The 68,909-nt window shown below is 41.8% G+C and overlaps 3 protein-coding genes across 3 annotated transcripts; 2 read left to right on the forward strand and 1 right to left on the reverse strand.

The window, feature by feature from the left end:
- Window positions 1–3,388: 3,388 nt before the first annotated feature.
- Window positions 3,389–8,356, reverse strand: rpl24 (ribosomal protein L24). The gene is made up of 6 exons (NM_001292423.1): window positions 8,327–8,356; window positions 8,103–8,178; window positions 6,203–6,313; window positions 5,227–5,363; window positions 4,516–4,579; window positions 3,389–3,511 (listed from the first exon to the last, which is right to left on the reverse strand). Exons 1-6 carry the CDS (start codon window positions 8,329–8,331, stop codon window positions 3,431–3,433), a joined length of 474 nt encoding a protein of 157 aa, NP_001279352.1. The 5' UTR covers window positions 8,332–8,356; the 3' UTR covers window positions 3,389–3,430.
- Window positions 8,357–8,722: 366 nt separating this feature from the next.
- cep97 (centrosomal protein 97) lies at window positions 8,723–28,304 on the forward strand. Its single transcript, XM_007895769.2, has 11 exons — window positions 8,723–8,857; window positions 10,930–11,072; window positions 14,342–14,500; window positions 16,681–16,782; window positions 17,384–17,497; window positions 17,983–18,149; window positions 21,137–21,301; window positions 23,378–23,502; window positions 24,245–25,022; window positions 26,000–26,075; window positions 27,059–28,304. The coding sequence occupies exons 1-11, from the start codon at window positions 8,788–8,790 to the stop codon at window positions 27,761–27,763; spliced, it is 2,604 nt and encodes an 867-aa protein (XP_007893960.1). The 5' UTR covers window positions 8,723–8,787; the 3' UTR covers window positions 27,764–28,304.
- A 7,149-nt stretch (window positions 28,305–35,453) lies between these two features.
- On the forward strand, window positions 35,454–58,873 carry LOC103180120 (NXPE family member 3). Its single transcript, XM_042334165.1, has 6 exons — window positions 35,454–35,522; window positions 42,306–42,475; window positions 47,837–48,618; window positions 50,833–50,906; window positions 55,674–55,883; window positions 57,553–58,873. The coding sequence occupies exons 2-6, from the start codon at window positions 42,362–42,364 to the stop codon at window positions 58,098–58,100; spliced, it is 1,728 nt and encodes a 575-aa protein (XP_042190099.1). The 5' UTR covers window positions 35,454–35,522; window positions 42,306–42,361; the 3' UTR covers window positions 58,101–58,873.
- The last annotated feature ends 10,036 nt before the right edge of the window (window positions 58,874–68,909 follow it).

Consider the following 68,909-nt stretch of genomic DNA (forward strand, 5'->3'; position numbering starts at 1 on the left):
GGTTTCGCCCCGCCGGGAATCGAACCCAGGTCTCTCACTTGCGAGGTGAGTGCTCTAACCACTGAGCTGCAGGACTCCATGTTATATGTGCGTGTTAAACAAAACAAAAAACCCGTACCTCGGTGGTTAGCGAGTTCGCCTCGCGAGCGAGAGAACCCACCCGGGTTTTCCTTCACACTCCTGTTTACCTAGCAGTAATTAGGAACCTGGTTGTTGAGTCAATTGCCGGATCACTTTCTGAGGGTAATAATCCTTCCCCCCCCAAAAAAAATTGTCATTCAATCCACGACTGTTTGTGGGACACCGCTGCCCGCAATTGGCTGCCGCGTTTCGCCCACAAAATATACAGTCAATCCACTTGACAGTATATTCTGTGAAACACCTTTGAGACGTCTCATCGATGTGATAAGGCGCTATATCAAATGCAAGCGTTATTATTTCTGGTCCTGGCAGTACTGGAGAAGCTTGTTTGATTCATGGCTATTTCTCTGATGAGCGTTAACTGTTTTATAAGTTTATTTTTATTTGCTCAATTTTATTCCTGAACTCAAGACAGAGCAAATTTGGCCCCAGGGACAGAATACCTCACCCTAGAACTGTCACCGGCAAACAGGGCCATATAGTGCCTTATCACATCGATGCAATGATTCTAAGTGCTTGACAGGATTTGCTGTGGAGTGACTGTGTATTTTACAGGCAAAAGTAGCAGAAGAATGTCCCACAAACGGCAATGAAATGAATTACTAATTTTATGTGGGAAATCGTCAGCCAGGACAGTAGAAGCCTTTCTCTTGCACCATGGGATCTTTATTGTCCACCTGTACATCTGTGATCAGGGCTCCCTCTGCCTACTTGTCCTTCTCAACCTCTCTGCCACCTTTGACACTGTCAACCACTCCATCCTCATACACTGCCTCTCTTTACTTAATCTTTGCGGACCTGCCCTTGCCTGGTTCAATTCCTATCTCTCTCACCGTCTCCACTTTGTTGCCTCCAACGGTTTCTCTTCCAGCCCCTGCACTGTCGCAGCTGGTGTCTCCCAGGGCTCTGTCCTTGGCACTCTCCTCTTTAATATCTACATACTCAACTTCCATGTCTGCAGATGACACCCAACTCTTATCTTTCTGCCTCCACCCTCAACTCCAGGACCACTGCTGTCCTGACAGACTGCCTGTTGGACATTAAGTCCTGGATGAGGGCAAATTTCCTACAGTTGAATGTGAACAAGACTGAGGCCCTCCTGATTAGCTCGCACCAGCACCTCTGCACCTCAGGCTTTGGCAGCATCAACCTCCATGGTTGCATACATCAAGCCAGGCAGGAAACTAGGTGTCTTGTTCAACACTCAACTGTCTTCTTCCCTACATCCAAGCCATGACCCGCTCTGCCTTCCCTCACCTCCGTAACATTGCCCGACTCCGCCACTACCTCATCCCTCAGGCCACTGAAACTCTTGTTCATGCCTTCACCACCTCCAGGCTCGACTATGCAAACGCCCTGCTTGTCGGCCTTCCCAACTCCTCCCTCCACAGGCTGCAGATAATCCAGAACTTCTGCAGCCCTTGTCCTCTCCGGCACCAAACTCCATGACCCCATCTGTCCCATTCTCGCCCGACTTCATTGGCTCCCTATCCTTCAGAGGATTCAGTTCAAGATCCTGGTCTTCTCCTACAAAGCTCTCCATGGCCTCACCCTACCCTACCTCTGGGATCTCCTAACACCCTATCAACCCGCCGGCTCCCTCCGTTCAGCCGCCTCTGTCCTGCTCCACGTCTCCCGACCCACCCACCCCACCAGTGGCAGGAGAGCCTTCATCCACTCTGCCCCCAACCTCTGGAATTCCATCCCCCAATCACTCCACCTCGCCCCCTCCTTAACCTCCTTCAAGTCCTGTCTCAAGATCCTCCTCTTCGACCATGTCATTAGCCACCCCCTTCCCCTCCCTTCTCCCCACTGACTCCAGCTCAGGTCTGAAATGCTGTACACTGTCCAGTGCCTTGGGACGTCCTCCCTACGTGAAAGACGCTATACAAATGTAATTTTGTTTTGTTGAACAGCCGGATGGAACCTCAGTTTATCTCATCCAAGGGACAGCGCCTCCAGCAATGCAGTGGAGTGTAAACCTACAATGTTGCATTCAACATAATTCATGGTCAAAATGATTCCATGTACTTTGCATAATAGATTACTTTGGAATGCAGTGACTGGTTAGACAAACCATACAGGATCAAGTATGTCTCACAAATAGCAATAAATTGAATGACCATTTTAAATTGAGAAGTTTGCATTCAGAAGCAGATCATTAAATGGAGTTGTTTCGAGGAGTAAAACAACAGGTTCACATTTTAAACTAAATGACACTCAAAAGGAATAACGTTAATGCAATTTGTAAATTACAGATTCCTACTTCTTCCTTGTGCTTAAATGTCTTCAAACCTTATTTGATGTCTCCATAAAGAATCTAGAATAATCATGTCAATGCCACTATAAAAGTACTATAAGTCTGTTCTCATTCATCCAGCTTAAAACCTATGAAATTACCTCTCTTGTAGTGATTTCTAAATACAGAATTTTTGGGGGTAAACAACTTATGGCACTCTTCACATCATCTCGGGAGCGCTCAACAGTGGCAGAGCCCAATGCTGAGCCAGGGGAAGGTGATTAGGTATGGTTGAAGAAGGTCTTCAAGCCTGACATGAAAATAGGGAGGGGACAAGGCAAAGGGATTGAGTGAGTTCCACAGCTTTGGGGAGTAGTGGTTGAAAGCATGGCGGCCAATAGTGGGGGCAGAGGATCCAAGGGACGAGGCCAGAGCCAGTTAAGGGGATGCAGCAGGTAGCGGTGTAGGGAGAGAACCCGGTTGAAGATGCCAGGGCGTGAAGGGATTTAAATACAAGAGTGAAGATCTTGAAATTGACGCACTCTGACGGGAGCCAATGGAGGTTGACAAGAACTAGGGTAAGGGAGGTACGGAGTTTAGTGAGCGTAAGAATGCAGGCAACAGTTTTGAATTTGTTGAATTTTATGAATAGTGGAGCGGGGAGACCAGCGAGGAGGGTGTTTTGAGTAGTTGAGGTGGGAGGTGACAAAGGCGTAGATGAGGGTTTCGCCAGCTTTAGGGAGTGAGTTACAGCCAGAGGCGGGCAACATGGTGAAGGAAAGTGGTCCTGACCAGGGCAATGTGGCAGTCCATTTTGACAGGATTAATGGAAATGCTTGTTACGTCACGATATTCAAAATCACGGCCCAGCATTGCTGTATTTAACGTAGTTCTTTAAAACCAACTGCTGACATTATTAGTATGGTCAATTGTCTTCCTGCAATTCAGGATGTTTGTGTAATTCAAACTATATAGTTTTTGAAAAACAAGTCATTGCATTTTATTATTCAGGCTTTATTACTGAAAACACTGAATGGTTATTTATAATCTTCAGCGTTTTCCACCAACACGTGGAGCCTGAGTCTTCATTGGCTTGGCAAACTTTTGTTTGCCTACTGACTTCTGAGGAGCCTGCAGAAGAAAAGTACCACTTTACATTATGGAAGCATTGTGAAAACAAGATTCATAAACGGAACCTATATTCCCGACTATCTGTAAGTCACAGCTCTGCTTTCATTTTAAAATTTGAATGAATGATGAAAGCATTAATGTCACTATAAGGAGACAACTGGTGAAAGTTGGCAGAATCAATTTAATCAAAGGCATTGACTCGGTTATCTGGCTCATCAATCAGTGAGACTAAAAAAGTAGACATAATCTCAGCCTCAACAGGTAGATATATCCTCGTTAGACAAGTCCCATGAATCTCTTAAGATGCTGTTACTGCTTTTATTACTTGTATGATATGTAAATTGAGCAAATAGGTCTATTCGAACACTTTAAAGATAGCATAAGAACTACATCCAGTCAAGATTGTTTTATTCTGAAAAGGCTGGCCAGGTCAGTCCATTTGAGTTTCAGGATGCCTCAATATAACCAACTATGCTGTGATTTACATACTATACATAAATTGTTATACACCCAGTAGTAAAAATAGTTTCCCACCCAAAGTGAATTTTACAATAACAGATTATCTTTGACGCCTTCAAATCATACATGCCATAAGCATGCAGAGCAGACATGCTCACCCAGTAGTGTATCAAATCTCTCATCTACTATAGTCCCATTCTTTGTGTGTATAAAGCAAGCCAGAATAGCAAGGAAATTAAATGAGACTAAACATTTAGCTCTTAAGGTTTCCCCTGAAGCCACCCTCACTATGCATTACTTTCAATAAAACAATCTAATAAGATGTTTATTTGCAGATTTACACAAAACTTCATATTTTGTCAGTAGCATCAATTCAATGACATCATGTTCTAGTAAACCATATTTTGTTTGAAACAGTCAATAAAGAAATTAATTCATGTAAAATTGTATTCTGTCTTTTTAAAAAATATATATAAAAACAATTCCCACAGTAAATAGAAAGTTTAAACAGAACCCTGATTCAACAAAATGCTTGTTTCACTAACCTTAGTTGTGGGTGCAGTGACTTTTTTCGTTGCAGCCTTGGCCTTCTTAGCTTCTTTGGCAGCCCTGTTAAGAGTATTAAGTATTAGAATCTGGTTCGGTTACCAACTGAATGCATCATAAAGTGTACCTTGGGATCTGTTTTCATCAACAGCACATTACACCGATATAGGGTTGTTAAATGAAAACAAAAAAGATTTAAAATTTGTACTGTAATACAATAATAATTCTTGCATTTGATGTAGCGCCTTATCACGTCTTCAAGACGTCTCAAAGCGCTTCACTGTATATACTGTAAAGTGAATTGACTGTATATTTTGTGGGTGAAATTCGGCAGACCATTGCGCACAGCAGTGTCCCACAAACCAAAATTTTTTTAAAAAAGGAATTATTACCCTGGAAAAGCAATCCAATCATGGTAAATAAATGTACTTTGTAACTTAAGCAATGCTGTCAGTTGAACTACCTCATGAACTAAAACTTTTTTAAAAAAATGTCTCGACTCTAGTGAGCCAAAGATCACTGTTCAGGCTGCCAACTCACCCCACAATTGTATACCATCAAAAAAAATAATGTCTCAACTCTAGTGAGCCAAAGATCACTGTTCAGGCTGCCAACTCACCCCACAATTGTATACCATCAAGAGGCAAGAACCTTCAGGAAAACAAGAGGCAGGAATTCCTGTACAGCAGAGGAAAAACATGACATCTCACCTGATTGCTTGTTCACGCTGAGCCTTGCGCACTTCAGGCTTCTGATTCCTCTTAGCCAAAATCTCAGCCAGAGAGGCACCAGTGATAGCTCTTTGAAACTTCACTGCACGGCGAGAGCGCTTCTTCTGAATCTCTTCCTGAAAACCAAAGAAACAGGTAATTATGAAACACAACTTTTGTTTCTCTTTTACCAATTTGCTTTGGTTGACCCATGAGACATTCTAAAACTACTGTTACAACATACATACTTATTCTTTCAGAAAAGTTAGAGTAAAAGACTTGATTTTAGCAGAAAGAGGGCATCTGCAACAAATGCTTAGAAATAATCAATTCGTACTCTTGACAAACAGATGATGTCCTGACCACTTACTACTTTTCCTTGACAGATCAAGTACTGGTCAAGAGTGGTTTTCTGGGCAAAAAGGAAGAAAATGTAGAATTCTGGAACTCCACCCCCCAGTGCCTTCGCCTTGCTTCCTCCCTTTCCTCCTTCAAGGCCGGTCTCAAGACCCTTCTCCTCAACCGTGCCTTCAGCTCCCCTCTCGACTCTCTACCCCCTCCTCGCTCCCTCCCTTCCCTCCCCTCACCCTGACCATTTCCCCCCTGCTCGGGTCCCGACCCAACTGTCCAGCGCCTTGGGACGTCCTCCCGACGTGAAAGGCGCTCTATAAATGCAATCTTGTTGTTGTTGTAGAATCCTAGAACATAAAGGAATTGGTCTGCGTTGACAATTGCTACTTCTTGCCATTTCAGTCCTCATACAAACTAGACTAATTGTTCACTATGAGCTGCATGCACTGAACCGTAGCGGTAAAAAGCAATCACAGTCCAAAAAATTAATATTAAATAATACTTTCATTAACAATTTAAGAATCAACTCAAAAGAGACTGACAAAATGGAATGATCACATCAACAAATGTCCACAACAAACATACCACAGCCTAACCTAACCACAATACTGAAATGTTTACTTACAGATTGCCCCTTTTTGTGCTTGCGTCTATACAAGACAGTCCAGTTGATCTGTCGAGGGTTTCTCTTGGATAGGAATGCTGACTCGCATTTTGAATTCAGGAATTGAAAAACCTGCATTGAAGAAACTGATCAGTAACACCTTAATTACACATCACTGGTCCCATCTATCAAGTATAACTATAAAAATAGTTAGTAACACAACTATCAACATATTGTGGGTACAGACTTTCTGATTAAACACTTTCATACGACAGTAGTTTAACAAGTGATTGCAAAACCCAGAATTTGCAATTCTTTGGATTTTCTGTATATACTGTAAGGAAAGTGCAGCTGGTAAGTGCGGCAGTAATGGAGGATAGGGGAGCGGCGTTTTGACTTAGGACAGGGTGGTCCAACTTTTTGGCTTCCATGGGTCGGAATCCCTATTTGAGAAAGGTCCGCGGGCGGCATCCAGCCCGGCCGGTGATTTTATCCAGCCCGAAAACATTTCCAACATTCCAGCTTCCACTCCTTCCCTCCCTGATGAAGGTCCTCCAAAGGCAGCGCAGAGAGTGGAAATAATACCGACTGTTACTGCAGGCTGCCAGGAAGGCAAGCGCGCCTCTTGTCAACCGTTATAATGCTACATTACTTAAAAGAGTCTGGGGTTTTCTCTTAGCCAAAAACGCAAACTGTTGAAATCTGAATGACCATAAAGAGACATTAGGCGCATCACTCCTTAATGTAAAGCCTTCTACTTATGGAGACAAGAACGTTAGTCATGGAATCATAGAATTATACAACACAGGAGGAGGCCATTCGGCCCATCATGTCTGCGTCCGCTCTTTGAAAAGAACTATCCAAAATTCAACCCCACTCCCCCGTCTCCCCACAGCCCTGCAAACTCGTCCTCCCCCACACAATTATCTCATCCTCTGGCAAAGTCCTAAGCCGACCCCACTGGAAATTGACCTAAACATAGGGGTTGGTTGTATATTAAAAGTTGCACATCAACGACTTGACGCATACGCGGCAACTGAACGTCAATTGCCCCGAGTGTGTGTGCGTAAAAAAAGAGGGTATTTACAGCGTTTGCTCTTGCCGACACTGCACCTCGTATCGGTCGGGGGGGGGGGGGGGGCTGCGTCGACCGAGAAACTAAACTTGCTTGAAAAGTTTTGACGGGTGTGGGGGGTGGGGGTGTGTGGGGGTGTGGTGTGTGGGGGTGTGTGTGGGGTGGGGGTGTGTGGGGGTGAGGTGTGTGGGGGTGGGGTGTGTGTGTGGGGGGTGGGGTGTGTGGGGTGGGGGTGGTGTGTGGGGTGTGGGGGGTGGGGTGGGTGGTGTGTGGGGGTGGGTGTGGGGGGGGTGGGGTGTGGGGGGGTGGGGTGTGGGGGGGTGTGGGTGGGGGGTGTGTGGGGGTGGGGTGTGTGGGGGTGTGGGGGGTGAGGTGTGTGGGGTGTGGGTGGGGGGTGTGGTGGGGGTGTGTGTGGGGGGTGTGTGGGGGTGAGGTGTGTGGGGTGTGAGGTGTGTGGGGTGTGAGGTGTGTGTGGGGGGTGTGTGTGGGGGGTTGGGGGTGTGTGGGGGGTGGGGTGTGTGGGGGGGTGTGGGGGGTGAGGTGTGTGGGGTGTGTGTGGGGTGTGGGTGGGCACCACCGAAACCTAAAAGAGAACCGGACCGGACGTTACCCGAAATCTCGTTCCGTGCCCGTGCAAACCGGTCCGGGGCGAGTCGTCTCTGTTTGACCACCCGGACTTCCTTTGCTCTCGGGGGCCCGGAGTCTCTCTTGATGGGGGGGGTTTAATTTTTAAAAAAAAGACAACGCTCGACCCTCCCTCGTGAGCTGTGACCGGAATGATCACTCGCGCCGCCGCAACAGGAACCGGAGGAAGCACAGCAGGAACTGCACCGAGCCGCCCATTACCTTGCCATCGATCCTGGCGTAGCGCTTGCCGTGGCCCGGGTAGATCTTGTACCCACTGAAGCTGCACAGTTCGACCCTAAGTGGAGGGGAAGACACAAATATCAATCGGCATCCCCGCCTCTGCCCTCCGCGGTCACAGGTCGGCGCCCCGAGTCGCCGAACGCCGACGAGAACGCAGCGGATGGAAACGGATGGAGAGGGTTTCTCGCGGCCCCGAAACTCACTTCATGTCGGCGGCTGAAGATGGCGCAGAGAGAGAGAGAGAGAGGAGGATTGTGGGTAGGCCCCAAGATGGCCGAAAGTAGGCCCCCACTCGCCCACCCACACAGGAGCCCGTTTAGTCGGCTCCCCATCGCGCCTGCTTCGCCGTGACCGGTCGGGAAGTGTCCGGGTGTCGGTTTAAGGGTTTTTGGGGCGCTTTTGAAAACTGGGCGAGAAAAGGAAAAAGCTCTTGGAAGGTGGGGTTGGCATACGAGAGGATTCGTTCGTGCAGGTCGAAATTTTTGAAACATTAAAAATTAGGCGCACGTTTCTACCCCCCCACCCGCTCCACTCCGCACAGGACCCCTCCCCAAAAAAAAAAGACCCGCTCAATTGGACGCGAAACCCGCCCAGTCCTGGTCAAGGAGGTGATCAGGTGACACGGCGGTTGCTTGGCGTTACCCAAGCGGGAAGTTGATGGGTGATGGCGGCGCAACAACAGCAGCGACGGCAACATGAGGAGGAGGAGGAGGTGGAGGGCAGAGCCACGGAATGTAAGCGTTTCATCCTAAACGGCGCCTTGGGCGTGAAAAGGTTGCCTCTTTTTTTTGAAGAAAAAAACCGTTGGTTTGCGCGAGTGAAGCCGGCGGGAACTGGCTGCGTGTTGGGTTCTCGTCAAAACAATGTCACCGGCGCTTCACGGCGACGGTTGCTTCACTGGCCGAGCTCGAGCCCGGAGGCCTCGGCGCTCCCCTCCCCTCCTCCCCCGCCCGCGGCATGCTGGGAGTTGTAGTCTGTCGCGGGCCGGGGCGACGGCCTCCGCAGGAGTCGGCGACTCGCGAGGGAACCACAACTCCCACCAGACCCTGTAGTAACGGCGCCCGCAGCCGCTCCTCGCCAACGGTTCTTGGGTTGGTGCACTCTCGCTGTAACTGGCAACTTCCAGGCAGAGGGCGAAACCTTGGGCAAGTTTCCTTACTCCACACAGAGCCTAATAATAATCCCTTCAAAAACCAAAAACAATAATAAATTGGTCATTTTCAATCTACGACTGTTTGTGGGACATTGCTGTGCGCAATTGGCTGCCGCGTTCGCCCACAAATATACAGTCAATTCACTTTACAGTGTGTTCTGTGAAGCGCTTTGGGACGTCCTCCCGACGTGAAAAGCGCTATATCAAATGCAAGGATTATTATTATTATTATTATTAACTGGCTCTGTTGAATTTCCTCAGCCGTGACCAGTCCCCTTATTGTAATAATAATACAATCATCGTCGTCCTTGCCTTTATGGCATTTTGGAGACGTCTCAAAGCGCTTGGCAGGGTATACCGCCAAGTGGAATTGACGGCGTATTTTGTGGGCGAAACGCGGCAGCCAGTTGCGGGCGGCAGCGTCCCACAAGCAGCCGTGGGAGTGGGTCGGGCGACCCAAGTCATTTTTACTCGAAGGATGTTGTTGCCCACGGAAAGGCGACCCTCCGATCGACTTCACAACCGGGTTCCCACTTACAGTGAACAGAGGCGCGCGGAGTAAGGAAACTCGCCCAACGTTTTGGCTCTGCCCGGGGAATCGAACCCAGGTCCTCTCGCTGGTCAGACGAGTGCTGTAACCACTAAACTACAGGGCTCCTGTATATTGACTGTGTTTTGTGGGCAGAACACGGCAGCCGATTGCGCGCAACGGTGTCCACCAAACAGTCGTGGATTGAGTGACCACGTTTTTTTTTAAAATCTTCTGCAAACTGTTTAAAATCAATGGAAATTGTAGCGACGCGACTTGTCACCGGCCATTTTCTTGCGGGACCAGTTTCCATCAATCCCACATTCTGAGCAGTAGGAATCTTAATTTGATATAAATTGTGCTATCTTATCTAACGTTACTTTTGCAGGCTGTATGAAACGTTATTTCACTTTCTCTGTGAGATCAGTCTTTACGTCAGTTGTCAATTTGGTAAATACTGGTTTAGAGCACCATTCACAGTGCTTTTATCCTCCACTTGGATGTTTGAATTTTTTGCAATTCTATTTTGAAACCAGTTCCACAAGTTAACTTGCAGTATAGGTGGTTCATAGCTGTTTAACTCGAGCAGTACTCCAGTGTACACCCTGTGGTCCCCAATCCTTGGCTTTTGCCAACCTGTGGAATTAGAAGCAGGGTATGTCCCTCTGGGGAAAATATGTACTATTGCCAGACTTGGAAATTTCCATGTGTCGCAAATGTAGAACTTTGTCTGGTCTGGATACTCTTAAGCATGTTGATGGGTTTCTCCATGTTTCAGACGCCCATCGTCAGCCGCCAAGCCTTCAACAACTATGCCCCCAACCTTTCACACTCATTTAATTTTTCTCCCTCATATTTCATCCCTCTCTAATTGTGTCTAAATAACACTGCGCTGTGTGAAGCATGCCATATGAATGAAAGTTGTTTATTTGTTATTGTACATTCTACATTTTTTAAAAAAAATAGCTTTGTCCACACCTGAAGTCACCAGCCCCCTCCTTTGCTTGGTATTGAACAATTCGATTCACTGTGACAATATATAAATGTAATGTTTTTCTTGTTTTCTTTGTTATTCTTGAAGAACACAAGAACAAATTGATTGTTCTCTTTTTATGTGATTTTAGATCGTCTGGTTGATTTAACAGAGAGAGGATTGCAGCATTTGGATACCGTTTCTCTGTGTCCAGCAGATACCTACACTCTGATTCTCGACAAGAATCAGTTGACTAAATTGGAAAATGTGGAAAAATGCAAAGATTTAGTACAAGTAAGTGATAATGCTATCTTTTAAAGGAGTATTGGTGTGATTGCAGTGGATAAGCACATTTAGTACATAGATTTGCTACTTTTATATGGAGCCACCACATTGTCTTATTTTCAATCTGATCCGTTTCCATCTGACGACACTGACTTGTGTTTGGATACAACTTCAAAAGTATTGGTAACCGCCTCCCTTGTAATTTGTTAAATTGTTTATTATTTCAGGTATTAACAATAACAAATTACATTTGTATACAACAACAAAATTACATTTATATAGCGCCTTTCACAACAGTCGAGTCCCAAGGCGCTGGACAGACATGGATTTGGAACCAAGCAGGAGGTTGGCATCAGGAAGGGTAGAGGACAGGGAGGGTAGGGGCAGTAAGGTGACCGAAGGCGCGGTCGAAGAGGAGGGTCTTGAGATGTGCCTTGAAGGAGGCACGTGCGCCCACCATGTGCAGAAGAAACACAACCAGCATTCACAGTTTAACATAAATAAACCTCAGTGGAATGGACTGGAATGTTTGAATTCTAGACCTACGTCCCTGAATATAAACCATTCTCTTTACCCTTCCCCTAAACACATTGAGTGTCAAATATTTAAACATAGATTTACACAGTTGAACTGGATCCACATTTGATGCCCAAACAGAAAGGGGTATCACTGGGTTGTGAGTAGGCACCCGAGCCAGTATTTTTTTGAAGGGGCATAAGGACACTGTAGCATCCAACCTTCACCGAAGCTGAAATCAAACTCGTAGAATATATTAGATAAAGAATCTGGGATTTTTTTCAGTATCGCTCTGTATTCATTACGTATCAGTTATCACAGGCTGCTTTAACAACAAACAACAAATTACATTTATGTAGCGCCTTTCATGTCAGGAGGATGTCCCAAGGCGCTGGATCACAATGATTAACAGTCACAATGATTTGATATTATTAGTATCACTGAAGGGAGAGCTATGCATTTTGGGTGCCATTTGTCTCATTGAGTGTGTCTAAAAGGAAAAATACAAAGAAATAAAAAAAATTGGGGGCTTGAGTTTAAATTTTCTCTGTATCGCTGCTCGCTTTGAATGTATGAGGTTTTAATACAGTCAAACGTGTCTTCAAATCGGTTAGGGGAGTGGGCAAAAGTGGATATAAGAACTCATAAATTAAGTTTAATTTTAATAAGTTAGCTAGACAAGCAGTGGGAAAGTGTGCCAGGCATTGCTTTCAATGGCAAGTTATGTGGTTTTAGCTGGTTAGACACCAATTTACACTCTGGGGTCCCTAAGCTTTGGCTCTTGCCAACCTGTGCCTAATACTTTCCAAAATTAGGTAAGCAGGATGCATTCCTCCAGGGAGAGAGTGCACATTCCATTCCAACAAACATCTCTCTAATTTCCATATATAGGTGGGATGCATGTTTGGTTCAGATACTCTTAAGAATGTGATGGGTTTACTCGTGTGACAAACACCCAGCTGACCGGAAAAACATTTTGTAGAATGCTTATCCAGGTTAATTTCAGGAAATATACAATAGGTGGCCCCCTTGATCTGTATGACCTCACTCACTGTTGACTTACTCGCTTGCTTTCTCTTTTGTTGCTCTCGTTCTTTGAGTCTGTATTTTTGCAACATCAAGCACACATCAGTAATTCAAAAAGTTATACATTCATCAAGAATAAAATATAGCATTAAAAGCACCACAGCAACAGCAAATAGGCAAAGGAGAAAAACACCACCAGAATTGAACTCTTTTGTATCATATTATAACTCTGGTGGTGAGGGTCATGAAAGGATAAATAAATCAAATTACAAAATGTCTATGAATTGTTATGGTTTACAGAGGCATCAATAATCCCCGGAAATTCAAATAAAACCATTTTATACATATCTATGTCCAAGGAATGACCACCTGCTCAGGATAGGAGTCCTTCCAAATGAGGGTCGAGACATTTTGTTTTAAAAAATAAAGTCCAACTGGTGTCTGAAATTGAAAATAATTCTACCCGAAGATACTTTGCAGAAGATTGTTCAATCCAATGGATCCAATATTGACAAAGATTCTGGTTTCCAGTTAAGAATTTTTTTTTCAGCAACAGAAATGGTGTCAGTGGTCAGGGTTCAGTGTTTATGAAATGGAACATTATTGGGAGACTAACATTTCAAACTGGATGTGCAGCTTGCCTCTAAACCAAGTGCCCATAGGGAAAAATGAGAAGAAATGTACATTAAATCATCAAAACAAAAGAATCAAAGAGCAGAGAAACCCAGGGGTTAATTTATAAAAATCTTTAAAGTTAAAGGGCAGTTGACAAAACTTTTTTGTAAAAACAAGCTAATGGTGAATCTGTTTTATAAATGGAGGCATTGAATATAAAAGCAAACGTATACCTATATAAATCATTAGTCATGCTGCAGTTGGAGTATTGTTTCCATTTTGGTCACCCCCTATAGGAAGGATGTCAAGGGAAAATGCAGAAGAGATTCACTACTCTGATATCCTCGAAATGGGGTTTTACTCGTGAGTAGAGACTTGGGCTGGTTTCCCCTCGAGCAGAGAAGATGGAGAAGACAGGCTTGATTTGAATCCAGATATGAAAAAATGCGTTTAATCACTCAAACAAATCAACATGAATAAAGTGGAAGAGATTTTTTTTGTTAAAAAAGTCATTACGACTGATTTGATACCTTTTCAGTATCTCACACTTGAGAAACGATGGCATAAAGTTATAACAACAACAAAATAACACTTGTATAGTGTCTTTAACTCTATAAAAGCAAACAGCAGACAAATTATTAAACGTGGGGCTAATTCGTGGTTGGTTGGTTTCATTAGTTTCTAACTAGTTTCAAAATGAGTTCATTAACTTAAAAGTGGTTCTGTGTCATGTTTCTTGAAGCAGGAAGAAGGTTGTTGGTTTGTACCTACAAACCTATATATATATATCCTGAATGAACTGTTCATTTAAAGGCTGAATTTCTCAATGTTTGTATATTGCTTGGTTTAATCTGTGTACTGTTTGGTTTCTGGAGCGCAAGAATGGAGTTGTAACGTTAATGCTGCGTAATTTCAGATTTGTTTCAAGTTCACTAATCCAAACTCATCAGTGAAAAGCATTGTGAATAGTGATTTTTTTTCTAGGTTTCCCTGGAAATGGATAATTTTTGTAAAGGAAGAGCACCAGTTGTATTTTTTTATGAAATTTGAATAGGTTATGTAGTTGATTCAAATCATATCTGTGATACTCTTATGCTTATTTTGTGTAAAATTTCTTGCAGTTGTCTGTAGCCAGCAACCGACTGGTGCGGATGAATGGGGTGGCAAAGCTGGTAAATTTACGAGTTCTAAACTTACCTCACAACAGTATTGGAAATGTGGAAGGCCTAAAGGATCTCGTTCAGCTAGAATGGCTTAATTTAGCTGGAAACAACATTAAGGTATTGTGCTTTGCTCATATATATCTGCAATGTTATCACAATCCTGGAGGCAATATGGAGCTCAAAATTCTGAGTACCCAATATTTAAGGAATTAGTCTCGGTTTACAATAAGCCGCTTTAAATAACTAATGAATCAGCGTGATTCGGAGTTAGAAGATTGTGGTTTCAAACCCCATGTAGGAGCTTGGAACCCATATAGTCCAGATTGACATTCCAGTGCAGTGTTTCTAAAGGATAAAGGGATTAAGGGATATGGGGATAAAGTGGGCAGATGGAGTTAGGTTAGAAGATCAGCCATGATCTTATTGAATGGCGGGGAAGACTTGAGGGGCCGAGTGGCGTACTCCTAATTCCTATGTTGGGGTGGGGTTAGGTGCTGAATTGTTGGAGGCGCTGTCAATCGGATGAGATGTTAAATCAAGGTCCTGTCTAACTTCGCACAAGTCATATTAAATATTATAGTCCCGACTGATGCATCTTATGAGATTTACTATATTAAGATAACATGACAACTAACTCAGAGATTGTGGTAGTGATCTTCACTGGGAAAGGGTGACGTACCTCACTTGAAAGCAAACTAGCCTTGGGTCCCTTTGGGTCATAAGACCCATACTGCGCCAGCTAATTCTTTGCTTATCTTTTTTCTTACACACAATAATGTGCGTGTACAGATTAATCAAATAGAATATGAATAGATCATGCGCTGGAAAATTACCACAAATATTGAAAGAAAATGGATAAATAAAACAATTATTTGCATTTCAAATAACCCCTTTCATATCAGGAGAACATCTCAAAAGAGGACATCCTGCTTCATAAGATTTATTGTAATGTCTAGGGGTATTACATCCTGTATGCCAACACAGCAGCTGTCAATTTGTCAGTATCTCACAACAGCCATGAAGTGAATTACCCCAATTTTATATGGAGATTATTAGCCATCCCTACTCTTTTCAAATATTAGCGTGGGATCTTTAACATTGACTTAAACGGGACCTCAATTAACATCTCATATGATGATATGGCTTCCATCAATGCAGGGCTCTGCTCACATTGCACTAGAGTGTCAACCTAGACCAATCTGATCCAACAGGTGGCTCTCAGGCCACCAGTGGCCCAGCGGGTGATTTTATGCAGCCCCCAAAACATTTCAGACTTCACAGTTTTATCTCCCATCTGTGCCTCTTGTGGTCGCTGAGAGTGAGAGGAAGAGGGGCGGATCCGGAGGACTCCTCCAGCTCCTCCGCCCTAGGCAGGATCCATGCTACTCTTGTCTCGTGTAACTTGAGGAAATGGAGGTTAGACCCAGCAACAATATGAATCTGAGTAGGAAACGGAAGATAGAAGTGGAAAATAGAGGATTTCAGTGTAAGTGGGAAATTGATTCCTTGTTCATTGAAAATAATGGAAAACCTCTGCCTTGTTTGCTTGCAAGTAATATCTGTGTTGAAGAAGGTCAACATCAGAAGGTCCTACAGCAAATGACACAAGACACAATACAACAAATATACGGCTCGTGTAGCACTGTCTCACCAAACTAGCAAGGAGAATAAGTGACATGAACACATGAATACAAAGCTCAGGACAATCGTTGAAAAATGTAAATACTTCTCATTAGCTCTAGATGAGAGCACTGACGTTACTGATAGCAGTCAGCTATTCATTTTCATCAGAACCAATGTTGTTCATGAAGAGTTACTTCTCTGAAAACTGCTAAAAAGGGGTTGGATATTTACAAAGTTCTTACTTCAACTGTCAGTAAATACGGCGGATTTTCATGACGGATGGTGCAAAATCGATGGCCGGCTGTAAAAATGGTTTGGTAGGTTTGCTGAAACAAAATTATCTTCCACTGCATCATACACCAGGAGTCCCTTTGCGAAAAACATTGTGCTGAGGAGATGGTAATCGTGAGCGCAGTGATCAACTGATGTAGTTTAGCGTCTTTGTCAGCTTCAGGATGTAGCTTGCATTTTCCAAATGTGGAGAAGGATCCTTTCTGCAGGCCTCGGCCAAAATCATGGTAATATATGCCATATCCTCCTCCATTTGCAGCCTGTTGATTCCTCTTTGTGTTTAACGAAAGCTGCACTTTTAGAATACCATGGTTGAAAAACTTTGATTCCAATTGATCTATTTTTGCATTCCAACAATTTAGTGTTTGTTTTTCCTTTTACAGATAATGGATCCAGTTAATAGCTGTTTATTGCTTCGACATTTGGATTTGTCTGACAACAATATCTCCCTGATAGGTGATGTGTCCAAACTCACCTCGCTTAAGGTAAGCTGGATATTTGACATCCTACTAAAACGTTAACATTCACCTGTAAATGAGAAGGTTATGGGTTCAAGCCCTACATTGGGATATTGAACTCAGTCTAGGCTGACACTGATGGAGTGCTCCACTGTTAGAAATATTTTTCTTCAATGAAATGTTAAACAAGGTTCCATCTGACTGTTCAGGTGGGGATTTTAAAGATTTCATTTTCACAATTAGAAAAGAGAAGGGAGTTTCTCTTGATGTTTTCAGCAACAATCTTTCAGATAAAACATTAGTCATTCACTTCATTGGATATTGGGGATCATTGCTGTGCATAAATTTGGCTGTCATGTTTGTCTATATACACAGTCACATGTGTCAGACAGCCATCCAACTTTAAAAAAATCACTACTAAATGGAGCATTGTGAAAAAGGCCTGTGAGACATTAATCATAGAATCACAAGACAGAAGGAAGCCATTTGATCCATCAAACCTTTACTTCCTCCACTGATGTCATGACTTTAATTCCAGATGTTTTCTGGTTTACAAAGTTCCAAAGCTTTAGGAAATTCAACAATATGCTAAGGAGTTAAACTCATAAATATATTTTTAATTCAACAGACGCTTCTATTGCATGGAAATACCATCACCGCTCTCCGCTCTGCTTCCAGTCACCTGGCGTCAGGTTTAAGCATCCTATCACTGGCTGAGAATGAAATTAGAGACCTAAATGAGGTATTGCACATTTATTTCTATAAACTATCAATTGAAGCAAGGGGAATATTCAAGTGTTGGTAATGTAAATGTTAGTTGCAGACAGACAAATATAATAAATGATTCCAGGGTCAATGTATATTGAAAGTGGAAATGTTAAAATCTGAATTATCTTCAGTTGTTCTGATTGTCAACATACTTTACCAACAGTAAGTATGAACCCACTTGTTGGTCGATTGATGGATCGTTTTCTGGGGATAATAATCCTTTCATAATAATAATAATGCGGTCACTCAATCCACGACTGTTTGTGGGACGTCGCTGTGTGCAATTGGCTGTAGCGTTCCGCTCACAAAACACAGTCACTACACTTCACAGTATTTTCTGTGAAGTGCTTTGAGACATCTCAAAGTCGTGATAAGGCACTATATCAAATGCAAGGGTTATTATTAATATTCATTTTATTCCTTGCTAGTTTTAAAATTGTATAAGTTGTTTTCTATTAGGTTTCTTACCTGGGATTCCTTCGTGAGTTGGAGCAGCTGTCAATCATGAACAATCCATGTGTGATGGCTACACCTTCCCTTCCTGGATTTGACTACAGACCCTATATCGTCAGTTGGTGTCTAACCCTCCAGATTCTGGATGGTTATATAATCTCACAGAAAGAAAGGTAAACTGAAATTTATTTATCTTCTATGTTAATAAGACAACAGTGTCTGTCTGTGTGTCAGCCAAGACCTCAATAACCGATTGACATAGAGACATGATTTATACCTCATCAGAAAGGTCTTGCATTTGGTAGTGTCATGGGCATATTTTTTGTGGGTATCTCCTATAGTTAATGAGTTATGACCTAAACAAGCTCATCACACACATATGGCAGTTTTGTGCTGCACCTGGTTACACCTAGTGGCCGTGCCGACTCCCAGTGGCACTGTAGTATTGTGCGTTACAGGGAACAAGATAAAGATGCCTAAGCGAACATCAAGCCTTTCAAGTACAAATAAAAAAATGCCAAACAAAAGCAAGAAGGCCAATTAAATGAAACTGAAGCACAAAGAACAGCACGGCTGAATTGCAATAACTTGAATACCTGCTGGATCACACTTTAAACCCCTTCGGTTAGCATAGCTTTGATAAGATCTATAGTTCATGAGCTATGGAGCTTTGATAGGATCTTCAATCGTTCATGAGCTATAACCCAAACAAGCTCATCACAAAAGAATGGCAGTTTTGCTTAAGTTGTATACACAGTGTTTATGGCATGTTAAATGGTTTGTGAGTGGTATCACTGAAATCTACATTCCATATTGGATCCTTTGGTTGCAGGCGTAGCTGACCACTCTCCTTCCCAAAGGTATTTCCCAATGTTTACTCTTTAGACTGTTTACCTTTTAGATGCTTTGAGACTCTTAACAATGTGCAACCGATACAGCTAGTCTTAAATAATTGTATATAGAACAATTCTAGCTGAAGTGTCATATTTGTAAAATTGTTGTATTAATTTGTACAATAACAGTTCTGGAAAATTAAACACTTTTTACTTTTTATATTTCTAATTTGTTTTTCTACTTCAGTTTTCTTTCCCCCCCCCCCCCATCCCACCGCTCTCCTTCTCAAAGGTATTTCTTTGGGGGACTAAACAATGTTTACTCTTTAGGCTGTTTACTATTTAGATGCTTTGTTTTTGTGCTAAAGGATTGTAGCAGATGCAAGGATTATTGTTTAATATTACTCCATTTTCCTTTCACTGGTGTACATTTTTACAACTGGGAGAGGCAGCCCTCCAGTGTCTCATTTAGTGGCCACTCTTCATGTGTGAAGTTGAACTGTAAGTGCAAGGCTATGGAGAGAATGGGGACATTGAAGCTGATTTAAACCTCCTTACTCACCTTGTATATGTCTCTTGTAGTGGGGATGAATGAATAGTAATCAAGCTGAAATGTTTCTCTCCCTTTTCTACTTGTGAGTTGGGTGCCGCTTGACCCTCCACTCAAAATCTTAATAAATGGATACTTTTTTTTGTGAACATAACTTTAATCGGGGGGAATAACAACACCAAAATTTCATTACTATAGTGCCTCTCACACCGGGAGAACGTCCCAAGGCGCTGGACAATCAATGTTTCAGACCCAAGCTGTGAGTCGGGGAGGGTGGAGGGCAGGTGGGGAAGGAGTGTGATCAAAGGCACAGTCGAAGAGAAAGAGTCTTGAGATGGGTCTTGGGAGGGGGCGAGGCAGAGAGACTGCGGAGTGGAATTCCAGAGAGGGAGCAGAGTGGCTGAAGGTCCGCCTGCCATTGGTGGGGCGGGCGAGGTGGGGATGTGAAGCAGGCCAGAGCCGGGCGATGTTGCGGAGGTGGGGAAAGTCAGAGAGGGTCATGGCACGGATGTGGGGTAGAAAGGATTGTTGAGGGTCAAACAAGACGCCAAGATTCCGGTCTGGCTTAGTGAGGTGTAGTGTGCATCCTTAGATGGTGATGCTGTCAGCGCCCGAGGTATGGAGGCGCTGATGGGAGCAAATCAGGAGGGCCTCGGTTTTGTTGACATTCAACTGAAGAAAGTTAGCTCTCATCCAGGACTTGATGTGACAGACATTCTGTCAGGACAGCAGTGGTCCTGGAGTTGAGAGTTGGAGGCAGAGAGATAGAGTTGGGTGTCATCCGCATACATGTGGAAGTTGACCCCGTGTCTGCGGATGATTTCACCAAGAGGGAGCATATAGATGTTGAAGAGGAGGGGACCAAGGACAGAGCCCTGAGGGACGCCACACAAGATGGTGCTTTTCTAGAGGAGAAACCGTTTGTGGAGATGAAGTGGAGATGGTGTGAGAAGTAGGAGCGAAACCATTCAAGGACAGAACCATGAAGGTTGAGGTGAGAGGAAAGGTGGTGGTGGAGGAGGATAGAGTGGTCAACGGTATCAAAGGCAGCATAGAGGTCAAGAAGTAGCCCTGGTTGCAGATAGATGAAATGTCATTTGTCACTTTGACCAAAGCTGTTTCTGTGCTGTGGACATAGTCTGGGAAAGATTAATTCATTGATAATAATCCTTGCATTTGATATATTTATTGATTAAATATAAAGAGGACCTAGAGCTCTAAATGTAGGTTGAGATGAGCTGAATATTCTTGTTCTTTCATTATTGACCTATGAAAAATTACGCTTATAATAATAATAATCCTTGCATTTGATATAGCACTTTTCACGTCGGGAGGACGTCCCAAAGCGCTTCACAGAACACACTGTAAAGTGAATTGATTGTATATTTGTGGGCGAACGCGGCAGCCTATTGCGCACAGCAATGTCCCACAAACAGTCGTAGATTGAAAATGACCAATTTATTATTGTTTTTGGTTTTGGAGGGATTATTATTAGGCGTGTGGAGTAAGGAAACTTGCCCAAGGTTTTGCCCTGACCTGGAATTGAACTCAGGTCTCTCGCTTGCAAAGCGAGTGCTCTAACCACAGCTACAGGACTCCACGAGACTTGCTCTTTAACAAGCACAGTATATGTTTTTTAATAACAAAAAAGCTATAAGCATTTTTGTTATTTTTATATTGGAGTGTATTCTAGATGAGGTTATCAAAGATTCTGCACAATCACTTGTATATCAGAGAAAAGCACTGTATTTGCTTAAAACAATTTGTTTTGTTTCAGCCTTAAAGCAGAGTGGCTTTACAGCCAAGGGAAAGGTCGGTCATTTCGACCTAGTCAACATGTGCAACTGGTCCAATATCTGGCCTCAGTCTGTCCTCTCGCATCCACTCCAGCACTGCAATCTGCAGAAGATGCCAAACTTGAGAAAATTCTAAATAAACAGAGGTAAACATTGACAGCATATAACCTAAACGCAGCCAAACTTTTTGGTTTCTTAGCCAGATTTGTATTTTTTTTCCACAGTGAAAGTGTAATAGATGTAATTTTTTTTTGCATTTCAAATTTTCACGGAATACACATTTTTTCAAATCAATCTTCAAGACCAATTTTTGTGAATGGCCCACATTAAAAGAAATAAACATGAAAATTGGTCAACATATCAGTAAAGCCGAATGCAATATAAAGACAAAACTTTAACTTTGGGTGCAGGAAACGCCTGGGTAGTGTGCGCATATGTGCCAGCCTCGCGAGAACAATTCAAACAGTTCTCATGAGACTGGCGCATGCGCACACACGTCCCCCGGTCACAGATAAGGTTTTTTNCTGCTTTGTAAATTATTACAAAACTTATGTACTTACAGTTCTGTGTACAGTTCTGATTGCCATAGAACTAAAAGAATATGGGAGAAACCTAGAGGATACAGAGGAGGGCAACCGGAAAGATTGAGGGAATGGAGGGACTGGACTATGAGGAGCGACTAAGTAAATTAGATACGTTTACATTGGAAAAGAGAAGATCGAGAGGAGATACGGTTGCTGTCTTTAAGATTCTAAAGAGGCAAGACCATTTAGATCATGGCAGGCTGTATCAACAAGTCCCGAATAGTAAAACCAGAGGACACGGCTTGTGATTGAAGGAGGTAAATTCAGGATAAATCTACAGAAACACTATTTTGAGCAAATAGTAAACTTGTGGAACAGGCTCCCTAGGGAGACGGTTCAAGCAGAAAGTGTTGATTCCTTCAAACACAGATTAGATAGTTTTGTTTAGGATATAACATTATGGGATATAGTACACAGGTGGTTTGGGGCAAATGTGCACATGACTGCCAGGAAGGTGAACTAGAACTGGTCTTTTTCATCTCGCATTTCTTATGTTGTTTACTTTTGTGTATAATTGTAACAGTTTTATGATTCCATGGCAATTATTAAGTGCAAAAATGTTTATGGATACAACAACAAAATTACATTTGTATAGCGCCTTTCACGTCGGGAGGACGTCCCAAGTCAGTGTTTCGGACCCGAGCTGGGGATCGAGATCAGGGAAGGTGAAGGGCAGGTATATGATATTGACTAGAAAATATTTTATGTTCATCCATTTTAGTTTTTGTCACTAAACAAAAATAACTTGCATTTATAAAGCGCTATTCACACTTACACATAGATTCATATTATACTACCCAGTACATTTGCACGTTGAAGAATATGAGCAAAAAAAGATGCCAAGCTTGGTTTCAAGTACCTGTAGATAGTATAAGGGAGGATACATTGGGGAAGGTAACATAAGTCTTGAGGTCTGAGAAACGAATGACTTTAGCAAGAAGCAAATTCAGAGCGAATATAGGGTTGAGGAATAAGATTTGAAGTTTGGGAGAAATGAGAGAAAGTTAAGATGCAGAATGATCATAGTAATTTTTATAACGTAAAGACAAAGTTGCAACTGAGAGAGGGTTAGAGGTGAGAGATGTATCAAATCCTATGATTATTGATCTGACAAATCTTTTAAATCTGGTTAGAGGTGTGAGTCTGTAAGAGTCATATCATTCTATATAAAAAAGAGAATAAAAAAATTTAAAAATTATAATACTCCTCTAGTTATTTCGATCAAAATGGTCATACTTGACATCTCCGCAGAACACGTTTGTGTCACTATTTGGTTGCCCATTGGGGAGTGTACTTGAAAAAGTGGGTAGGGATTCTCAATAAAGAATTTAAGAGAATGGGAACACTCCCACCCTGGTCTTTTCTTGCTTCATTCAGAACATTCCCTTGGTCTGAAACTATCTATTGGTAATCCATGTTCCATAATTTAACCTTAATTTTACTAAAAAAAATTCAAATTGTGCAGCTAAACAGCCAAATGTGTTAAATTTTCTTTGCTTTTTTTAAAATATGTGGATCAACATTAGACACCCGTAAGGCAAATTGAGTATATTCATGAAGAACAAGTTGAAAATCTGGCTTTGTTTTTGGGTGACTAATTTTTTGCATTCTCTCTTTTGCTTATGTTTTTGATACTAGGCTTCATCAGCTGGAACTGATAGAGAAGTTTCAAAATAGAGGCAGTCGTCTGCAGTCAGGCCCAACTCAGGACCTTTCATTTCAAAGTGAACATAACAGCACAACTCATAATTATGTTGCAAAAGGTAAGGAAAAAAAGCGCTTAAGTTATTGTCTTTATATCCTTTCTCAAAGGTTTGAACTTATTTTTATTGGCTTGTATACAGTATTTATTTAACAACCTGTACCGTAAGTAAATTCCACAAAATTCAATGCTGGCTTGATTTATCACTACCACTTACGCCATCATGCTCTCATAATCCTGACTGCATTTATGTATTGCCTTTTGCCCACAAAATAGCAAAATAGACCCAAGCTGATTAAGGGAGTGCTATCATGGGTTTGCCAAGAGTGGATGATGTCTGACTAACCTTATTGAATTCTTTGATGGTCATGGATTTCTGTATGTGTCAGTCATCCAGTAACTAGCTGGACAAGAAAAGTCTGACTAACCTAACCAAATTCTTTGCTGGAGTCATAGAAGAGGTGTTGGGGTGGGAGGGATCAATAGATGTCACCTTATGCAACGCTGCTTGTTCCAGTTCCCTGGCCCATTGGATGGTGTGCCAGGGAACTGGAACTTCACACTACAAGGTTGTTTGGCTTTTCTGGGCCTATTGCTAAATGTATAATTTGCTGATCAAATGGGTAGATAAGCAATAAAAAATGTGTTTCTAACCTCCTGCCAGTGCTGCTTGTGAAACAGGCACTAAACCTCTAAGCTAACAGGTCTTCAGTTTTATCGGTGTTGACACCCTGCACCGTTGATGAATAATATTTTTTATTTTGTATTCTGTTTTCTGTTTTTTTTCTATGACAACATTCCAGAGCCTGTAATTCAAATTAATTCATGGGTTGGAACAAGTGGCCAAGATGACGACTCCTATGTACTCAAGAGGTTGTCACCACTTGCTGGACAGACTGCAAGATGTTGCCAAAGTGAACTCTTCTTAGAGGACATTCAGACTGATGAAGACAAACTGAATTGTAGCCTTCTATCATCAGAATCTACATTTATGCCTGTGGCCACTCTATTGTCCCCATCATCACCTTCCTGTGATCTAGGGCTTCCTGATGATCTTCTAGCTTCAGAAAATTGTGTCATAGCAGTCTCATATTTAGAAACCCAACTTAATAATGAGGAAAGTGATGACCAAAAACATCAAAGGCTTGGACAAAAAACAGAAGAGCGTGAGATACACATAGGAAGAGCCAGGGAACAAAGTAAAGTAGGAAATGACAATCAGCTATTCTGTGTACCTAATGCATTGCTATCTGATGTCAGTCTCACTTCAAGTGCAAGCAGCTACCCAGTATCCTGTCCTTTAACAAAAAGCCAAATTAGTTTGGCTAATCAGGGAGCAATGGAAAATGAATGGAATGTTGCGATAAAAAATGACAAGTCTGATCAACGTGGTCAATCTGGATTCCTTGAAACCGATGTACAGGTTATGCATGAAATGAATGAAGCAGCCACAAAAATACAAGCTCTTTGGCGAGGATTTTACATCAGGAACTGCCATATAAATACCAAGGAAGTGCGCAGTGAAATTCGATTACGAAGGATGCAGGAACACATTGAGTACTTGACTGAAGAAGTACTCAGGGAAGTAGCAGAGTTTTTCTTTAAAGATTTGAATATTATCCAATTGACTTGTCTTATATTGCGGTCCAAAATATGATATTCACTCACTGGTTTTGTTGAGTTATTGTGATTCCTGTTTTAGAAACCGGAGTAGGCTATTCAGCCCTTCGAGCCTGTTCCTACACACATACGATGAGCCTGGGAACAAAATGACAATCAGATATTTGCAAATATTGGAGTGTGAAACTCACACATGGCGAGTCTAGAATCTCAAGTTTGGCAAGGGTGGATAATGTCTGACTAACCTTATTGAATTGGTGGTGTGTGGAGGGTGGGGAAGGTTTGGGGGAAAAAAAAACCACAAGCAGAACGCTAGCCTTTTGCCAGCTCCACATTTTGTTACCAGATTTTTACAAGTCAGGAACTGGAATCCACAATTTTGCAACTAATTTGTTTTGTGAGTATTGAATTCTTGACCCCATTTTGAGTTCCTAATACAATTAATGTTTGAACTTGGTCTCTCTTAAGAATTTTTTTTACACTTATTTTGAAATGTGATATCAGAAGTCTAAGAAACTCCAATTTATGTGGTTCATCCGGCAAAATTTTAATTCCTATAGAATGTGTTAGTCTTGATTCTACAATATATCTTCAACAAAGGTGTGAACGTATCTTAGGTCTTGAACAGTGCATGTTTTTGGCTTTTGGTTTAAGCTTCTGCAACTTGAGTTTAAATTAGATTTAACTACCTTTCTTCATCTTATTCTACCTATTTTTGCATTTTTTTATATTTCTAACTTTAAAATTAGTTTCTTGCCTTTTTGCTTCTTTGCAACTCATCTATGTGGTATTAATTTTGAAAAGTGATTTTAATTGACTAAAACACGGCTTTAAACGCTGTCTATGAAAACATAAAAGCTGGGGTCACAAGTGATCACAGGAAGAGAAATTAGATTTTAATACTAGTTTTCTTTTGTCCAATCTTTGGATCCCTGTAGGTGGAGGAAAGAATGTGAAGAAGAACGTATTCAAAGGCTGGTACAGGAAGAAGCTGTAAAGTTCTTATGGAACCAGGTAACCACTCGTAATATATGGTTGTTCATAAACTCTGTGTCTGATTTAAAGTCTGTGTCCTCATCACAAAAATAATGTAAAAGAATGAAAGGCAGGCACCAAGAGTAAATCTAGTTCTATGTAAAATACTACGTTTAGATGTATAGACCGAACCCTATTTCTGTTCATGTATTCCACTCTCCTTCACCATCTGTACTCCCTGATGCATCTCTGCAACTGTGCCTTTCTGGTTTCATTCCTACTTACAAGTGATCAGAAGAGAGAGGATTGTGAAAATGTGGAATTGACTGCCCCAAAAAGCTGTAGAAGCAAAATCAAAAAATATGTAGTCCCATAGCATAGTGGTTAGGTAGAAAGGATAGTTGAGGGTCAAACAAGATGCCGTGGTTCTGGACTGGCTTAGTAAGGTAAAGTGTGCATGCATGGATGGTGATGCTATCAGAGTCTGAGGTGTGGAAGCGTTGATCGGAGCCTATCAGAAGAGCCTCGGTCTTGTTGACGTTCAACTGAAGAAAGTTAGCTCTCATCCAGGACGTGATGTCTGACAGACATTCTGTTAGGACAGCAGTGTTCGTGGAGTCAAGGTGGAGGCAGAAAGATACAAGGGAAGTTAAGTCATCCACATACATGTGGAAGTGGGGTAATAAATCCTTGAAAAAAAATTGGTCACTCAATCCACGACTGTTGTGAGACACTGTTGTGTACAATTGGCTGCCACATTTCGCCCACAAAATATACAGTCAGTTCACTTTAAGAGTATATTCTGTGAAGCGCTTTGAGACATCTCGAAGACGTGATAAGGTGCTACATCAAATGCAAGGATTATTATTATTCATCTTAGCCCATGTATGACATTTCTTAATGCTTGAGTCTATATAAACACAATTTCTAACTAAACAAAGTATAGAAAGTGAATGTTTGGGGCATATTTGAATAATGTATTTAGATGAAATGATAACATTGTGTTTTCTTTTGCAATCAAGGTTCGGAGTCTCCAGGAGTGGAAGATGTCCGTGACTCAGAGACAGACCGTATTCCTGGACTCTGATATCAATGAACTCACTCCAAGTCTTGTACAGCCAATATCTGTCCATCATTCTGAATGTCAACCACAGTCCCTATTATTGAATAATCATGCAAGCTCTATTTGTAGACAAGGCACCAACTTAATAGATTTGATGCAAGAATTCCCCGATTCTGGTTTTCAATCTTCAGACATTGCCAATCAATATCTCAAAGATTCCCTGAACTCTTGCCAGAGCTCCTCAGAAGGAAGCAACAGCACAGTTGTAGAAGCTTCCTTAGAAATGGCCAAAAAAGATAATGAACTCCTAACTGAGGAAACAGAAGGCTCAGATTCCAGCCACAATGTATGCAGCAAGGAGAGCTCCAACAGTGAACAGGACAACAGCCTTATAGAGCAGTATCTCAATTCAGTTCAGCAATTGGAAGCGGCAGAGGATGGAGCAGATTGTAGTGTAAGGACAGAAACTGGTAGTAGACAGGATGATCAAGATTCTCTTTGTGAAATTTCTGTAGAAGTGTCTGGGGAAACAAATGCCAAGAGTCCAAGGGATACAAATACTGGCAGAACAGAAATGTACAGTCAAGCAGAAGAATGTATTTATGGAATGTTAGATTCCAAAGAAGAACAAATGAAAGGTCAGCACCAGTCTAAGACCGAGTAGAATATCGATACGAGCTGAACCACTTAAGGAAATTCAAAATTTATAATTCACAATTTTCTTCTTCTTCTTTATAATTCTTCAATTTTCATTTCTGTGTGCCCACAAAACACGGAAAGCCCAATGTGCCTCCAGTGCTGTAAATTTAGCAGAGTTCATGTCTTTTGTTAGTTACGTAAAATTTATTAATTGCAATTTTTAAAAAATCGAACAAATGTCTTGTAACTCCGTTTCCCAAACCTTGTGATCTTTTCTAATTTGAAATGTTGTAGTTTATCTTTAATGCTTGTAATTAATGCCCATCATATGGATGCTATCTAGATTTGCGTGTGACTATCCTAACCACTAATGGAATTTTGCTGATGCTCACTACTCAATGTTTACAGTAATACGTTTTCTATTCCATCATCCTAAGCCTGTCTAGTTATTTATTTAGCTGAAGTTTATCGCTTTCTCTTTCCATCCCTCTTCTATGGGGAAAAATTCCATCTAAATCCAGATCTACTTTAAGTAGCATTTTAGAGCATCCAGAATATTCCAAATATGTAAATAAAGCCTTTATTTTGAAGCTAGATTTTCTATAATTTTTTTAAGAGCTATAGAAAACCAGCTTCAAAGTTGAGACTGAATTCAAAAATTTGCCAAATTCTATACACACTAAAATGCTATATAAACAGAATACATCTGAATCCAGGTGGAATTTCTCCCTATAGTCAGTCTCTTTTCCACCATGAATAGCATGACTGAAATTAATAATTTGCTGTGTGCTTGTAGAAACTTTATAGTAACACTCTTGGAGGAGCAATGCACTTTTTATGAATTTGACTTGATTTCATTTTGATAGTTTTTGAAATATGATTACTAATTACCTTAGCAGCAGTCATTTTAAATAAAGCAACATTTTATATGAGGGATAATCTTGCCAGACTAAATAATTCAGAGCTACCCTTTCCAGATGAAATAAAACCTCCCATCAATTTTGACAGACCAAAGTACCATCATTGTATGCATGTATCTTAGTATTCCAGTATAGTGAGAAAATGATGGTATTGAAACACACAAATGGAACAAACGAGGTAAGTGTGAATCACAGTATAACTTGGAGCCATGTCTTTCAGGAAGTACCCGGGCTCAATTCAAGAGTCTGTGCTGAGTGAAAGTGACGTATTTGAATTGGTCTCAGCAATCGAGGTGAGGAAGTGGGGCAGTCAATTAGGGTTCATGCTCCTTATCGCTGCTCAGTTGTTCTTGTTGGGAAGTACAATTGTGCAACTATTGAGTGAAGCAATAATCAGTCCCAACTCCATTCCCAATCAAATAGGTAATGGACAACTGCCAACACTCACTGTCATTCTTACAGAGGAAGGCAACAGACAAGTGCTGGCACCTGTAAAACCATGCCTCAACAAGAACAGAATATTAAAGGTGGGAATAAGTATACACAGATGAGTAACTGTTATGTAAAGAAAAGGAAAAGTAAAATGAATTGTACAAATATGTTCTGTAACATATGAAGCATGTTTGCTGGTGGCCTTAATACACCAAACTATTCATATAACCAGACTAAACCGAATAGGAGACTCTTCTGTAGCTCCAAACTCTATTCAATAAACCAAATTATTCAATTATCGAATATTCAATTAATTGAATTTCACTATAGCATGCAATGGGTTGAGCTAAAGTAATCCTTCAATAATAGGTGTGTTTACTAACAGACTTGACAAACTGAAGAAAATAATTAATGTGAGGAAGTGATGGCCTGTTGTATTTCAATTTCTGTAAAGAAATATGAATATATGCTTGCAATATTGGGCATTGACACATTGTATGCACCAGTACATTTCCTTGACTGGTATTATGGGAAAATAATGAAATAACAAAATATGCATGTAAAGTTCTTTTCCAAATTGTGTGTTTACGTAAGTAAACTATATTTTACTTCAGCATCCATAAAGTGTATTGGCTATTATGTACAAACGTTTCAGTTGTAACCTGCGTTCACTTTGTGTGTCAATCTGGCTCAGTTGGTAGCACTCACGCCTCTGAGCCAGAAAGTTGTGGGTTCAACCCCCTTCGGGACTTGAAGCTCATATAGTCGAAGCTGACATTCCAATGTAGTGCTGGGGGTGTACTGCATTGTTGTAGGTGCCGTACTTCAGATGAGATATTAAACTGAAGTTCCATCTGCCCGTTCAGTTGGACATTAAAGACTCCATGGCACTTAAAAGACCATGGAGTTCTTTCCGGTGTCCTGGCCAAGAATCGCCCAAGTGAAATCGTTCCTTCATTTCATGGCTGTCTGTGGGACATTGCTGTATACAAATTGTCTGCCCACAAAGCACAGTCACTACACTTTACGGTACATCCTATGAAGTGCTTTGAGATGTCCTCCCTATGTGAAAAGTGCTATACTAAATGTAAGTATTATTATTTTCAGTAGCTGTTAACTTAACATTTTGTATCAAACAATGTAAACAGTTTTTTTTGCTTATTCTAATAAGCAGATGTATCCTTTTAGAATTGTGGTTTGCACTTAAAACCATATTGTGGTTTGCACTTAAAACAAATGCAAAATCTAAATAAGTTCTATGTACAGCATATGAAAAAAAGATAAAAAAACAGAAGGAACTAAGTTTTAAAATAAAATCCCACCAGTGCATTAATTAATACAAACACACTCAGAGTGGCCAAATGGTTTATTAAATGTTGTATATTATCGAGATTCTAATTTCACTGTCGTTGATGTGTCAGACTAAACAGGAAGAGCATCTTGGTCTATTGAATGAATTTGCACATGACTGTTATGTGATTGGCGAATCACTTTTCCGGATGTAATAATCTCTTTTTTTTAAAAATTAAATAAAGAATAATAATTTGGCCAAAGTGAAATAAAATGAATCTTTCTGATTTAGAGTTCAAAAATTAGATCCAATAATCTTGAATGATGAGCAAAGCTACATTTCCTTGGAGTTGGGAGAAATAAAGTTTTTTAAAATCTGCCTTCTATTTTACTTCGAATTTAAATTTGTTCAAAATCATACTGGTACTGTATTTCTTCACTGAAATACCATGCAAGTGAAAAGAGGGTAAAATCTACTAGAATTGACGTAACGTATTTTCATAACTTGCCATGCCTCTTTCAATGATTTATATAGAATTCCACTTTTGAAAAATTATTTGTGAAGCTCACAAAATTAAGGATGAGTAATTAAGAATTTTTTTCTTCTGGACTTTCGAGACGAGCACCAATTCACTGCATCTCCCAGCAATAATTCACTCAAACAGATTACAACACCAAGTTGCATTTATATCACAATGTTGGTTTCAAATGTTGTGTACTTGACAAAACAAAATGCATCTACAGGAATTACACCAATTTGTATAGCATTCTTCACAATGAATAACATCTCAAGGTGCTGGAAAGAGATGGGGGGTGGGGGGAATTGTATTCCACGATCTCTTCCATTCAATTATCTCTACAAGGGGAAGGTAAATAGTGTGTTCTACTTGCATTTTTATTTATCCTATTTATTTTTGTACTTTGGTTTCAAATTGTGTTCTTAATAAAAACAAAATGGATTTTTTCCAAACATCAATGTTTTGTGAACTGATGATGTTCTTCTTTACATAAATGACTACAGTTACTTTGCTTTTACATCCTCCTTGATCACAAACTTACAAAGGTCATGGATGAGCATATACGTGTCCTATTCTCCCAGTGTTGATTCTACCAGTTAGTGTGAAGTGAGACGCTCAGATGAGAACCCAGCCTCTCTCATCCGTCTCAGCCTGGTGCTTTGCTGTTTATATCTTTATTTGAAGTCCTAGCACTGACTGTTGATTACTGGCAATAGATTTCCATTTGAATAGAGCATAATCCCAGGATACTCTTTGACAAAACAGTCACTCATGTTTCAACCAATTACTATTTACATTGTTTTTTATATTCTATATAATGTACATAAAAAGTCTCACTTGTGCTCTTTTTGAATCCCAGACTTGACAACTATTGTTTATCGCAAGTGAGGGAACCCAGGTTTGATTCCCAGGTGGAGCGAAACCTTAGGCAAGTTTCCTTACTCTACACACCTCTGTTTACCTAACAGTAAGTAGGAACCTGGTATGTCAGGCTATTGGCAGATCGGTTTTCACCATAATAATCTCTACCCCCTCCCAAAAAAAATTGGTCACTCAATGCACTATTCTTTGTGGGACACTGCTGTGCACAATTGTCTGCAGCGATTCGCCTACAGTCATCAACTTTACAATATATGGTATTCTGTGAATATTGCATTATTTGTGAATACTGTATTTGAGACGTGGTAAGATGCTACATCAAATACAAGGATTATCTATTAATCCTGTACTTCCATCAACAATGAGCGATTATACAGTAACTTGAAAGCTATGATTTGTAAGGAACTGTCTGTCTGACAGAATCTGGGTAAAATTTCTGAATTATCCAGCCTTCTCTGGCGAGTTCGAAATGTTCTGCCGAATGTGTTGATGAATGCTTTTTAAGAGCTGTAGTCTGAAATAGTGTAGTATGGTTTATCATGCATGGATTTTTTTCCACTGTGCTTATGGACTTATTAATTACTTGTGTTAGGCCAGCAGTGGAAAAGTTTAGCCAAAATATAAAGTTGGGAACCTGATAACATCAACAATTTTTTTTTATAAAGCCTTTCACTTCGGGAGGACGTCCCAAGACGTTGGACAATCAGTGTTTCGGACCCGAGCTGGGGGGGCGGGATCGGGGAGAGTGGAGGGCAGGGGGAGTAGGAGGGTAACCGAAGGCACGGTCGAAGAGGAGGGTCTTGAGTAGGGTCTTGAAAAGGGTTTTGAAAGAGGCGAGTGAGGGGGTGAGGTGGAGGGACTTTGGGATGGAGTTCCAGAGTGGCAGAAGGCCAGCCTGCCAATGATGTGACAAGGAGCTATATCAAATACAATTACTATTATATCACATCATCAAAATATGTCATAAGATTTTAAAAAAGAGATTGAAATGAAAAGGACCGTCAAAGCCATTTCATTTCATCCTTTCAGAATACCCACGCTAACGTCTCCCTATCACAGCAACAAGTTTTATTAAAAATAAATCCAGGATCCTGGTATTTATTTACTGTCTTTGACTGAGTGATGAGTCAACTAACTTCTCCAGATCTCTTTCAGCTTCCCCACAGACAAGTTCTATCCCCACTGTGGGTACATCATGATGTTCCCCTCCCCACTGATGTGAAAGGCTCCATATAAATATAAATTTGTATTTTATTTTACATGTGCTTCCTATTTTTCACTAGTTGTAGGATACCTTTCAATAATAATAATCCTTGCATTTGATATGGCGCCTTATCACGTCTTTGAGATGTCTCAAGGCGCTTCACAGAATATACTGTAAAGCGAATTGACTATATTTTTGTGGTCGAAACTCGGCAGCCAATTGCGCACAGCAGTGTGCAACAAACAGTCGTGAAGTGAGTGATCATGTTTTTTTTAAATATTTTATTTTTTTTGAAAGGATTATTACCCCGAGGAAAAGCAATCTGCCAAATCTTTAAGAGCTTTGCATGATTTCACTGCAGCTAACTATTTTTAGGTGACCCCATCAGTGAATTTTGGGCACAGCAATGTCCCATAGCAACCACGAAGCAAATGATTTTTTTTTTAAAATTCAATTTATGCTTCATGTCGAGTCTGGAAATAACTTTCGTCTTATTTTAAATATTAAAAGTATATAATAATAATCCTTACATTTGATATAGCACAAAACATTAGTCAATTCACACAGAGCTCTATTCGGTGAAGCGCTTTGAGACGTCTCGAAGACGTGATAAGGCGCTGTATCAAGTGCAAGGATTATTGTTTATTACCTTTCGCATCGGGAGGACGTTCAAAGCGCTTTGCATATTACCGCAAAACGACTTGCGTCACTTGTGTGCGAAGGAAGTCGCCAGTTTGCGCAGGGCAAAAGCCCATTTCGCCGCGAAACGATTGACCAATTTTAATTCTTGGCCGGGCACACCGACCACTTGCGCTTTCATTTCCATCTCTTTGCAACACACCCCCCCACCCTACTCCACCCCCTCACCCCCACAGCAACAAAATTGACAGGATCTTGGCAAGTTTTTCCCCACGTGCACAAGCACTGCAATGCCACCCTAATAATACTGTTATTTTTAACCCTAACGTGTGCTATCCGTGAGGGTGGTATCTTTCTCGCCTGCACAGACAGTAAGCCACCAAGGTGGTGAGAGAGAGAGGTTGGGTGGTGGGTGGTATTTCTCCCCAGCATTTTAATACAGCTACAATCTTACTGGATATATAAATAGAAGCAAACTGGCTGTATTGGAAGCCGCATTGCACAGTTAGATCTTCTGAAGGGGGTTGGGGTGGGTGGGGGGGGGGATCTGGTTGGCTGGTTAGTTGGGGAGGGAGAGAGAGAGAGAGAGAGAGAAGGAAAGGCTGCTGCAGAGGCTGAGTGTGGTGCTCACTGGTTGGGTGCAGCTCATGTCATTCACTGAAATGAACCATTTGCTCTGTGGCTGGAAAATTGGGGGGGGGGGGTGTTGGGGAGGGATGGAGGGGGGGTTGGGGGAGGGGATGGAGGGAGGGGGGGCTCCTGCCTGTCAATCATGTGGGAGAGACGGCCAGGTCAGAGCTTGTGGCTGGAGAGGATGTGAACATAGAGGAGTGGAATGTCCCAGTGCCTATTGCAAGGCTGTCATTAACCAAAGCCACTCACACCCCAACCCGATAAGGACATGAGGAGGAGGTGCAGGAGCTGCTGGTGAAGGTGCTGGTGGAGGAGGAGAAGGTGCTGGTGGAGGAGGAGAAGGTGCTGGTGGTGGAGGAGGAGAAGGTGCTGGAGGAGGAGGAGGAGGAGGAGGTGGTGGAGGAGGAGGTGGTGCTGGTGGAGGAGGAGGAGGTGGTGCTGGTGGAGGAGGTGGTGGAGGTGACCATGGTTTGTCCTCAGATGCTTCCTTTCCTTTTTGCTGTGGCGTCAAATCAGTGCACCAAAATAATACACTTGTACTGGTTTCCCCTCCACTTCCCCCCAGTGATGCAATACGAGAAGTAACTCTTAAATGTGAGGATGTGGGGGGGGGGGGGAGGGGGGGGGGGAGGGGAGGGGAGTGGGGGAGGGAGAGAGAGGATGGAAGTAAATGGCTTCATTTTTAAAACTGGCTTGTTGGAAATTTCCAGATCATCCTGGGATGTTTGTCTGAAGCTGGATGGATTGTCAGGGGAAACAACATCATCATTAAGAAGGAGAAGAACCAACCCCCCACCCCCCCCCCCCCCCCCCCCCCCCCCCACCCCCAAAAAAAACCTGAACCTGGACCTGGATTGATGGCTGGACAAAACTGTGTTGGACAATCTTCTGTGTTTCATGGCTGAAAGACACAGAGAGAGAGAGACACAGACACACACACAGAGAGACACAGAGACACACACAGAGACAGAGAGAGACACACACACAGAGAGAGACAGAGAGAGAGACACACACAGAGACAGAGAGACACACACACACAGAGAGAGACAGAGAGAGAGACACACACAGAGACAGAGAGAGACACACACACAGAGAGAGACAGAGAGAGAGACACACACAGAGACAGAGAGAGACACACACACAGAGAGAGACAGAGAGAGAGACACACAGAGAGAGACAGAGAGAGAGACACACACACACACACACACACACACACACGAGAGAGAGAGAGAGAGAGAGAAGACCTTTCCTGGATGTTGAAATTCTTCAGTAAGTGTTTCTATTTTATTTATTATATTTATTGTATTTATATATTATTGTATTTATATCAATGATATAAACAAAAACTTCTCCCCATCGATCATGTGAAAAAAAAGTATACCGTTTTATTCCGTTCAAAATGCCACCCCACCAGCCACCCCAAAGCAATTAGGGGGCCTTCTCCCCCTCTCTCCTCTCCCCCTCTCCTCCTCTCTCCTCTCTCCCCCTCCCCTCTCTCCTTCTCTCACCCCCCCCCCCTCCTCTCCCCCTCTCCCCTCTCCCCCTCTCTCCCCCTCCCCTCTCCTTCTCTCATTCCCCCTCTCTCCTCCCCCCCCTCTCTCCTCTCCCCCTCTCCTCCTCTCTCCTCTCTCCCCCTCTCTCCATCTCCCCTCTCTCCTTCTCTCACCCCCCCCCCCCTCCTCTCCCCCTCTCTCCTCTCCCCCCCTCTCCCCTCTCCCCCTCTCTCCTCTCCCTCCCCTCTCCCCCTCTCCTCTCCCTCTCCTCTCTCCTCTCTCTCCCTCTCTCCTCTCCCCCTCTCTCCCCCTCCCCTCTCCTCTCCCCTCCCCTCCCTCTCTCCTCCCCCCCCCCTCTCTCTCCCTCTCTCCTCTCCCCCTCTCCTCCCCTGTTAGAACACAGTAACCATCTTAATGATCAAGTGTATCTATTTGGAAAGGAAACTGCAATGTAACTTCTTTTTGCGGGTTGGCAATGTTGCAATGATGTTTCCATTTTGGTTTGTCTCCATTCCTCCCTCTCCCTCCCTCCCTCCCTCCCCACCCAGTTTGTCTCCCTCCCTCCCTCCCTCCCTCCCCACCCAGTTTGTCTCCCTCCCTCCCTCCCTCCCCACCCAGTTTGTCTCCCTCCCTCCCCACCCAGTTTGTCTCCCTCGCCCTGTGAACATCTCGCAGTGCAATCCCTTCCACCCACCTAACTAGTTGGGGGAGCCTTTGGAAGTGAGTGAGTGATTTTCAAAAAAAAAAGGTGCAATGGTTGGAAGGGGTTGTTTTCAAAAGCACTGCTTTATATATACATATATGTGTGTGTGTGTGTGCTATTGGGTAGTTGGGTAGTTGGGCAGTGGTGGTTGGGTGGTGATTATCATGCGTCCACTGTTTTATTTTAAAAAATATATATATTAAGACGTAATATTGAAGGGAAAACGGATTTAAATGGTTATTTTTATTCGCAACATTTTTTTTTCACGCGCACCATGATTTGTGCAAGATCATTTTTTTAGGGTGGGGTGGGCGGGGAGTGTGAGGTGCTGTGGGGGGTGGGTGGGTCTGACGCATGTCGGAACCCATCGCCACGCGTCAGAGTTATCCAAACTAAACTGAGGATTCCAGAGATGGATTGGAACGGAGTGGGTGCTCTCTTCCGGGAGCAATACATCCCGTTTACCTAAATCCCAAAAGTATTTAGGTGCAGGTTGGTAAGAGCCGAAGCTCGGGGACCCCAGAGTGTGCGTTGGGGTAACTGCTGGAGTCTAGCCAGCTAAACCCACATAGCTTGCCATTGATAGCACTATCAAGCAAGCTTTTCCACTGCTTGTCCAGCTAGGACCACCCTACCTTTTAGGGGTTTGGCTTGAGGGATGACTCCCTTCCCCCAATGACTGGTCTGCCCTTTCAAGTCTTGTCGCTGAACCAGGCGGCTGTGCTGTCATCAGCAGTGCCCTGGAATACTGCGGACCCTCCTGTCTCAGGAACCGGACTATTGAGACCGCTACAGAGGGCTGACTTAATTCAGATGTTCATTACCAAGCATGTCACCTTGGAGCCAGTTCAGCTGCAAGGAGACCCCCAATGTGGAGTCCTGTAGCTCAGTGATCAGAGCACTCGCTTTGCAAGTGAGAGACCTGAGTTCAATTCCCGGCAGGTCAGGGCGAAACCTTGGGCAAGTTTCCTTACTCCACACGCCTAATAATAATCCCTCCAAAAACAAAAATCAATAATAAATTGGTCATTTTCAATCTACGACTGTTTGTGGGACATTGCTGTGCGCAATTGGCTGCCGCGTTCGCCCACAAATATACAATCAATTCACTTTACAGTGTGTTCTGTGAAGCGCTTTGGGACGTCCTCCCGATGTGAAAAGCGCTATATCAAATGCAAGGATAAAAAAAAATTACCAGGTGTCTTTGTTTACTCTTCTTAGGTTTCTGCTATCACTCTTGATCAAGGTGGTCTAACCTTTTGGCTGCTGAGGGCCGGAGTATTTGAGTATTTGTTTGTGCAAGATAACGCAGTCTGTTTGCTGATCGAGAAGGGTGTGAGGCGGAGTGATTGGGGGGTGGAATTCCAGAGGTTGGGGGTAGAGTGGCTGAAGGCTCTCCCGCCAGTGGTGGGGTGGGTGGGTCAGGGGACGTGGAGCTGGACAGAGCCGGCTGAGCGGAGGGAGCGGGCAGGTTGTAGGGGGTTACATAATTATATATATGTAATAATCTGAGGTTTTATACAAATTCAACATTATATCCTCACTTTTATACTCTATCCCTCTGAATATAAAAAACGAGACACCATTGGCTGTTTTTCATTGTCTTATTTACCTACTTTTAGAGATTTGTAGTTTGGGTGACTTTCTTCCCCCATTGACTGGTCTGCCCTTTCAAGTGGGTGCGCAACCTATTGGCATTCGAGGGACATGTGCCTTGTTTGTGAAACATTCGCAGGCTGCATGAGCAAACTTTTTGTGTTTCTCTTCCAGAAACCTAATATTTACACAGTGCCTTTTTCACGTAGGAAGGAAGTCTCAAATCGTTCAACACTACTGGCTGATTAAATATCTAATCGTACTATTTTAAAAAAAAGGGAAAATTATATAGATGTATGTAAACATATAAATTTACAAACATTTGCAAAGCTTTAAAGATTTACAAAGATATATATAAATCTCTGAAATGGAGATTCTCCTGGTGTCCTGACCAGCATTCTCACCCCCAAATAAAATTGTCATTCTTCTCCTGATAGTGTGGGGAACATATTCTGTGAAGCGCTTTGGGACGTCGAGAAGGTGTGAAAAGCGCTATTTCAAAAGCAAGGATCATTATTATATTGTTTTGCAGAGAAAAGAAGCTAAGTGGCAAATTGCAGTTTGCCTTTTTTTTTGGCCAGCTGAGTGTCTGACACATGTGGAAACCCATCATCATGCTTAAGCTGAGTAACCTACATGGAAACCGCAGCTTGTGAAATGCAGGATAGTGACTGGAAATGTTCTGCTGCTCATGCACTTCTGAGGTCTACACTCTTGTCAGAACATGTTATCATCCTCACTGAATTTGAATTGGAAAGTAACCTTCAGTGCAGCAGCCTTACTGAATAATTTGCCTATGCAAAATCAGTGGACCTGTGTAAAGGTTCCTCCTAAATATAGAGCTTGGTGGGGGGAAAAGTGAGAGGGGAAAAGGTACCAGATGCTTGTGAGAGATGCAGTTTAAAGAAATGAGGCAGACTCAACTATGGGTGTTCTCAAGAGGATATTTCAAAAGAGGACATTTCAAAAGAGGACATTTCAAAAGCTCCTGCTGTACATGGAGTCAATACGTGTTTAATAGCTTTTTCTTTTATTGACGGGAAGTTCCACTGGCAAAAGTGCTGTCTCTCTATGCCTTCAATTGTGAGCCCTGATGGTGAGTTTTATAAGACTACTTAACTGCAGGAGAAGCACTTATAATAATTATAATCCTTGCATTTAATACGGCACCTTATCACATTACTAAGATGTCTCAAAGCACTTCATAGAATATATTGTAAAGTGGATTGACTTCAGCGCTTTGGGACGTCCTCCCGATGTGAAAGATGCTCTATGAATGTAATTTTATTGTCTTTGTACATTTTGTGGGCAAACACGGCAGCCAGTTGCGCACACCAATGTTCCACAAACAGTCGTGAGTGCAGACTGTTGAGTTCCGAATGGGAGGAGAGCAAGAGGGAGTGGGGGCAAGAAAAGCCATTGGGGTTAGAGGGGGCCGTGGCTTTGAGGGGGGTCAGTGGATATTTTCCATCACAAACATGAATGAAAAGGTAAATCCAAAATTAGGGGTGGGGGGGGGGTTGGGAGAGAGAGGTCCTTTAAAAAAAACGGTTTCCAAATGCAGGACAGAGTGAAGAAATTTTCCACAATGTATACTAATAAAGATGAAGAGGCTATATGTGTGTGTCTACGTCTGTCTTGTCTGTGTATCCGCCAGTAACGCAATAACCGATTGACGTAAAGACATGATTTGTACTTCATTGGGAAGGTCTTGCATGCGTGAGTGTTATGGCTATTTTGGGTTTTTTTTTGGGGGGGGGAGGGTTTTAAGCCCCAAAATGCATGGTTTCTGCAACAAGATAGCCACAGAGGAAAGCACAGACCCTTCTAAAGAGATACATCTATAACAATATATTCTGCAACAAATGTATGGCAGTTTTTTTGCCTTGCTATAATAATAATAATCCTTGCATTTGATATAGCGCTTTTCACGTCGGGAGGACGTCCCAAAGCGCTTCACAGAACACACTGTAAAGTGAATTGACTGTATATTTGTGGGCGAACGCGGCAGCCAATTGCGCACAGCAATGTCCCACAAACAGTCGTAGATTGAAAATGACCAATTTATTATTGTTTTTGATTTTTGGAGGGATTATTATTAGGCTCTGTGTGGAGTAAGGAAACTTGCCCAAGGTTTCGTCCTCTGCCTGGAATTGAACTCCAGTCTCTCGCTTGCAAAGTGAGTGCTCTTACCACTGAGCTACAGGACTCCACTAACTCAAGGAGCGGCCGGATTACGCAGTAAACCCCTTCGATTAGCGTATCTTTGATAGGAGTCCTCCCACAAGAATCTTCCCAGCTGAGTAATATATATATATATAGGATGAAATATCTGTCTGTGCGTCTGTCTGTGTGTAAATCTACATTTCATATTGGATCCTTTGGTTGCAAGCGAAGCTGCAATGGGTATTTCTCTCTAGTTCTTAAATAAAAATACAGAAACGGCCTGGTGAGCTAGGGCGAGGTGATCCCTTCCCTACTCCCCATCAGCTCGGAGTCAGGCTCTGCCACTGTTAAGCGCTCAGAAGCGCTACCCTGCGTGGAGGGCGCTATATAAGCGCAAGCTGTTGTTGTTTCAATCTTGCCTATCCCACTTTGTCCCTCCCAGACTTCTCCTGTTCCCACACAATCCCATGTGGCGTTCCTCAGGCCTTTATCCTCTTCACTATTTATGTGCTCCCACTTGGTGTTATCATTCGCAAACATGAGGTAAACTTCCACATGTATGTGGATGATACCCATCTCTATCTCTGCCTCCACCCTTGATCTCAGGACCATTTATGACTTTTATGACCGATTGCCTGTCAGACAGCAAGCCTGAATGAGCTCTAACTTTCTTCAGTTAAATGTGAATAAGACGGAGACTGTCCTTCTTGCCTTCGTACCTCAGGTTCCGATCACATCATCCTGTGTGGATGTAACTCAGTTTGAAGAACCATGGAAGTTTCCTTACTGTACACGCTTTCAGCCTTTCTGCCTCCAATCTCAGGAACATGATCCTGGAGTCCCACCCACATGCTCCCTCCCTCTCTGGGCATGAACAGTGCTATATATATATTAAATGCTACGTAAATGTAAACAGTATATGGTTTGCCTCTCATCCTGTACAGTTGAGGACCCTGATATTAATGAGTTTGATTATTGATGTATCGCTCTGTCATCCTGTTGCTCAGCGGTTAGAGTGCTTGCTTGGGTCCGATTCCTGGCAGGGTGAGACCTTGGGCAAGTGTCCTTACTCCACACATCTGATAATAATAATCATAATAATCCTTGCATTTGATATAGCGCTTTTCACGTCGGGAGGACGTCCCAAAGCGCTTCACAGAACACACTGTAAAGTGAATTAACTGTATATTTGTGGGCGAACGTGGCAGCCAATTGCGCACAGCAATGTCCCACAAACAGTCGTAGATTGAAAATGACCAATTTATTATTGTTTTTGGTTTTGGAGGGATTATTATTAGGCTCTGTGTGGAGTAACGAAACTTGCCCAAGGTTTCGCCCTCTGCCTGGAATTGAACTCGGGTCTCTCGCTTGCAAAGCGAGTGCTGTAACCACTGAGCTACAGTACTCCACGGATAATAATCCCTCAAGAACAAAAAATAACAAATTGGTCACTTCGATTCACGATTGCTTGTGGGACACTGCTGTGTGCAATTGGCTTCTGCGTTTCGCCCACAAATATACAGTCAATTCACTTTACAGTATATTCTGTGAAGTGCTTTGAGACGTTGAGAAGACATGAAAAGCACTATATCAAATGCAAGGATTATTATTATCAAATTGCTAAACTGTATCCACCCACCAATAATAACAATACTTGCATTTGATATAGTACCTTATCATGTCTTCGAGACGTCCCAAAGTAAACCATAGAATATACTGTAAAGTGAATTGACTGTATCTTTTGTGGGCGAAACACGGCAGCCAATTGCATACAGCAGTGTCCCACAAACAGTTATGGATTGAATGACAAAAAAATATTTATTTATTTATTTATTTATTTTTGAAGGACTTATTACCCCTGAAAGGTGATCCATCAATCAACTAACAACTGGGTTCCTACTTACTGCTGGGTAAACAGAGGTGTGTGGAGTAAGGAAACTTGCCCAAGTTTTGGCCCTGCGGGAGGGAATCGAACCCAGGTCTCTCGCTTGTGAGGGAGTGCTCCAACCATTGAGCTGCAGGACTCACTGTAGCTAATGATCACTGTTAGTGACTGTTGTTTGTTGATTGATTGTTTCCTTTTTCATATTTAAGAAGCAGGCAGTGCTGACCAGGCTGGTGATTGTACTCGTGCTCTCTGAGCTCTCAGTATGGATGAACAGAATACAAAAGCATCTCTTCCTAACTCCATACCCCGGTCTCTTTTTGTGTTTATGGTGCTGATCGTGTTGCTGATGCTGATTCTAAATGTTCATCGTATAGAGGTATGTGGAACAGTGTAATTCTGCTGAAGAGTAAAATGTGCTGTTTAAGAAGCAGAAAATTGTACAGTACCGAATAATTACAGTGCCATGCAAGACCGCAAGGAACATTCACTAATTAAGTATTTAACCCTCCATTTAACCCTTTGAATTTGGTATTGAAATATTATCATTAATTTTTTAAAAAAAAATTACTTTTATCCTAGTGCGTTTAGATGCTATTGATGATCAAAGAGACTAGAAATCCCAGGGTGAAACCCTACTCTGTGCCGAGTTACCTAACCTCAGCCTGTTCAGAGGTGGAGCACTCTTAATTGGTCGCAGTGGCAATGGGAGGGGAAAATCAGCCTTGGAAAACATCATCATAATAATAATGTGTTCTTCAAAGCTCAAAGGAGACTAGTTATCTTCAATTGTCATTTACAGAGCCTGTCTAATTATCCTTTTGCTATTCAATCATACCTCAGTGTGAGACCTGTTTTAACTGAAGGTGATTTAGCATGAGTCATGATGCACTTGCTGCAAAGTCCCTTGTGCGCTGCTGAATTTTTGTCCCAAGGTTACGGCTTACAGTAGAAACATCCCATTTATGTTAACCTTATCGAGGCCTTTTATAATTTTAAACACTTCTCTTAGGCCTCCACTTAAACATCTCTTCTCTAGTGAAAAAAGGCCCAACCTATCCATTCTAGACTATCCAGTCTACCCTGATAACAGTAACTCGCCAGCCCTAGTATCGTCATCACAAAATACCCTGTACTCTTTCATCACTGCTATATCCTTCTTAATCAGAATTGGAAACAATACTCCAAATGTGGTCTAACCAAGGTTTTGTATAAATTCAACATTGCCTTGTCCTTGGTCTCAATCCTCCTCTCCTCATCTTCCTCAAAGGAATCTAGTACTTGGTTCCCGTATGTCACCTCCACAATGTAATGTTCGGTTGTCACATTGACTGGTGCAGTTCAATGCAAACTGCTTTTGTTCCTTTAGCATCTCTTCAAGTTTCTTTGCTATCTCATAATCATTGAGCAGTAGTTTCTGTTCCTCAACCGATTTGCATTTAGAACAAACACACCCTAATTTTCCCTTCCCTACTTGAAATCAGAGGTTTTCAATACCAAATTTAAAAAGTTAAATAAAAACAGAAGTCACTGGGAACACGCGATTCTGACAAAAGATCATAGACCTGAAACTTTAACTCATTTTCCTCTCTCCTTAGATGCTGCCTTACCTGCTGGGTGTTCCCAGCGACTGCTGTTTTCATTTTGATTCCCAACATCTGTAGTATTTTGTCTTTTTAAAAAAAAAATAATTAGTGAATGTTACTGTTCTTTATGGTCTTACTAGGCACTGTAATTAGTCTGTACCGTATAATTTTACAGGAATTCAATCATTCTTGTGCACTGCCCTATACTTGTATTGAAAGGATGGCCAGTCAGTGAAACACATCAAAGGACATATTCTAACAGACAATTCATGATACGATTGAGAGTCTGGTGTACGTCTGACCCATTACCATTACTTGTCTAATTGCACAACAAAGTCTTTTACAACAAGAAAATATGAGCAGAATTTTACCTATATTTTTCAAAATTTTACACAGATTTTCTCTCCCCAAAGACCTATCAAAATTTTTTTTTGATTTTTAATTTTAAAAAAGATGTGTTTTTTTAGCGCTTTATCACGGCTTCGAGACGTCTCAAAGCACTTCACAGAATACACTGTAAAGTGAATTGACTGTATATTTTGTACGCGAAACGCGGCAGCCAATTGCGCACAGCCAGGTCTCTCGCTTACGAGGCGAGTGCTCCACCCACTGAGTTACAGGACTCCAAATGGGAGCGTTTAGATGGTGAAAAAGAGAGGACTGAGAATAAACCTCCCGCGGAACATCCGCATGTGACTGTGCAGCGTTGGGGAGAGATTCCATTGGAAAGACAAAGTGAAGATTCTGTAATGGGTAAGAATGAAACCAGGAAAAAGTCAGGAGCAGAGAGGAGAAATAGTAGAAAAATGACTCTCGTCATCAGGGATCTCTAGCATTTAAGGAACAGTAACTTAGGCTGATTTTCCACTTCCTTTGCCACTGCCACTGAGACCAAATATAGAGCCCAGCCTCCGAACAAGCTGACGTTAGGTAACTCGGCACAGAGCTAGGTTTCATCCTACAGTGAATCATCAACAGTATTTATACGCACTAGGATAAAATTGAGTTTTTTTTAAATTGTAACTTTTCAACACCAAATTTGAAAAGTTAAATATTTAATTGGTGAGTGTTGGAATGTTTTTTGTGGGCTTGCTTGGCCCTGTAATTATTTTGTGCCGTATAAATTTACAGGAATTCATTCATACTTGTGCTTTTTGTATTGAAAGGATCGCCAATCAATGAAACACAACAAAGGACACACTGTAACAGACAATTCATAATAATAATTCTTGCATTTGATACAGCAGTTTATCATGCGTTCGAGGCGTCTCAAAGCACTTCACAGAATATACTGAAAAGTGTATCTTTTGTGGGCGAAACACGGTAGCCAATTGTGCACAGCAGTGTCGTGGATTGAAGTAAGCAATTCAATATTATTTGTTGAGGAATTATTACTCCCAGAAAAGCGATCCGCCAATCGACTAACAACTGGGTTCCTACTTACTGCTTGGTAAACAGAAGCGTGTGGAGTAAGGAAACTTGCCCAATGTTTCGCCCTGCTGGGAATTGAACCCAGGTCTCTCGCTTGCAAGGCAACTGCTCTAACCGCTGAGCTACAGAATCCATGATACGATTGTGAGACCAATAATACCTCTGACCCATTATCATAACTAATCTTAAGTGGACAACAAAGCCTTTTGCAACAAGAAAATCTGGGCAGAATTTTACTCCTTATGTTATTCAAAATTTCACACAGAGCTCTTCTCTCCCCAAATACATTTTAAAAGTTTTTTGTAAACAATTTGAAAGTTATTCAGCAGCGCACAAGGGACTTTGGTGCAAGTGCTCGTCGCAACTCATGCTAGATCACCTATAGTTAAAATGGGTCTCACAGGGAAACATGATTGAAAACCAAAAGCATAGTTAGACAGGTGCTGTAAATGACAAGTGTAGATAACCATCAGTTGGCCAATCTTCAACCCACTACTGCAGTGTACAAATATGATACTCAACACCAGAAAACAAAGAATTTTTGAAATTCAGAAAGAACATTCATAATTTAAAAGGTTTCAAATAGGATCATTTCATCTATTTTAAAAGAAGGTTATTACTATTTCTAAAATATAGGAGCACATAAATAAAAGGTTGATTATGAGGGGGAATAAGTGAAGCCACAGGATAAATCCCCACACTGCTCAATTCCTGTTAAACATTATATTGGCCGACTCCACAGCATCTTTTTACAGAAATAGGGAGAATGTTCTTTGTAGAACACCAACATCCAGACAAAGTGAGCATCTGCAGACATCTAGAAACACACCACAAATTGGAAGAGACGTATTTACAATACGGTAAAGATCTGAAGATAGGATGAAGAGACCATTAGATGGGTACTTAACAAGGAAAACTTTGCAAGGATATTGGGAAAGAGCGGGGAAGTGGTACTGATTGGGTAGCTCTTCCAAAAAGCTGGCACTCCCTAGGAATTCTAGTCTCTTTGATACAGTAAATCAACAGTATCTAAAAGAAAATAATAATGCTGAAATGGGAAGTAATTGGTTATGTGAAAAGCAACTACAGTGCAGACTATTTTGGATTTTTTATAAAGAGCTTTGGCGAATAATAAAAAGCAATTACATATGTTTCTGAAGAGATTCCAAATACTGTTTTTTGATTCTGTGCGTCCAAAGACACGTAATTCAAAGTTTTAAGAATTACTATTTGGTATTCTGCCCTAAACCAGTAGTTTGTCAGTTCCAACCTGTTGTGACACATTATACATTAATTAAATGGGAAAAAAATGAATTTTCATTAGATTATTCTGCCTTTTATTGCAACTGTAGAATCATTCAATAGAATGAAAATTGTAAAGGAGTGTTTGAGTGGAAACCTTCAGATAGAAAGTATAGTTTTTAAAATAAAGATTTTTTTAAAAAAATGAAGATGCACACTTTACATTCTTCACAAAACAGCCTTTTCTTATTCTCGAGATTTCTAATTTTTTTCTATTTCTTCCTCCTTGCTTCTAGGTAAGTATCTGTTTAGCTGCTTCTATCAACTCTTTGTCATTGACGTATGTTGTGCTGATATGTTAATTTGCTGAGCTGTTATCCCACATTGTTACAAGGAAATTTTGGATTATAAACTAAAATCTAGAAAGACCTAGCCTTCCTATGTATAATCTTCTTAAACGGTTTTCAATTAACTACAGTAAAACTTGCATAAATCTTATCTTTATAAATCTTATAATCGCCTAAGTCGTACATGCTGCCTATCAAAACCAATTAGGTTTCTTTGCATTAGTCATATTAATCATCTAACTTTGTAGTGCCACTCCCCCATCCTCCCTCACTTACTGGCCGGCTTGCATTGAATTGCGGCAACATAGCCTTGAACGGCTGACGCACGGCAGAAGCACTTAAATTCCCGCGATTCAATGCGATTCCAACGTTTGCTAGTAAGTGCGCATTTTGGTAATTCAGAGTTCTTTGAGTACTGCCTTCCCCCACTCTGTTCAGCACAAACACTTTTAAAATTTACTATCTTTATTTGCTAGTTTACTGACTATTTTTAACTTAAATTGACACTTCACTATGGCTACAGATTAGTGCTTACACTTACTCCAACTCTAGTGTTATTTCCTACTTTACCCCGGTATTTTCTGCGTTATTTCTCAGAGCTCAAATAGTACCTCCTTCTCTCACCAACACAGACTTGAGGAAAACCTACAGCCTCAAAACGTACCCTTTTGGCCATCCCAGTTCCATGTCCTGGTTCAGTTAATCCAAAGCACTGCTCCTCCCTACCAAGCTGCAGACCATGCAAGACTCTGCAGCCTGTGTCCTTTCTCAAACCAGTTTCCGAAGGTGATTATCCCTGTCCTCGGTTGGCTCCACTTGCTTCCCATCCCCCAGCGGATCGAATTCAGGATCTTCTTTCTCACTTTCAAATCGTTCCATGACCAAAACCAACCATGCTCTCTCTACACTGTCCAAATCCCGCTGTCCTTTGCTAAAGGCTATGAGACGTTCATCCTACTTGAAAGGAGTTATTTAGATGCAAATTGTTATTGTTTCCATCCCATGTGTAAAAGTTTAAAAAAATCTCCAAATGTACACAGTAGTCTGTGCTTAACGTTCAGTGGTCCCATCAGAGTCGATGTAGAGGCAGGAGATGGAAAAAATATTTATTTAAAATTTTTTACTTTTTTACAGTATGATTCATTTTCTGGAAGTGTGTCAAATTTCAAGTCCATCCCTGTTCCAAAATTGTATTCATCAGCAAAGGATCTCTTGAAGTTGAGGATGCATCCTTGGATACTCCGATTGCTTAACTGTGGCTACCAGAATGAAAGCTTTACACCTGCAGAAAGAGCTGAGGGAATGTTCCTGTTGAAAATGACTGAATGGCCTAACCCACCTAGAGCTCACACACCCTTTATGACCAGCACTGACCCGTCACGCTCTCACTTTCTTATTTTAAACTCTCAGAACACTTTCCATGTTGGGGATCAATTACAGGTGATGGTCCACATGTATGATTTTTCAGGACACCCGAAGCAATACGGAGGTGACTATCTCCAGGCCCGGATCCACACCCCAGAGCTCAAAGCGGGTTCAGTGGGAACAGTTGTCGATTACCAAAATGGATCGTACAAGATCAATTTTACTTTATTCTGGTCGGGGAAAGTTGAGGTGTCCGTTACCTTGGTTCATCCCAGTGAAGCGATTCAAGTGCATAAACGATTGCGTGAAGAACGACTAGATATGGTGTACTTTAAAAGCACATTCAAATCTGGTGCTACCACAGAGACAACCACATGCAATCTTTGTTTGCCTGAGACTGCACCACTCTGTAACTTCACTGATCTCAAGACTGGGGAACCCTGGTTCTGTTACAAACCAAAAAAGCTCCCATGCACTGCCCGTGTTAACCATGCCAAAGCAGGCTATCAGAAGGGCCTATTAATAGGTGAAGAGGGTCGCTATTTCAGGAGGTATGTCGTACCATTGTCACCCATATTTTGTTTGCACTCCTCACTTTATTGAAACATAAGCTTGTGACGCAGAATCAGATTATAATTTTTCAGAAATCTGAATATGACTCAGTTGCTACACTATGCAGACCAGTACAATCCCCAGTTAAATTCTTGGGTTGTGCTGAATTAGTTAATCTCAGACAAGGCAGCAGTAGGGGTTTTAAATCGGTTTCATTGCCCACAGGGCTAGAGAAGGGGGAAATCTGTCTAATCTTGAATAATCCGTAGACATTGGGTAGACACCGCAGTCAACCCCAATTGCACAAAACTGAATTTAGTTACAATGTAAAAGACCCTGAGCATGTGAAAAACATGTAATTTTTTCCATCAATTTTTTTTGTATCTTCAATATTTTATTCTAATTGTGATCCAGTAATCCCCGTTAAAAAGTGTGTGTGTAGAGTAAAACTACATTGTTTGCGATTCTGACAAGGGCCATCGCTGTGGGCAGGACAGAAACCAGACCAAATAAAAATGTTTAGAATTATAAATGGGTTTGAGAGGGTACACCTGGCTCAGTCCGAAGGTTGTGAGTTCAAAACCCATGTCTGGTCTTTCAATTCACATAGTCTCGGTTGACACTCTAATACGTTGCATTGTTGGAAATGCTACTGTTTGGATGAAACATTAAACCAAGGTCTCTCTCTGCTTGTTCAGATGGATATTAAGAATCCATGACACTATTTAAAAAGAGAAGGGAATTTCTCCCGGTATTCTGGCTAATAATTAACTTTGTGGGATGCTGCTATGTGCAAATTGGCTGCCGCATTCGCCTACAAAATACAGTCATTACACTTTACAGTATATCCTGGGAAGTACTTTGAGACATCCTTCTAATGTGAAAGTCGTTACATCATGTGTAAATATTATTGTTATTAATAATAAATGGTCACATTACTTGCAATGGTTGGTGAATTGGCAAGAAAAAGGCACAAACACAAAAGGAGAAGAATAAAGAAAAAATCGTTATAAAAAGGGTTACTTGGACTTAGAATTTGTACCACACGTCTTGTCAACAGTAAAAACATAAAAGGGATTAGAGTCCCTGGCTTCAGTGGGGAGTTATATTGGCATAATACAGATAACAAAGATAATAATAATCCCTCCAAAAACAAAAAAAACAATAATAAATTGATCATTTTAAATTTACGACTGTTTGTGGGACATTGCTGTGCGCAATTGGCTGCCGCGTTCGCCCACAAATATACAGTCAATTCACTTTACAGTGTGTTCTGTGAAGCGCTTTGGGACGTCCTCCCGACGTGAAAAGCGCTATATCAAATGCAAGGATTATTATTATTATTAACAAGGGTTAATGCCAGGACAGCCAATCAAGGATTAGCTACCTTTAAACAGAATGTTAATTTTACAATATTTTACTGTCCTGAAGTTACTGTTTCTCGCTGGGGCATCATTCTACTGGTATCCAACAGGACCTTGACAAAGTGATAGTTTCTCTGTTTTGAATCTAGACTGAGTCTTGGCAAGCCAGTTCGCTAATACGAAGGGAGGTATTGTATCACAGAATAGTAAAACCAGGGGACAAAGCCTGCAATTTGAAGGGGGGTAAATTCAGAACGAATCTACGCAAACGCTATTTCAGTGAGCGAATAGTGAACCTGTGGAATAGGTTCCCTAGGAAGATAGTTGAAGCAGGAAGTGTTGATTCTTCTTAGGTAGTTCAGGACATATGTGCACGTGACCGCCAGGAAGGTGGAAGGCGAACTAGATTGACCTTGGTCATTTTTTGTCTAGAATTTCTCATATTCTTATGTTAAATCTAAACCAGTCCTTCCACATGCCACTTACACACACACTTTCCAGCCGAGGTTAGTGGCTCCATCGAGGAGTGGCATTGCGGTAAAACAAATTCTTTCTTCAATATAGTGCTCGAACTTGCGCCCAGAAGAGTTTCACCTAACCCAGTACTGACTAGGAATCAAACCTGTGCTTTTCTGCTCTACAAGCTTCAGAGCTACACTGGTAGCCTTCACCAGAAGACCAGCAAAAAAAACCTGTTCAGTTCTTTCTACACTATTAGTATAATTTTACATTGACCAAGCCTCTTGAAGACTGAGATAATGTGTTGACTTCTTGCTGAATGAGCTATTCAGTTTTTAAATTGACACAATATAGTGATGTAACTGATTATTTACTGTATCACATTTTCAGTAACCTCAACCTTCAAAAGCCCATATTACACAGTGGTCCAGGTTTTGTAACTGTAATTGATTCGTCTCACACAGGTAAGAAAACTACAAATCATTACAATAATGAGCAAATTAAAAGTATACTAGAGGGACTAATCTTAAGAGAATGGATTAATACATTGATATTGCAGATACTGGTGATTTCTTGAATAGAGTGCAATGTAATGCATTGTGCAGTAATTTACTGAATTATTTACTTAATATTTGGGGTAAAGATTCCTGTTTAGAATAAATAAGATTTTCCTGCAATGGTAAAGTACTCTTTGTGTTAATTAGCGTTTATAGAATAAATCCTGACCAAAGCTATAATTTTGCAAAGCAAGCCCTTTGCATTATACACAAAATCTACTTACCAATCATGGGAAGAAAGTGCATTTGGGTCTAGAATTATTCTACTCATGTAAAATTTTAGAGCAAATTTTGAATTCAACAACAACAAATTGCATTTGTATAGCGCCTTTCAAGTCTGGAGGACTTCCCAAGGAGCTGGACAGTGAGGAATCTGGAGCCAAGCAGGTGTTGGGATCAGGAGTGTAGGAGAGTGACCAAAGACGCAGTCAAAGAGGAGGGTCTTGAGATGTGCCTTGAAGGAGACAAGGGAGGGAGCAAAGCAGAGAGACTGGGATGGAGTTCCAAAGGGTGGGGGCAGAGAAGCTGAAGGCCCAACCGTTGATGGTGGGGCATGCCAGGCGGTGGATGTGGAGCAGGATGGAGCTGTAGAGGTCGGATGGAGCAAGGCTGTGGAGGGCTTTGAATTTGGACTATGATGTTAATTTTCTGTAGTTCTTACAATAATTTACAGAAAACCGGTTTCAAAAATTAAGAATTTGTCAAATCCTGGGCTATAAAATGCAACGTTAACAGAGTAAATCTAGACCCAAGTGGAATTTTACTCATGGTGATATATTTATACAGCACTGGAATTTATAATGTCTCATCTAAAATGAATGTCTCTTAAGTGTTCGATAAATATTGTAGTGGACACTAAGCAGGGAAATAAGAGATTTAAAGATGTTGATCAAAGCTAAGGTCAGAAATATAACTTTGGGGAGGATTTTGAAGTTGATAAGTGAGGTAGTAAGACAAACTGGTTTGGAAGGAATGTTTCATCTGAAATTTTGGCTACCATGGGAGGATAAATAAGCAATAGACCAGAGTCTGACGAACAAAGCATACAGGATGGAATGTAGAGCTGTAAAAAATAGGACAAGACTGTAGAGGCCCATTGTGCCTGTGCCGGCTCTTTGGAAGAGCTACCCAATCAGTCCCACTGCCCCGCTCTTTCCCCATATCCCTGCAATTGTTTCCCTGTCAAGTACCTATCTAATTCCTTTTTGAAAGTTGTTAATGAATCTTTTTCTAGTTAGAGTAAATCTTGGGAAGTGCTTTAAGAACATAAGAATTAGGAGCAGGAGTAGGCCATTTGGCCCCTCGAGCCTGCCCCGCCATTCGATAAGATCATGGGTGATCATCTGACCTAACTCTAATTACCTGCCCTATCCCCATATCCCCTAATCCCTCTGTTTTTTAAAAAAAATCTGTCAGTCTCAGCCTTGAAGATGTTCAAGGACTGAGCATCTACAGCCTTCTGGGGTAGTGAATTCCATAAATTCACTACCCTCTGAGAGAAGAAATGTTTCCTCAACTCTGTTCTAAAAGGCTGACCCTTAATTTTAAGACTGTGACCCCTGGTTATAGATTCTCCTACCAGGGGAAACAGACCCTCAGTGTCTACTTTATCCAGCCCTTTAAGAATTTTATATGTTTCAATAAGATCTCCCCTAATTCTTCTGTACTCTAGAGAATATAGCCCTAGTTTATTCAGCCTATCCTCATAGGTCAGTCCCCTCATCCCAGGAACTAACCTAGTGAATCTACGCTGCACCCCCTCAAGGGCAAGTATGTCCTTTTTTAAATAAGGAGACCGAAACTGCACACAATACTCTAGGTGCGGTCTCACCAAGGCCCTATACAGTAGGACTTCCCTACTCTTGTACTCTAAACCTTTTGCAATGAACGCTAACATGCCGTTCACCTTCTTAGTTGCTTGCTGCACCTGCAAATTAACTTTTTGAGACTGGTGTACAAGGACACCCAAATCCCTCTGCACACTAACACTATCTAATCTCTCCCCCTCTAGAAAATAATCTGTTTTTCTATTTTTTCTACCTAGGTGAATAACTTCACACTTCCCCACATTAAATTCCATCTGCCACCTATTCGCCCACTCCCCTCGCCTATCTATATCCCGTTGCAATCCTTTTGCATCATCCTCAGAGCTTACTCTCCCACCTAGTTTAGTGTCATCCGCGAATTTAGATACGTTACATTCAATGTCCTCGTCTAGATCATTGATGTAAATTGTAAATAGCTGAGGCCCAAGCACTGATCCTTGTGGCACTCCACTAGTCACATCCTGCCAATTCGAGAATGACCTGTTTATCCCTACTCTCTGTTTTCTACCCGTTAGCCACTCTTCAATCCATGCTAACATGTTTCCATTAATCCCGTGGGCCTTAACCTTGTGCAATAGCCTTTTGTGTGGCACTTTGTCAAATGCCTTTTTAAAATCTAAATATACTACATCTACTGGTTCCCCCCTATCTAACCTGCTAGATACATCTTCAAAAAACTCTAAAAGATTAGTTAAGCATGGCTTCCCTTTTGTAAAGCCATGTTGACTCTGCCTAATCTTGTTACGGTCTTCCAGGAATCCCATAACGACATCCTTAATTAAGGACTCAAGAATTTTCCCTACCACTGATGCCAGACTAACTGGTCTATAGTTCCCCATCTTTCTCTCTCATCCTTTTTAAATAGTGGTGTGACGTTTGTAATCTTCCAATCAATGGGAACCGTTCCAGAATCCCAGAGAATTTTGGAAGATCAAAGACAAACCATCCACTATCTCAGTAGCCACCTCTTTTAAATCCCTAGGATGTAGGCCATCAGGTCCAGGGGATTTATCAGTTTTAAGACCTGACAATTTATCTAAAACCATTTCTTTACTAATATTAATTTCCCCAAGTTGCTCGCTCACATTGCCTTCTTGGTTCCCCTCTATTCTTGGTAGGTTTGAGATGTCTCGACGATTTGATAAGGCACTGTATCAAATGCAAGGATTATTAAGCTTCTGGAGAGTGGAGCTAGGGAGTCCAGCATTGGAAAATTTTATCTTCAAGATGATGATAGCAAAAAAAAGGCATTTAGCATCACTGGATTTAGGGAACCATTTAATTGTGATTTAAAAAAATATATTATCTCCACACAACTCCAGGGTTGAATTAACATGGAAAGCAAATCTTTGTAACCACCCATGACCTATTTTGGAGACAAAAGAAAATAGTTGCGTGTTATGAAAGAATGCAGACCAAGCTAATCACCTCAGATGAAAATGTGTTTCCCTTTCTCTGTTTTATCATTTTCTGCCAATTATTAAACCTATTCCATTCATCATTTTCAAATCTCTTTTGAATCTTGATCCTTTGAGTCTGCTTGAAAGGAGGCAGGGACTGTTCTCACTCAGATCCCGTTAACCCTGCAAACAAAAACCCTAACAGTTAGGGTGGTCGAGCTGGATAAGCAGCAGGAAAGCTCGCCAGGCAGTACTTTCAATGGCAAGCTATGCATGTGGTTTTAACTGGTTAGACTCCCAACAGTACCCTAACGCACCCTCTGGGGTCCCGAAGCCTGGGGTTTGGCCAACCTGTGCCTAATATTTTCCGGAATTAGATAAGCAGGATATGCCCCTCCAGGGAGAAAGTGCGCATTCCATCCCAACCAATACCTCTGGAAATTACCACGTGCGTGGAACTTTCAGTTTGGTTTGGTTACTCTTTAAGCATGGCGATGGGTTTCCACATTTGCCAGAAACCTAAGTGACCAAAATAAATCTGCTTGAATGTTTTGAATCTGGTTTTCGAAACAGGACTCCTGTTCTAGGATTCTCCCTTTGTGGGCTAGGATGAAATTTCAATCAGAAGGTTTCCTGCACCTGTGAGGGTGGTATTCTAATGTACTTCGTTGTCACAATAGAGCAAGTCATTGAATTACATATCCCATTCAATCTAAAAGTCAAACTAAACATGGGCTGGATTTTGTTTCCATTCTAGTGCAGACAATATAATAATTCCTTGTATTCGGTATCGCTTCTTATCATGTTATCGAGATATCTCAAAGCATTTCATAGGATTTTATAGTAAAGTGTAATTGCATGATCTGCAATGTTCCAGATCTCTGAATTAGATCAATAACTGATTTTGAGAGAGAGAAAGAGAGAGAGAGTGTCTTGATTGGCAGTCATGTTGCTTATCCTCAATGCTGTGTGTTTAGGTTATCAAATATTTTTACTTAAAGGCTTAATCAGTTTAGATCCATTTTTATCCATGTTTTGTATAAATATATTTGCAGAATATTTACAACTATATTTGCCGAATAGCTCATGCCTGGTCTGATACAATCTGAGTATCTCAGACCTATAATAACTATAATGTTACATTTGGAAGATCATTGTGAAGGACTTCCAGACAGTAATTAATAATCTTGTTTTTATAAAGAGCTGCACAATGTTTTTAAAAATTCTGTTTTTAGGTGCTTTACGCACAAACAACTAAAGGCTCTGCTGTGAATCATCATTAGGAAAGTGACGAGAGCACAGTAGAAAGACAACTAAATGTATTACTGTGGATTGTCATTACTGCAGAAACTGATCGATGAATTGGAAAATGCATTGATAATCTGAGCCTAAGATGTAGTATGTTGCCGTACGATTCAGTTTTGTTCATGGTTCTCCTTTATTTGCAGAAGCAGTTCTTGGATATTGCATCCATGGCAAACCTCTGACATCACCATCTGGTTTTTATTATAAGGACCTTTGGATATCAACAACCTGCAATATTCGCCGCTTTAACACACCTGCAAGTATCACAGATTGTCTTCGTGGAAAAATTGTTTACCTTTTTGGAGATTCCACTGTACGTCAGTGGTTTGAATATTTGACTGAATATCTGCCAGGTTAGTTTCAGCCATTTCTCATTTGTTGTGACAGTAATAATATTCGAGTCCTCTAGCGTATTGGTTAGAGCATTCAGCTCACAAACAAGAGGACCTGGGTTTGGTTCCCGGGCAGGGCATAACGTTAGGTAAGTTTCCTTACTTGGCACACTTCTGTTTACCTAGCAGTAAGTAGGAGCCCGGTTGTTGGGCATTTAGCGGATCGCTCTTCCGGGGGTAATAATCCCTGCAAAAATAAATAAATAATAATTTGGTCACTCAATCCACAACCATTTGCAGGACATGGCTTTGCGCATTTGGCTGCCACATTTCCCCCACAAAATATACAGTCAATTCACTTCACAGTCTTCACTTCCTTGGATCTAACCTCCTAAACCTCCCAACCTCTCTTTCAGACTCACTGAACCAGTGTGCAATCTTGGCGTCCGGTTTGACCCCCAGCTGTCCTTCCTTCTCCAAATCTGGTCCCTGACCAGGACCGCCTTCATCCGCCTCAGCCACATTGCCCGTCTCTGACCGTACCTTACCCAAAATGCAGCTGAAACCCTCGTGCGTGCGTGCAGCTGAAACACCTCCTGCCTGGATTATTCCCAAAGCACCCCTCGCCGGTCTCCCCAGCTCCACTGTTCAAAAAATCCAGCTCATTCAAAACTCTGCCACCCGCATACTGACCCGAACCAAACTCCATACCCATATCTGACCAGTTCTGGCCAAGCTCCACTGGCTCCCCATCACCGAATGGATCAACTTCAAGATTCTCACACTCGTTTTCAAATCCCTTCACTCCCTGGCACCTCCTCACTCCCCAATCCATCACCCCGAGCCTTCGCTCGCCTTGTACCAGCCTCCTGCTCATCCCTCAAGCCCTCCGCTCCACCATTGGAGGTTGCGCATTCAGCCACTGGTGGTTGCGCAGACACTGCTATGCCCCGAAACTGTGGAACACTCTCCCTCATCCCTCCGCTTGGCCCCTCTCTCCCTTTTTGTCAAGTCCTACCTGAAAACGTGATGTGAGTCGGAGACTTGGATTATATCAGGCAGAAAAGCACTAATAATAATAATAATCCTTGCATTTGATATAACGCCTTATCACGTCTTCCAGACGTCTCAAATATTCCACATTCTAAGATCAATACCTCAGCTTACATCTATTATTGGAGGGTACAGACTTCAGATTCAGGACATTGCTTTTATCCTGAAATCCACCTGTCTGTACACATGTCAAGAAATGTTTATTATAGCCTACCAAAGAAGATTGCAGCTTTTTTGCATAGTAATTGTAACCTGGTGGATCCCTTTTCTGGGGTTAATAATTCCTTAAAAGAAAATTAGTCACTAATGCACGACTGTTGTGGGACACTTGTGCACAATTGGCTGCCACGTTTCGCCACAGAATATACAGTCAATTCACTTTACAGTACATTCTGTGAAGTGCTTTGAGACATCTTGAAGATGTGATGAGGTGCTATATCAAATGCAAGGATTATTATTATTTTCTATGACATTGGTGCAATAGTACCAAGTAATCTATTAGCTCCAGGTGAAATCATTTCAACAGACTTGAGGTTTCTGGTAATTTGACCCAAATCCTTGTCATATCTTCTAATGTTTGAGTACACAATTATTGTCTGATTTGTTATGATTAATAATGTTAAATCTTTTGTTTTAGATCTGAAACAGTTTGATCTTGGCAATCCTAAAAATATTGGGCCACACCTTTCTGTGGATGTGGAAAACCAGATCATGGTAGAATTTCATTGTCATGGTCCACCAATCCGATTCTCTACTGTTTCAAGCCAACACCTGCATTACATTGCAAATGCACTGGATGAACTTAAAGGTGGAAAGAACACAATTATAGCAATCACTATATGGTCCCATTTCAGCACTTTTCCAGTAGAAGTTTACATACGAAGACTTCAGAATATTCGGAGATCAATTCTACAGTTATTGAGCAGGAGTCCGGATACTCAAATTGTAATTAAGACCGCCAATGCCCAGAGTATTACACCTGAGGGCAGTATCTTCAATAATGACTGGACCTGCTTTCAGCTTGACTTAGTGTTGAGAAAAATGTTCAAGGCCATCAATGTGGCATTTGTGGATGCGTGGGAGATGACTATAGCACATTACCTGCCACATGAGTTACATCCACAGCCAATTATTATAAAGAATGAAATAGATGTGTTTCTTTCATATGTCTGTCCTTTGAAATAGGATAAAACATTGCATTAAGTTTGTTCCAGTTAACCTTAAGGCAACCGTAAGTTACAAATTGTGTGACAGGCTAAGAAAACTACAAATGGTGTTGAAACAAAAACGTTTGCCTTAAATTTATTCGCTATTTTTAACGTAGACACCGACTGTCCTTTTAAAATGAGAATAAATTTTGAATGATTCTCAAATGTGGGAGCCGTCATTGGAATCAACTGAATGCAAGTTGTTGGTTTATTATCTTTAATAAGCGAAAGAGTAATTACGTGGGTAAATATGTACTTTTGAGGAATTATGTTCCTATTTACTCAATTACAGCAATTTCCGTAAAAGGCAAACTGAACCATGTCCATACTACAATCCATTTCTTGATTAATGGATGCAGGACTCAGTAGGAGAGTTGTTGGGATGTGGAATGCCCTGCCAAGTAAGGTGGAGACAGAGTCCATTGTGGGTTTCAAGAGGCAAGTAGACAGGTGTACGAAGGATAAAGGCTTGAAGGAATTTGAGCATAAGGCAGGGCAGTGGGTTTGAATGAACACCTTAATTTGAGCGCCGATACAGACTCGGTGGGCCGACTGGCCTCCTCCTGTGCTATAAATTTCTATGATTTCTTTTGCCTTCATCTACTATTGCAGGTCACTGGAGTTAGATCACTTTCTATGAGGCTTGGATGAAAGAATTGTGGCTTTGTATAAGTTACATGCCTTTTTTGCCCCAAAAAGTTACTGTACTCGACAATAATTGTTAACTTTTGAAACAATTTAAAGTGATAAGGCACTATAAAGTTGAAACTGTTTTTCTATCTCGGAATGTGTTTTAATGGCTTGCTTTACACAATCTCCAATAACTTTATAACATTGTTGACTCAACATCTATGTTTAAACATGGGGTAATGTCCCACCTTAGCAGCACACTGTATAACTCATGCCTGCCTATCTGTTAAAGCTGACCCTGTGAAGTGAAGCCAGTGCTGAAACATTGTCGAAAGTTCTTAGTTGGGTGCATGTGTGCCAAATAACCAGATACGTGATTTTATTTGATTGCAACAAGAACTTGCATTTATATAGCACCCTCTACATAGGGTAACGTCGCAGAGCATGGTACAGTAACTGGATTAGACACTGAGCAACAGAAAAGGGGTAAGAAAGACATGACTACCGGTGTAGTCAAAGAGGTAAGTTTGGAAGTGAAAAACGGAGCGGGGAGATGTGATAAAACAACTTGCACTTATACCGTGCCCTTCATGTGGGGCAGTGTCCCAGAGTGCTTGATAATGATGGAGTCTGACCCCAAGCCAGAGGGAGGGCGAGGTAACCCTAAGCACGATCAAAAAGGAAGGTCTTTTGACGAGATTTAAAAGAGGGGAGGAAGGGGGCAAGGCAGAGGGTTTGAGGGAGGGAGTTCCAGAGCTTCACGGGGTAGTGGCTGAAAGCATGGCTACCGATGGTATAGCGGAGGTGACGAGGGATGAACAGGAGGCTGGAGCCAGCCTAGCAGTAAGCAAATCGGATAGGTAGAGGTGCGAGGGCATGAAAATGAATGAGAGGATCTTGAAATTCGGTAATTGGGAGCCAGTGCAGCCTGGCAAGGACTGGTGTGATGGTGGTGGAGGCAGGCCTTCCGGAGTAGGTGGGTGATGGGGCAGTTGGGGTGGCTGCTCTGGGACAATCATCGCCGAGTGCAGCGGTAAGCCCGGCAGAGAATGCCCAGGCTGGAGCTGAAGGAGGTTGTGGGAGGGTCCTGGAGGGAGAGAAGACGGGGAGAGAAGGGACTGAGTGGGAGCAACAAAGGGTGGGGTGTAGGAGTGGGGGCATGTGGGAAGGGGTGGCGGGTCGGGGTGGCAGCTGGACGTGCACGCTGAGACTGGGAGCAGAGCGATCAGCCAGGCACCTTCAGCCCGCAGGCATGGCGGCTGCAGGAGGCTAGAGGGGACAGTGCCAAGGGGAGCAGAGATGATAGTGCTCATGGCTTTGTTGGTACCAAAGCCAAAGAGGGAGGGAGTGGTAGATGGGGGTAAACTCACCTTCAAAACGCACATTAAGATGTATCTTTATAAAACAACAACTTGCACTTATATAGTGCACTCCACGCAGAGTAGCGTCTCAGAGCGCTTAACAGTGACGGAGTCTGACTCCGAGCCGGGGTGTGAATGTGCGGGGAGGTGGAGGTGACCATAAGAGCAGTTGAAAAGGAAGGTTTTCAGGTGGGACTTGAAAAAGGGGAGAAAGGGGGCAAGGCAGAGGGATTGAGAGAGAGTGTTCCACAGTTTAGGGGTGTAGTGGCTGAAAGCACAACCTCCAGAGGTGGAGCGGAGGGTGCGAGGGACGAGCAGGAGGCCGGTGAAAGTCGAGCGGAGGTACCGGGTGGTGAATTGGGGAGTGAGGAGGTCAGAGAGGTAGGGAGGTGCCAGGGAGTGAATAGATTTAAACATGAGTGTGAGGATCCTGAAGTCGATCTGTTTGGTGATCAGGAGCCAATGGAGCCTGGCCAGAACTGGTGAGATGGAGATACGGAGTTTGGTCCGGGTAAATGTGTGGTGCAGCACAGTTCTGAATGAGCTTGATTTTTTTGAATAGCGTAGTTGGGGAGACTGGCGAGGAGTGGGTTTGAGTAATCCAGACAGGTGGTGACAAACCCTTGCACGCGTGTTTTGGCTGCATTTGGGGTAAGGTACGGTCAAAGGCGGGCAATGTGACCGAGGTGGAGGAAGGCGATCCTGGTCAGGGACCGGATGTGGGGAAGGAAGGACAGCTGGGGACAGCTCGCGTGTGCATTTTGGCTGCCGCCAACGACGCGAGCTGCTTCCCCATAATGCCCCCACACCTGTCCACTACCCTCATTTACTCCCGCTCAGTCCTCCTCGCCCACCGTCCTTCCTGACTTTTATCCTTGCTCGCTGTCCCAACAGCCTCCCTCTGATCCAACCTGCGAATCCTCCATAAGGCCCATCGTGGGAGTGGCTGATGGCTGTCCATCAGCAGCCACTCTGACTATCCTATCCCCCATTCTCACCGCAAGACTCACCGGTCCCCAACCACGGGGGCTGACCTCTCCTCCCTGATCCACATCCCTACCCTCCCTGACAGTCGTCCCCCCTCCCCCACCTTCTGCCACCAACTGTCCACTCCGCATCGGTCTACAAAACGTCCATTCCCTCTCCAACAAAACACTTACCATCCAAGACCTCATCATTGATGAAAACATTAATATTCTCGCCCTAACTGAAACCTGGATCTCTCCAGCCAAAACCTGATAGCGGCCACACCACCCGGCTACACCTTCCATCACACCCCATGACCTAACCGCCATGATGGCGGTAAGGCTCTCCCATTCCCTGCTTGGCCTATCCCTTTACTCCTCTGGAACCTTCCCTCCTTTGAGCACCTTACCCTTTATCACCCCTCCAACCTATCCCTCAAAATTCTCCTTATCTACTCCAAGTCCTCCCCCACCTTCATCCCCGAAATCTCCACCTTCCTATCTTCCATCTCCCTCTGCTCCAAACGCCTCCTCATCCTTGGTGATTTCAATCCTACTTCACCCCCTCCTGCTCTGCTGACTTTTCCTCCCTTATCTCCTCCCTCAGTCTCTCCCTCAACATCCACTCCACCGCCCCCTCGACCTGGTGATCACTTGGGGGCTCATCGTCTCGGACCTCACCATCATTGATAAAGCGATCTTGGACCATCAGTTCATCTCCCTTAACACTTCAATCCCTCTCCCCACTGCCACCCAACCCACCTCCATCTCATAGTGCCCCTGGAAAAAAATCTCCCCCCACTCTCAGATGCTTTGGAGTCATCTGAACTCCTTTCCTTCTGAACGTCCTCCCGCAATGACCTATCCTCCTCAGTCACTCTTCTCCACAGCTCCCACTCCTCCACTCTTGATTCCCTTGTTCCCCTCCCCTAACCATCTCCTATTCACGTAAATCACCTTGGTACACCAGCCACCTCTGCTCCTTTAAAGTACAGGCACGTTCCACCGAGCACATCTGGCTTAAATCAAACCTAATGGTCCATTGGCAGATTTGGTTGGACCATATCAAATCCTACTGCTCCGCCCTTGCTTCCGCTAAATCGTCATTCTACTCCAAGACAGGAGGCTAAGGATAACCCCAGGCTCCTCTTCTCCATCACAAACCGGCTCCTCCGCCCACCCTCTCACGCCTCACCCATCCTCAGAACGAATGCTAACTGCGAGGCGATGCTGGACTTCCTCGAATCCAAAGGCTAGGATACCAGGAGAAAATCCCTTCTCTTTTCCAGTGGTGTCATGAAATCTTTAAAGTCCACCTGAACAGAGAGACATGGCTGTGGTTTAACATTTCATCCGAAGGCTGATACTTCTGACATTACAGTGGTCTCCCAGTAGTATGCTAGCTTTTTCAAACTAGATTATGATCCAGCGCCTTGGGATGTCCTCCCGACGTGAAAGGCGCTATACAAATGTAATCTTGTTGTTAACTTCTGGGATGCTAGCCAGTGTGAAGGGCACTATGTAAATGCAAGTGGTTGTTGTTGTCTCATCCGAAGGATGAGGCAAGCAGCAGTCCTCCCGGAGACTACTGCACTTGAGTATCCGCCCAAACAATGAGCTGACGGTTCTGACAGACATCTGCAAGTCAAATTTGAACCTGTTGGTTGAGATTTTTTCAGGATAATAGCCTAAATTCTTGAGGTGATTATAATTCATTGACAGGCACAGCATCATATGTCATTTCCTGGGCACTGAACAGCAACGCAACCATTTAACAGAAAACCTTGTAGCTAAGAAACAAAGCCTGGTTTCTTAGCTATACAGAATACTTGACTTTGAATGTCATCCTTTGCAGAACTTTGGTTTGCCCTTATCTGGCCCACCTTCATATTCAGTAAACTCCACTCAAGCCCAAAGGGAAAGTTTCCTAAGTTGGGAAAGGGGGGCTGGAGGAGGGGAGGAAAGTATAAACCCTTTATAAATTTCAGTTGACTTTTTTTCCTCTCAATTTGTTGTCACGGTTCGTGAGAAAAGGGAAAATGAAAAGCAAGTGAGTTTGAGTCCGAAAATCAAAGGAAACTTCATTGTTGCCAAAACAACAACGTTACTGAAACAACAAAACTCTGAAACAAATTGTAATGGAATTTTGATAAAATAAGTAACAAAGCCTAAATATTATTAATCCAATCTTGTATTTTATTATTTTTTTTTATTTATTTATGCTACTTACATTTATAAAACACAACTTTACAGTGTAGTATTTGATTGAAACAAACTTTGGTTTTACTCTGGGTTTTTTAGTTTTATTTCATGTGCAGAAGGACTAACTTTCTTCTGTTCTGAAAAGCAAACCTCCAGCCATCGAGCTTGCACTACCAGTGCTGTAGGATTCTCTTGCAGGCAGCTTTGCAACTCCTAGAGTCAGAACACACCATAATGTCAGTCAGGATATACTTTTATATTGTGCTGGAGGATTGACGGTTAAAATCATAGAAATTTCAGCGCAGAAGGACATGCAGCTCAACTTGTCTATGCTTGCTATGTAAAGCAGTTAACTCCTTTAAATGATGTGTTTTTGCTATTTTGTTCATCATGTCATAAATGGTAATGTAATGCTAATCCCACTCCCAGCAACTCTTTGGCCATCATGTTGAAAAAAGCTTCAGCAAGCTTTAGCAATGTCAATCATTGTACCAACTTGGTCCAGAAAACATGCCTTGTCTCCTCACCAACATGTTATAATGCAAGAATGAGGTTTAAGGTTAACGAAAACGACAATTTCAGATTTAAAACTAATTTTGCCATTTTCTCCTCTCTCTCTTCTAAAAGTATTGTATCTTGTTCATTCAAACCAAACTACTCAGTTGCCATTGGAGTTAACAACTTAAACTACCTCTGTTATAATACTGACACAAGATCATCGTCATTTCTAAGATCTACAGATTTTATGCAGTATCTATGAGTTTCCTCTTTGTGCTTTATTGTCTAGGTCAATTAATTTTACAATAAATTCTGTGAAGCATTTTGAGACGCCTCAACCACGTGATAAGGTGCTATATCACATACAAGGATTAGAGGTCTCCTTTCACACTGAAATTCACAAGTGTTTAACCTATAACGGAGAGTAAAATATGAAAAAGAAAATAAGATGACCTAATTATAATTGACCTTTACTCGCACATGAATGACCCTCCTCACTTGCCCACAAGTTATGATAACCAACAAGGGTTTTCCAAAAATGACCAAAAACCCAATTATCCTGGTCTTTCTGACTCATCATCATCAACCCTAAGAGCAAATGAAGAGGCCAGGCACGTCATTGTGCTGAATTCCACTAATTTACACTGGAATCTATGAAAGCTTTTGTTAAAATTATTGCTTTTTCTTTCCCCATTCTGTCGATTGTTTGTTATTTTCAATGAAGCAATAAATAAGCTGACTCCGATAACTGATTAAAAACACCATGAAGTAGGATATAAGGTTGATCTTTAAGATTTAAAGAGTTCATTGATCTAGCAAATATCTGTATAATATCTAACATTTTGAAAGGTTTAAAGAGGAATAATAATAATGATCCTTGCATTTGGTGTAGCACTTTTCACATCTTCTAGACATCTCAAAGCGTTTCATAGAATGAACACCTGTAACAGAATTTTATTGAAAGACATTTGGTTTGGTACTAAAACATTAATTATTTTGCATCTCAACTCAGGTTAGCAGTGGATTAATTACACGCAATCTTAATGCCTTTTGTGTTGTTTTCCTAGCTTTCTTTAAATGTTCACAAGATCACAAAAGAGGTTCAGATGAAGAAAGCCCTTTGATCTGGAGTTAAATTCACAATGGTTGAAAGTGGTGTTCAGATGTGATTACTACTTAAAGTATGATCAGCCCAGAAATTGAAGAAATAGTAGACTTAAACTAACGGACGTGAAAATGTATGCAATAAAAATGAAATCTCCAAATCACAATCCAAATTCTCAGAAAGAGATATTCAAACCATGATTCAATCATCAATTAATGCCTCTTGATTTGCTCACCATCACGAACATGGTTGTGTTCATTGGTTTAATTTATGAAACTGGTAATTGGCAACTTAAATCATAACAACTTGTATAGCAACCTTCATCTAGTATACTTAAAGACAGAGGCAGATGCCAAGTTGCCAAGGGAGGGGGGGACCCAAACCATAAATACAGTCAAGGAGGTAGGTTTTAAGGCAGAATTTAAAGACAGCTGGGGTGGGTGGTTGGGGGGGGGGGGGGTTTGAGGGTTGCAAGACAGAGAGGAAGAAGGAAAGCGTTTCAGAGGATAAGGTGAGAAGGTGCCTTCAGTTTTATTACAGGCGATGCTGACTGTGCTGATTTGGACGTCTAAAAACATTAGAAAATATGGAATATGTCTGTGGTTCCACATGAGTATTCATCCCGTACATAGGAAAAGGATATGTTACTAAATAACAACTGAGTTTCTTCTTTTCTGACTCCGATATGTTGAAGAAGTAAACACTTACTCCAGGTATAAAATCTGGAAGAGTAGCCGAACCTTCTACTGACTGTTGTGGACTGCAGCTCTCTGCCTTCTTTCTGCTATCCTTATCTTCCTTCATTGCGGTTTTGCTGGTAGATGCTGAGGAACCATGAGCCGACGAGGAGGCAATATGTCTCTTGAAATAGTAACTGGTATATTTTGTAAAGGAAATCTCATGAATCTTTGGTGAAGATTGAATTGGTTGGTTTAAATAAACAGTACAATATTTTACAAATACTTTGTTCTGTGATAATAATAATACTTCTGTTTAATATAGTGCCTTTCATGATGGAGGACAGCTCTAACTGTAAAGTGTAGTGACTGTATATCTGTAGGCAAATGTGGCAGCCAATTTGCACACAGCAGTGTCCTACAAACAGCCATGGAGTGAGTGACCAATTTCATTTTGGGGAACTGTTGGCCAAGATACCGGGAGAAATTCTCTTCTCGAATATGGCCACGGGATCTTTAACATCCACCTGAACAAGCAGATGGGACCTCGGTTCAACATTTCATCTGAAACCACGATTGTAGTCATTACATTGGTCCTTGTCCCAAAATGTAACACATACATGGTAGTTTGTTTTGGCGGCCGGCACAGTTTACAATTTGTAAATTTGTAAATTTACAATTTGTGCTAAAGGATCTCTACTCACAATTTGTGTTTTCAAGAAGGTGAAAATCAGAAAAATGAAACTCTGTATATTTAACGTGCTTAATAAAGTGCAGACATTTACAGCTCAGCAAACGTGGAGTCCTGTAGTTCAGTGGTTAGAGCACTCGCTTTGCAAGCGAGAGACCTGAGTTCAATTCCAGGCAGAGGGCGAAACCTTGGGCAAGTTTCCTTACTCCACACAGAGCCTAATAATAATCCCTCCAAAAACAATAATAAATTGGTCATTTTCAATCCATATATATGACTGTTTCTGGGACATTGCTGTGCGCAATTGGCTGCTGCGTTCGCCCACAAATATACAGTCAATTCACTTTACAGTGTGTTCTGTGAAGCGCTTTGGGACGTCCTCCCGACGTGAAAAGCGCTATATCAAATGCAAGGATTATTATTATTATAACGTTCAGCCGCAATAGGGATACATGTGGGTCGGTATCTTCCTTGATGCAAGATATTTCCGAATAGGTCTTTCGGTGCCATACCAGTTAAATCCATTGGTTGCATGTCTTATTCGAGGGAGGTGAACGCTTGCTGAGAAAACAGAAAAATATGCAAATAAAACAAATGTGAGAAATGGATTAAAAAGATCTGAGCACCAAATAAGTGCACGGAGTCAACACGTAAAACATGTCAACAGTTTCACGAGAATGCAAATGTACACTGGCATGTACAAATAACCACTGCAGATTGCTGTAGACTTAGAGAAGTTCTAAACTTGATTCACGGTGGTGCAGTTATAAGAATGAGAAAATAACATTTACAACAAAGTTACACGTACCATTTCTCTGTACAGCTTTTTCAATCCATCTTCGAAGGCTGTCAATTTGATGCCTGAAAGATTGTTGGAATGATCTTGTTGCTGGGCAACTATTAAAGCAACTGAGAAAAATTATTTTGATCAAAAACATATTCTGTATACAAGCCACAATCGAGTATTTCAATATCTACAAGAACCATTTCTACATAAGGAAATCAAGAGTAGTAGCAAGGACTCCTTGATATTTCTCCCAAGAGAAAGGAGTTTTTCCCAGTGTCCTTAATAATAATAATCCTTGCATTTGATATAGCACTTTTCATATCAGGAGGACGTCCCAGAGCGCTTCACAGAATATACTGCAAAGTGAATTGACTGTATATTTGTGGGCGAACGCGGCAGCCAATTACGCACAGCAATGTCCCACAAGCAGTCGTAGATTGAAAATGACCAATTTATTATTGTTTTTGGTTTTTGAAGGGATTATTATTAGGCGTGTAGAGTAAGGAAACTTGCCCAAGGTTTCGCCCTGACCTGCCTGGAATTGAACTCAGGTCTCTCACTTGCAAAGTGAGTTCTCTAACCACTGAGCTACAGGACTCCACAAAAATAATCTCAATAATCTCCAAAAACACTGAGATTACGAAACTGCTGTCTAATTGAGGTTAATTTTTAACTGTAGGGCAGTTACACTCTTGTGATCTGCAAACATTATGTGAACATTAGGATCATAATAGAAAGGGAAAAGAGTGAGTAAAGAGAAACATGAGCGTGAGTAACGAAGACCACCTATAAGCGCCATAGGAGCTTTTCAAAAGACACAATAAGGGATTAAGAGAATGAAAGATAAACAGTGGAATGCATTTTGTTCTTTCAACATCCTTTTTTGAAAAAATAAAAAACTATCTGATTAATAATCAGTATTACTTTGAGCTCCCTTGGTGGCTCTTTGGGTCATACAGTACACAGGGTTGTACTGAATGCCACAAGAAGATCCCAAATTGTTCCAATATCTAAGCCTGAGATATTGATCTTAGCTGAGGCGGTGGTGAAATCGGACAGAATCCCTACTCCTGATCGCCTTGCAGTAATCACTGCTGGGAATTGTGCGCACCCGGTTGTGTGGACTTGCAAACAAGGGGATTAAATAGCAGTTAAGTACAGGATACTCCCTCTCTTGTTCAATCGCCTGTTGACATTCAATGTCTGTGCTTAGGCGTGCAAAATAGCTGATTGGATAAGGTGAAGAAGTGTCTGATAAAGCAAGTGGATAGCAACAATTGTAGTTTGATGAGTAATAGTAATAATTAAAAATAATAATCCTTGCATTTGATATGGTGCTTTATCAAGCTGCAGACACGTCTCAAAACGCTTCACAGGATTGCGTTTCACTAATTCATTTGTTCAAAATGACCTTCCAACAAATTCTGTTTTCCCGCTAATTCCTACCTAGAATACATACTCCAAAATTTGTATTCCCAATTTCATACATTATGATTAATTTTGGCATCTGCCTTTAATACAGCATTACATTTAATTGTACGATCATCATTCAAAACCAAATGTTCACCTAAGCCTATGTTACCAATTCTGGTGGATTATTAAACAATAAGTAAAATATAGAATCTGCTCTCGTTCTTTCCTTCAAATATCAGGATCTTTCTAATACTGATAAATAAAAATCCCATTATAATAATAATAATAATCCTTGCATTTGATATAGCGCTTTTCACGTCGGGAGGACGTCCAAAGCGCTTTACAGAACACACTGTAAAGTGAATTGATTGTATATTTGTGGGTGAACGCGGCAGCCAATTGCGCACAGCAATGTCCCACAAACAGTTGAGGATTGAAAATTACCAATTTATTATTG

The sequence above is a fragment of the Callorhinchus milii genome, unplaced genomic scaffold, assembly GCF_018977255.1.
Source record: "Callorhinchus milii isolate IMCB2004 unplaced genomic scaffold, IMCB_Cmil_1.0 Scaffold4, whole genome shotgun sequence".
NCBI lineage: Eukaryota > Metazoa > Chordata > Chondrichthyes > Chimaeriformes > Callorhinchidae > Callorhinchus > Callorhinchus milii.

Bases quoted from the DNA above. Each gene is read 5' to 3' on its own strand.
- cep97 (XM_007895769.2), top strand. From the start codon at position 8,788: ATGGCGGCGCAACAACAGCAGCGACGGCAACATGAGGAGGAGGAGGAG. The intron at 8,858-10,929 runs GTAAGCGTTTCA...ATGTGATTTTAG, and splicing joins GGAGGGCAGAGCCACGGAAT to ATCGTCTGGTTGATTTAACA. The intron at 11,073-14,341 runs GTAAGTGATAAT...AATTTCTTGCAG, and splicing joins AATGCAAAGATTTAGTACAA to TTGTCTGTAGCCAGCAACCG.
- LOC103180120 (XM_042334165.1), top strand. From the start codon at position 42,362: ATGGATGAACAGAATACAAAAGCATCTCTTCCTAACTCCATACCCCGG. The intron at 48,619-50,832 runs GTATGTCGTACC...TCACATTTTCAG, and splicing joins GAGGGTCGCTATTTCAGGAG to TAACCTCAACCTTCAAAAGC. The intron at 55,884-57,552 runs GTTAGTTTCAGC...CTTTTGTTTTAG, and splicing joins TTTGACTGAATATCTGCCAG to ATCTGAAACAGTTTGATCTT.
- rpl24 (NM_001292423.1), bottom strand. The intron at 5,364-6,202 runs GTAAGTAAACAT...TTTGGTTTTCAG, and splicing joins AGCACAAAAAGGGGCAATCT to GAAGAGATTCAGAAGAAGCG. The intron at 3,512-4,515 runs GTTAGTGAAACA...TTTCTTCTGCAG, and splicing joins TCACTGCACCCACAACTAAG to GCTCCTCAGAAGTCAGTAGG.